This window comes from Phyllobates terribilis, unplaced genomic scaffold, assembly GCF_046119375.1.
Source record: "Phyllobates terribilis strain yellow unplaced genomic scaffold, ASM4611937v1 Scaffold_99__1_contigs__length_5935540, whole genome shotgun sequence".
Classification (NCBI taxonomy): domain Eukaryota; kingdom Metazoa; phylum Chordata; class Amphibia; order Anura; family Dendrobatidae; genus Phyllobates; species Phyllobates terribilis.
Window position 1 is genome coordinate 550,530 of NW_027362859.1, and position 72,089 is coordinate 622,618.

Here is a 72,089-nt window from a genome sequence, read left to right on the forward strand (position 1 = left end):
AACAGGTAATTACATTATAATAAAACTGACAAAAACAAATATCTGATGCAGAACTGAATCGTGAAGCTGTGGATGTAGCGGGAATTTCTATCTGTATCAATGAAAAACAAATCATTGAATTATATTGCGAAAAAACGGACAAAAATAAATATATGAGAAATGGAAGATAAATAAGCTGCAGAACATTGCAATGGAAATACTCCGTCATTGCTGAAAAATCTTTAAGATATTTTCATCATTTATGTGCGTTCTGCTAAGATGAATCAGCAATGATAGCGCAATATACAGAAAGGCAAATAAGTACGCCGGCAAATAATAACCAGAAAAACACAAAATAAATTCAGAAAACCTGGAATGTCACCATATAGATGTCTGCTGGGAATAAACCAGTATGAATTTCATCAATAGATGTAAAACATGTCATTGCGGAAATTCATTACCCGAAGGGTATTTAGTATTTACACGTCAGATCCAGAAGGCTTCACGCATATTAAGGTGTTTCTGTCTGTTTCCACCCCTTACCAGATAATTAACTTTTTCAAGACCAAAGAAAGAAAACTGTGTGAGATCATTATTCTGTATGGACACAATGTTTTGTTCCCCCGGAGTATGTGCTATTAGAACTGTTGATATTGGAAATCTGCTCCGGTGCTCTCTATGAATCCTACCAATTTGTATAAAACAATGTTGTCCACTATTCTGGAGGAAGGCATTTATTTGTCGGGGTTTAATAACAAAATTCAGCTCTGGCTGTTACCTGATTATCCCATTTTTCATGGGCTCCCCAAAACACAAAAGGGTTTCTCCCCCCCACCCTTCGCCCTATTATCTTGGGTATGGGTTCATTGAATGAGAATTTAAGACAATGGCTGGTGAACATTTGTATCCTCTGGTTATTCCAACACCAGGCTATGTGAAAGATACTACGTCTGTCCTGAGGGGTTTTGACAGGTTCGTGTGGCAGGAAGAATATAGGTTTGTCACCAGCAATGTTGTCAACTTGTATTCCTCCATCCCTCCCGCATTGGCCGTCATTGCCGTTCAACACCATTTAAATAAATATAGTGGATATTCTGTGAATTTAAAAAGGTTCATTATAACATAAAATATTTGTTGTCCCACAACAATTTTATGTTTGATTCTAAATATCATTTATAAGTATTTGGAGCCCCCATCGGCTCCAAATTCTCACCATCTTTGGCTATGCTGTACATGTCGTGGTGGGAAGAAATTAAATTTTTTTCTGATGATAATCCATTTTTGAGCACATTTTTTGGTTTGGTAGATATGTTGATGATGTACTTTTGGTATGGTGAGGTGACCCCCAGTTGGTGTCACAATTTGTTTTATATTTGAATTCTTATTCCTTAAATTTAAAATTCACTGTCGGCGAACCTTTGATTTTTCCACTCCATTTCTGGATATTTTCCTGACAGGGATAGTAACATCTTATAAAGTGGACACCACACTCTATAGAAAACCTTTGTCAGGCAACACATTACTGTTGTCTTCCAATTCTCAACTTAATCTATACAGTTCGCAGGGACGACTCAGCATAGTTGGAGAGAAGCACTCCGATGCCGTTCAGCGAATGTGACCCATGCTACACAAAATATGTAACTTCCAACATAAGTGCTGATCCATCCTCCGTGGATTCTTTTATGCCTAAGGGGAGACCTGTCCACATACCCCCTGTGATGACATCACGGGGGCTAGTCTCCAGCCTTCATATTTTTATTAGATATCTGTTTTTTGCAATAACTTATCATGGATTGATCGTAGAGGCCCAAAAGTGACTCCATATGTTCTGTTATGATTTTACCTTTCTCTAAAGACCACACACGGTATAGCTGCCGTCTACTATTTTGTTACTTTTGTGCCACAGCTCCCCAGAGGGGCTTACAGTGACTGTTAGATATCCATATTGTTCCTTAGCTGACCCTGCCACCCAAAATATAGGCCCCATTATTATCAGACATATGGAACTTTAGTTATTCCATATTCCATATTGGCTTCGGGCCGTCTGCAGGCCTTTGTTACATTCCTTTTGAAGCACTGAGAATAAAACCTTCTCAGTTAGCTGTAAATCTATCACAAGCCTGTGTTAATTGGGTTTGGTAGCAGCTTTTGGGCCAGCATTTGCTTGCAAGGCCCTTCTCATATGTGTGTTGATTTGCATAGAGGCCACTGGCCAAAGTGTCAGCTCTTCTTCCATGGACAATTACTATAGGGGAAGAGGGAAGAGGAGTCTGAGAGAGACTTCTTAATATCTATGACAGGGGAGAAGAAAAGATTTTCAATATTTCCATTACAATCTGTTTTTCATTGATACAGAGAGAAATGCTTGCTATACATATAGCCTCACGATCAGGTTTTGCATCAGACACTATGCAGACGTATCCCATTGCAATTGATATGTTATACAGTACAGACCAAAAGTTTGGACACACCTCATTTAAAGATTTTTCTGTATATTCATGACTATGAAGGCATCAAAACTATGAATTATCACATGTGGAATTATATAGTTAACAAAAAAAGTGTGAAACAACTGAAAATATGTCTTATATTCTAGGTTCTTCAAAGTAGCCTCCTTTTGCTTTGATGACTGCTTTGCACACTCTTGACATTCTCTTGATGAGCTTCAAGAGGTAGTCACCGGAAATGGTTTTCACTTCACAGGTGTGCCCTGTCAGGTTTAATAAGTGGGATTTCTTGCCTTATAAATGGGGTTGGGACCATCAGTTGTGTTGTGCAGAAGTCTGGTGGATACACAGCTGATAGTCCTACTGTATAAACTTTAAAAAATTAAGGTCAGTCAGTGCGAAAAATTGGGAAAACTTTGAAAGTGTCCCCAAGTGCAGTTCCAAAACCATCAAGCTCTACAAAGAAACTGGCTCACATGAGGACCGCCCCAGTAAAGGAAGACCAGCCTCAGAAATCGCAGGTTAACAGCAGCTGAGATTAGAGATCAGGTCAATGCCACACAGAGTTCTAGCAGCAGACACATCACTTCAACAACTGTTATTGTGCAGCAGGCCTTTATGGTAAAATAGCTGCTAGGAAACCACTGCTAAGGACAGGCAACAAACAGAAGAGACTTGTTTGGGCTAAAGAACACAAGGAATGGACATTAGACCAGTGGAAATCTGTGCTTTGGGCTGATGAGTCCAAATTTGAGATCTTTGGTTCAACCACCGTGTCTTTGTGCGACGCAGAAAAGGTGAACGGATGGACTCTACATGCCTGGTTCCCACCGTGAAGCATGGAGGAGGAGGTGTGATGGTGTGGGGGTGCTTTGCTGGTGACACTGTTGGGGATTTATTCAAAATTGAAGGCATACTGAACCAGCATGGCAACCACAGCATCTTGCAGCGGCATGCTATTCCATCCGGTTTGCGTTTAGTTGGACCATCATTTATTTTTCAACAGGACAATGACCCCAAACACACCTCCAGGCTGTGTAAGGGCTATTTGACCAAGGAGAGTGATGGGGTGCTACGCCAGATGACTTGGCCTCCACAGTCACCAGACCTGAACCCAATCGAGATGGTTTGGGGTGAGCTGGACCACAGAGTGAAGGCAAAAGGGCCAACAAGTGCTAAGCATCTCTGGGAACTCCTTCAATATTGTTGGAAGACCATTTCCGGTGACTACCTCTTGAAGCTCATCAAGAAAATGCCAAGAGTGTGCAAAGCAGTCATCAAAGCAAAATGTGGCTACTTTGAAGAACCTAGCATATAAGACATAATTTCAGTTGTTTCACACTTTTTTGTTAAGTATGTGTAACGTGTTAATTCATAGTTTTGATGCCTTCAGTGTGAATGTACAATTTTCATAGTCATGAAAATACAGAAAAATCTTTAAATGAGAAGGTGTGTCCAAACTTTTGGTCTGTACTGTACATCCAACTCCTGGATAGTATGGATTTGTACGCTCCATCTAATCTGATTCACCATTGCAATGTTCTACAGTAATCTCACCAGTGTTCTGTACTTGTTTTGTCTGTTTTACAATGATGCATCTATTTGCCTCCCGTTGATATGATAGATAATGCTCGGTATATCTGCGGCTCTATGATCCTTTGCCAGGATATTATGCTTTGCACCAGATCAGATGCGGGTGTATTTCCTAACATCGGTGGTTTTCACCCAAATTTCCTGCAATAAACAGTTTATATACAGGGTGGGATACAAATATGCATGAACAAGAGTATGAGGTTTAATTCTATGTTCCTTGTATGTAGTATTATTTGGTCATTATCTGGTGGTAATATGTGGTCTGGTCATGGTGTGGTGGTACTTGTTCCTTGTATGTGGTGTTGTTCGGTCACTATGTGGTGGTAAAATGTGGTCCGGCCATGGTGTGGTGGTATTTGCTCCTTGTATGTAGTATTATTTGGTCACTATGTGGTGATATGTGGTCTAGTCATCGTGTGTCGGTATTCTTTGTATGTGGTATTATTTGGTCACTATGTGGTGGTAATATGCAGTCCGGCCATGGTGTGACGGTTTTTGTCCCTTTGTATGTGATATTATTGGAAAAAATCTATGTGACATATTCCCTTAAAGAAAAATATACCTAAATAGAGTACTGGATATTTTAAGAAATGTTTAATAGGTTAGAGTAGAGTAGGGCCCTGCCAGAAGAGTCTACCTTGTCGTGGCGGCGGCTTACAAAATCTTTTGGCCAAAACAAAAGCTGCTGCTATATATGTGATATGGTGTTCTATGGGAACTGTTAGGGTATGTGCACATGGTCAGGAGCCGCTGTGTGTTTGACACTGCATGCTTATGCAGCATCAAACCTGCAGCAGTCTGGTGTTACAGCATAGTAGATAGGATTTCTAGAAATCCCATGTCTACTATGCGACTCTGTGCACCTATGGATCACCCACGGAAACTGACATGCAGTACGTCTTTCAGACCTGCAGCATGTCAATTTCTCTTGCGGGTCCACATGTGGACTTTCTCCACAGACTAACATCTATGAGAAAACTCCACATGTGCAAAAAAAAAATCGTGCCACTCGATTGCATAAATTGAGGGCAGAAGCCGCACGGCTATCCCGCAGCTTCGGTGCTGCAGGCGCCTCCTGAGCGTGGGCACATACCCTTAATGTGTGATTGATAAGGATGTGGTGCAGAAGTGTTTTTCCAAGAGTGGGCGGTGTGACTGTGGAAGGTTTGAGGAGTGGAGGTGGAGCTGGGGTGGAGCCTGGGCGGAGTCTCAAGGGGCCCGAAATTTTATTGACCAGTATGGGGCCTGAAATTCCTGGCGGCAGCACGGCACATATACATACACTTATATACTAATCTTTCATGATATCACGGTCTTCTGGAGAGGGCTGCAGAACGCACTGTGGAGGAGGGGACACAGCAGACAGGACTGATTTCAGCTTCCTGCCCCTGCGTGCTGTCCGATGCTGTGGACTCTCCTCCCTCACCCTCTACTCTTTGAGGAAATGCTGCTGGGAAAGGAACAGCAGGAGGCAGAAGAGCCACTGTAAGACCCTGCAGGAGGACAGACACAGCAGTCAATGAGCGCTCTCATCAGTCTGATGGGGCAGCGTTCATTGGCCAGCAGCCTCTCTCCTGCATGACATGCCCCATTTTTCAATGCCCGCACTCTGCCCAGGGTATCAAAAATCATTACGGCTGGGAGTGGACGGGGTTAAGCAGCATCAGCCCTCAGTCAAGGGGCCCCATAGCAGCTGCGTGGTCTAATGCCTGAGCACTACTCCCCTTCCTGCATGGGCCCCCGTCCACCTCTGGGCCCGGGTGCATCGGTGGTGTGTCCGCCCCTGGCTGAGCCCCTCGCTGCGGCTCTGAGCAAATGTAATATTATTTACACACAAACGAGTGGTAAAGAAATCAGTGAGACCCCTGTGGGATAAGAACGCAAGAATGCCCATTACACCCTCAGATGACTTCCCTGGTGGGTACAGTGTCCGAAATGGGGTCATTTTAGGGGGTCGTATGTTCTTTACACCTAGAGGGCTTTGCTTTTGGCCGCTCCGTACACACATGGCTCCGCTCCGTACACCTCGTACACACATGGCTCCGCTCCGTACACACAGCTCCGCTCTGTACACCTCGTAAACACGCGGCTCTGCTCCCTACAACTCGTACACGTGCGTCTCTGCTCCGCAGTTCTCTACTCCGTACACCTCGTACACACAGTTCCGCTCCGTACATGCGCGGCTCCGCTCCGTACACCTCGTACACACACGGCTCCGCTCCGTACACCTCGTACACACACGGCTCCGCTCCGTACACCTCGTACACACGTGGCTCCGCTCCGTACGCCTCGTACACACGTGGCTCCGCTCCGTACGCCTCGTACACACGTGGCTCCGCTCCGTACGCCTCGTACACACGCGGCTCCGCTCCGTACGCCTCGTACACGCGCGGCTCCGCTCCGTACTCCTCGTACACGCGCGGCTCCGCTCCGTACGCCTCGTACACGCTCGGCTCCGCACGCCTCGTACACGCTCGGCTCCGCTCCGTACGCCTCGTACACGCGCGGCTCCGCTCCGTACGCCTCGTACACGCGCGGCTCTGCTCCATACACCTCGTACACACACGGCTCTGCTCCGTACACCTCGTACACACGCGGCTCTGCTCCGTACACCTCGTACACACACGGCTCTGCTCCGTACACCTCGTACACACACGGCTCTGCTCCGTACACCTCGTACACACGCAGCTCTGCTCCGTACACCTCGTACACACGCGGCTCTGCTCCGTACACCTCGTACACACACGGCTCTGCTCCGTACACCTCGTACACACGCAGCTCTGCTCCGTACACCTCGTACACACACGGCTCTGCTCCGTACACCTCGTACACACGCGGCTCTGCTCCGTACACCTCGTACACACGCGGCTCTGCTCCGTACACCTCGTACACACGCGGCTCTGCTCCGTACACCTCGTACACACGCGGCTCTGCTCCGTACACCTCGTACACACGCGGCTCTGCTCCGTACACCTCGTACACGCGCGGCTCTGCTCCGTACACCTCGTACACACGCGGCTCCGCTCCGTACACCTCGTACACGCGCGGCTCCGCTCCGTACACCTCGTACACACGCGGCTCTGCTCCGTACACCTCGTACACACGCGGCTCCGCTCCGTACACCTCGTACACGCGGCTCTGCTCCGTACACCTCGTACACACGCGGCTCCGCTCCGTACACCTCGTACACACGCGGCTCTGCTACATCCACACTGTAAACCCCTCCTGACCCCACACATAAACTTCAGCTCATCCAGCACCATGACAACCAGCACAGCAGAGTCCTGCATCCACTGAGGCCCCTGATCATGTGACCCCTGACTCCTCCCCTCCTGTGACCTCATCACAGCTCCTGTGCGCACAGAGCAGCCATATATGTGGTGGCGGCTCTGCAGGTGGAGGTATGTGGAGACCCCCATTACTGGGCGCAGGGGGCATTAACCCCTTCAGCACCGAGACTCTTTTGGGGTCTTGTGTTGCCCCTTTATAAGAATCATAAGGTTTTTGTTCTGTTTCATGTAATAGATACATGCGACCCAACTATGGAGACAGGAAGGGAGGAAACGTATTGTTCTCATAGTACAGGACCCCTTTACTGGCCCCACACAGTGTAATGCCCCCATTATGCCCCTTATGCAGGCTGTATGATGCCCCCACACAGTGTAATGCCCCCATTATGCCCCTTATGCAGTATGTATGATGCCCCATACAGTGTAATGCCCCCATGATGCACCTTATGCAGTATGTATGATGCCCCCACACAGTATAATGCCCCCATTATGCCCCTTATGTGGGATGTATGATGCCCCAACACAGTGCAATGCCCCCATTATGCCCCTTATGCAGTATGTATGATGCCCCACACAGTGTAATGCCCCCATTATGCCCTTTATGTGGGATGTATGATGCCCCCACACAGTGTAATGCCCCCATTATGCCCTTTATGTGGGATGTATGATGCCCCCACACAGTGTAATGCCCCCATTATGCCCTTTATGTGGGATGTATGATGCCCCCACACAGTGTAATGCCCCCATTATGCCCCTTATGCTTAATGTATGATGCCCCCACACAGTGTAATGCCCCCATTATGCCCCTTATGCAGTATGTATGTTGCGCCACACAGTGTAATGCCCCCATTATGCCCCTTATGCGGGATGTATGATGCCCCAACACAGTGTAATGCCCACATTATGCCCCTTATGCAGGATGTATGATGCCCCCACATAGTGTAATGCCCCTTATGCAGTATGTAAGATGCCCCCACACAGTGTAATGCCCCCATTATGGCTCTTATGCAGTATGTGTTATGCCCCCCACACAGTGTAATGCCCCCATTATGCCCCTTATGCAGGATGTATGATGTTCCCACACAGTGTAATGCCCCCATTATGTCCCTTATGCAGGATGTATGATGTTCCCACACAGTGTAATGCCCCCATTATGTCCATTATGCAGGATGTATGATGCCCCCACACAGTGTAATGCCCCGATTATGCCCCTTATGCAGTATGTATGATGCCGCACACAGTGTAATGCCCCCATTATGCCCCTTATGCAGTATGTATGATGCCCCACACAGTGTAATGCCCCCAGTATGCCCCTTATGCGGGATGTATGATGCCTCAACACAGTGTAATGCCCCCATTATGCCCCTTATGCAGGATGTATGATGCCCCCACCCAGTGTAATGCCCCCATTATGCCCCTTATGCAGTATGTATGATGCCCCACACAGTGTAATGCCCCCATTATGCCCCTTATGCGGGATGTATGATGCCCCCACAGTGTAATGCCCCCATTATGCCCCTTATGCAGTATGTATGATGCCCCCACACAGTGTAATGCCCCCATTATGCCCCTTATGCAGGATGTTTGGTGCCCCCACACAGTGTAATGCCCCCATTATGCCCCTTATGCAGTATGTATGATGCCCCCACACAGTGTAATGCCCCCATTATGCTCCTTATGCAGGATGTTTGGTGCCCCCACACAGTGTAATGCCCCTTATGCAGTATGTATGATGCCCCCACACAGTGTAATGCCCCCATTATGCCCCTTATGCAGAATGTATGATGCCCCCCACACAGTTTAATGTTCCGGGACGTACTAAAAAGAATGAAGATCAGGAATAAATAAAAAGAATGAACATAAAAACTTGCAGGTCTAAACATATGGAGAGATATAATGGATTTCTTGTGTATCTTCCACATGGGATGGACATGAAATATATCAGGATTACAAGGGAATGAACACATTCCAAACAGGTGTATATTATATTCCTACACTACCACCATCCCCCCACACACAGTATAATATTTCCACAGTACCGCCTGAGGTCCTGCTGTTGGAATAATCCCTCTGCCTGCTCCCCTACATGTAGACCCTCGAGCATGTATACACTCATGTAGGGGAGCAGGCCTTACTAGATATCGAGGCTTTGTACAGTAATATACCGCATGAGGATGATATCAGAGGAGTAAGTCGTTTCTTGAAATCAAGATCAATAGAGTGTAGCAGACATAATGACTTCATGGAGGATCTTCTAAAACTGACTCTTACTCACAACATATTTCTTTTTGACAGGAAGTACTACCACCAGTTCAGGGGTACTGCGATGGGGAGCCCCTGTGCCCCCTCGTATGCTAACCTATTCCTGGGCTCATAGGAGGAAACCACAATATTCAGGGATGATCATAAGTGGTGGCATCCATATATTGGGGTATGATATAGATATATTGACAACATTTTTATCATCTGGTCAGAGACGAGTGAACAATTTCTTGAATTTGTCAGGGAACTCAATATTCATACAGTGGGACTTAGATTTATATCAGAGTTTAATTATTACGAGTTGCCTTTCCTGGATGTACCAATCAAGAAAGAACAGGATGGGACCCTAGGGACACTCATCTACCATTAACCTATGAGCACTAATAAACTATTAAATTACTAAAAAAAAAAATGAGCAATATCCATGGGGCCAATATTTACAGTTGAGTAGAAACTGCTCTAATGTCACAGATATTAATATACCGGCAATAGACATGAACACCAGATTCAAGGAATAAGGTACCCACTGTTCATTTTGGATTCTGCACGATTGTTTGCAGAAAAACAGGAGAGACAGACACTCCTCCATGCCTAACCAAGACACCAAGAAAAATATGGGATAACACAAGTAATAGAAACTTGTCACAATCACAGTGACCGTATCTTTAATATCCTCAGAAAACACTAGTATGTACTTGTGGTCGACCCGGACCTGAGGGTGCTGTGGGATCTAATCCCACACCGTAGGAATTAGCACGAGCACTCGGTCTCCCGGATTGAATTGGATCACTCTGGCTGACCAGTTGTAGACTCTGGCATGAGCTTCTTGTGCCTGGAGGAGATGTTCTTTCATAATGGGCATCACCTTCGCAATCCTCTCCTGCATCAGAGCGACGGGCGCGATGACACTCCTGTGGGACTAGACCTCTGCTTCCTAGGTTTCCTTTGCAACATCCAGGAGACCCCGCGGATGTCAGCCATACAGGAGTTTGAATGGCGAGAACCCTGTAGAGACCTGTGGAACCTCTCGGATGGAGAACAAGAGATACGGTAGGAGACAATCCCAGTTTCTGCGGCCCTTTCTATGGCCTTTCTCAGCATACTCTTCAGACCTTTCGACAAGGCCATCTGTCTTAGGATGGTATACTGAAGTCCTCACCTGGGAGAATTGCAGGACTTTGCATAACTCCCTCATCACCTTACTCATAAAGGGAGTTCCCTGGTCGGTGAGTGTCTCCCTTTGGTGAGCCTGTTTGGGGAAAAAACGTGGACTAACTCGCAGGCTATACTCTTTGCGATGGAGTCTCTCAATGGAATCGCTTCAGGAAAGCGTGTGGCATAGTCCAGGATAACCAATATACACTGCTCAAAAAATAAAGGGAACACTCAAATAACATCCTAGATCTGAATGAATGAAATATTCTCATTGAATACTTTGTTCTGTACAAAGTTGAATGTGCTGACAACAAAATCACACAAAAATCATCAATGGATGGATTTGGAGTCACCCCCAAAATTAAAGTGGAAAAACACACTACAGGCTGCTCCAACTTTGATGTAATGTCCTTAAAACAGGTCAAAATGAGGCTCAGTATTGTGTGTGGCCTCCACATGCCTGTTTGACCTCCCTACAGTTCCTGGGCATGTTCCTGATGAGGCGGCGGATGGTCTCCTGTGGGATCTCCTCCCAGACCTGGACTAAAGCATCCGCCAACTCCTGGACAGTCTGTGGTGCAATGTGACGGTGGATGGAGCGAGACATGATGTCCCAGATGTGCTCAATCGGATTCAGGTCTGGGGAACGAGCAGGCCAGTCCATAGCTTCAATGCCCTCATCTTGCAGGAACTGCTGACACACTCCAGCCATATGAGGTCTGACATTGTCCTGCATTAGGAGGAACCCGGGGCCAACCGCACCAGCATATGGTCTCACAAGGGGTCTGAGGATCTCATCTCGGTACCTAATGGCAGTCTGGCGAGCTCATGGAGGGCTGTTCTTCCCTCCAAAGAAATGCCACCCCACACCATTACTGACCCACTGCCAAACCGGTCATGCTGAAGGATGTTGCAGGCTGCAGATCGCTCTCCATGGCGTCTCCAAACTCTGTCACATCTGTCACGTGCTCAGTGTGAACCTGCTTTCATCTGAGAAGAGCACAGGGCAACAGTGGCGACTTTACCAATCCTGGTGTTCTTTGGCAAATGCCAAACGTCCTGCACGGTGTTGGGCTGTGAGCACAACCCCCATCTGTGGATGTCGGGCCCTCATACCACCCTCATGGAGTCGGTTTCTAACCGTTTGTGCAGACACATGCACATTTGTGGCTTGCTGTAGGTCATTTTGCAGGGCTCTGGCAGTGCTCCTCCTGTTCATCCTTGCACAAAGGAGGAGATAGCGGTCCTGCTGCTGGGTTGTTGCTCTCCTACAGCCCCCTCCACCTCTCCTGGTGTACTGGCCTGTCTCCTGGTAGTGCCTCCAGCCTCTGGACACTACGCTGACAGACACAGCAAACCTTCTTGCCAGAGCTCGCATTGATGTGCCATCCTGAAGGAGATCCCACAGGAGACCATCCGCAACTTCATCAGGAGCATGCCCAGGCATTGTAGGGAGGTCATACAGGCACGTGGAGGCCACACACAATACTGAGCCTCATTTTGACTTGTTTTAAGGACATTACATCAAAGTTGGAGCAGCCTGTAGTGTGTTTTTCCAATTTTGGGAGTGGCTCCAAATCCAGGCCCCCATTGGTTAATAAATTTGATTTCATTGATGATTTTTGTGTGATTTTGTTGTCAGCACATTCAACTTTGTACAGAACAAAGTATTCAATGAGAATATTTCATTTATTCAGATCTAGGATGTGTTATTTGAGTGTTCCGTTTATTTTTTTGAGCAGTGTATATTGATGTTGCCCACGAGCAGATTCAATCAGGGGACCAACCAATTTCCATAGCAATTCTCTTGAATGCTCTACAATAATGGGCAAAGGCACAAGGGGACTTCGAAAGTGAGAGGTGGGGGCGGTTAACTGGCGTGTAGGGCAAGACTTGCAATACTTACATCCGGGCCAATAGAACCTCTGCACAATCTGTTCCTGCGTTTTTTCCACTCCCAGATATCCCCCCAAGACATGTCAATGGGTCATGTCCAACACCTTCTGTCTATAGGGGCCCGGCACTATTAACTGCTCCACTCGCTCCTCCCTCACTTTCTTGACCCGGTACAACGACTCCCCACTCATCATAAAATGGGGAAACCTTGTGTCAGCCCCCGGCTCCTGTGTAACCCCATTTATAACAGTGACATTATTAAAGGCTTCCTTCAGAGTTAGGTCCCTATGTTGGGCAAACCCAAAATTCTCGCTGGTAACCCCTAACTCCGGAATGGCAGACACAAAAGGGAAACCTGTCTGACTCTGGGTGTGGTGATACCTCCTCAGGGTTAACTGGTTTATCTGAGCCAGCGAACCTGGAACTCTTCCCCCACACATCCCAAAACAAACAAAAGTCCCAGCCTATAGTAATAGGGTGCAAGAAGTCCTGAACGACGCCGACCTCGTAGGACTCGGTACTGTGAGCCATTTCAATGTCTACTCTGGCCATGGGGTAGTCCTTAGCATCACCATGAATGCACCGAACGCCAACTTTTTTTCCCTGGGATCATTTGAAGAGGAAGGGTGGCCATCATAAGGGTCACCAGACTCCCGGATTCTAGCAGTGATGTTACATCCTGTCCATTCACCTTCACAGTACATGCTTGTGGCCCCTCGCTGGGTTGACACTTCACACTGTAGGTCGGATAACCGATAAGCATAATATGAACAATGGCGTCCTATGCTGCAGTCCATCGGCTCAGCGGACAATGGGCGGCTATATGGCCTGAGCCGTGGCACCTCCAGTAAACAACATCACCTGTAGGGACCCTAGGCACCACCTCCCCCGCCCCTTTGGACCTTGGATGGCCCACCCCCTTTTCAGTCTCTGCCCCCTGTTGGGAACCCCAGTATGGAGTGGGCTGCCTTCCCAAGGAACCTTCAACCCCCTGGTATCTCTCGACCAGTCCAACCAGGTCATCCGCATTCCAAGGATCACCCTGGGCAACCCAAGTCTGTATGGGCCTTGGCAGGGAGTGCACAAACCAGTCCATCACCACCCGCTCTACCATCTGCGCAGGTGTAGGGGAATCCGGTACCAGCAACTTCTGGACCAGGTGCAACAGGTCAAACATTTGGAAACTAGGTGGTTTGTCCCGATGATTACCCCAGCGGTGAACCCACTGCTCCCTGATAGTCATTGTCACCCCCAAGTGGGCGAGAATCTCAGTTTTTAGCTTGCCATACCCTTTGGCGTCCTGCAAAGCTAAATCATAGTACACCTTCTGGGGCTCTCCCGTCAAGTATGGTGCCAATACCTCAGCCCACTGCTCTGGCATAAGTTTCTCCCTCTCAGCGACCCTTTCAAACACCGTTAGGAAGGCCTGAACGTCATCCACCAAGGTCATTTTCTGCAATGCCAATTGTGACATCCAGAATTGGTGCTGTTGCAGAGTGTGACATGCAGAAGTAGTGCTGTTGCTTTAAAAGCATTCAGCAACTATTAGCAGTAACACAAGCACATGAGACAGGAAGTGTTGTGCTCCAGAAGCATCCAGCAACTAGAGGGGTTAACACAGTCACAGGAGTGCAGTGTCCATTTTAGGACATGATCAGATATCAAAATCAAACATCATAATGATGTCAGTTTGAGGCTAAATACCCTGTCTGACAAATGTTTCTCACAAGTGACTTTGATAAGTGACTATTACAACTGTAATAATAATAATAATAAAAAAAGTCACTGTTCGCTGATGGGACTTGAACCTAAAATTCTGTATCCAGACACCAGTGCACTAACCACTGAGCTATTAACTCAGTTGAAGAAACCTAGGAGTTCCATTTGGTTATATGATTTTCAGTGCAAATCTGATTGAAACTCATTGGGACTTATGCACAGACTGCTAGCCAGACAGATTCAAATGATGTTTGATTTTGATGTGTGAGTCTGATGTGTAAGTTTCTTCAAACATCAGAATCACAATGACTTTTAGTCACCCTGAGTAGTTTCATGGTTGATCTCATAAGACAAGAAAAGCTGCCAGTTACTATCACTTGCCTGGATAGCTCAATGGTAAGGCATCAACCTCTGAAACTAAAGTGTCACAGTTCAAATCCCAATAGAAATATTATTATTATTATTTTTTTTTTAACTATCCCTATTTAGCACACAAACTACAGGGGTGTTTTACTTTTAATATCTGACATTTTGATTGTCATCCTGACGTGCTAAGAGTTTTAGACACGCTGTCTATTAGCATGGTAAATTACATAGCCAAAGTAAATTGGGAGGCACTAATTTACTAAATATCTATTTCCAAGTGACTGTTCATTTGCATAATTTCTTAAAGGGGTCTAATGATAAAATTTCTTTATTGTCAATTTTTCTTTCCATCCACCCAACAACTGGCTGCAAACTCACAAATTACTTTTGCTATGTAATTATTATAATTATATATCACTATTATTATTTATTATTATAGCGCCATTTATTCCATGGCGCTTTACATGTGAAAAAGGGGTATAATACAAGAACAATTACAAGAATCTTGAACACAATGTGACAGCGACTGGTACAGGAGGAGCGAGGACCCTGCCTGCGAGGGCTCACAATCTACGAGGGATGGGTGAGGATACAGTAGGTGAGGGTAGAGCTGGTCGTGCAGCGGTATGGTGGAGCGGTGGTTACTGCAGGTTGTAGGCTTGTCGGAAGAGGTGGGTCTTCAGGTTCCTTTTGAAGGTTTCCACGGTAGGCGAGAGTCTGATACGTTGGGGTAGAGCGTTCCAGAGTAGGGCGGAAGCACGGGAGAAATCTTGTATACTGTTGTGAGAGGAGGAGATAAGAGGGGAGTAGAGCAGGAGATCTTGTGAGGATCGGAGGTTGCGTGCAGGTATGTAACGGGAGACTAGGTCGGAGATATATGGAGGAGACAGGTTGTGAATGGCTTTGTATGTCATGGTTAGGGTTTTGAACTGGAGTCTCTGAGCAATGGGGAGCCAGTGAAGAGATTGACAGAGAGGAGAGGCCGGGGAATAGCGGGGGGACAGGTTGATTAGTCGAGCAGCAGAGTTTAGGATAGATTGGAGGGGTGCGAGAGTGTTAGAGGGGAGGCCACAGAGCAGGAGGTTGCAGTAGTCAAGGCCGGAGATGATGAGGGCGTGCACTAGTGTTTTTGGAATGTAGATTTAGATCGGTCAGTTGGGAGGGTTGAATGAGATGGCGGAAAGATGATGAATTCTGTTTTGTCCATGTTAAGTTTTAGAAATCTAGCAGAGATGAAATAGCGGACAGATATTGTGGGATTTTGGTTAGTAGGGAGGTGATATCGGGTCCAGAGAGGTAGATCTGTGTGTCATCAGCATAGAGGTGATAATGAAAGCTATGAGACTCTATGAGCTGTCCCAGGCCTAAGGTGTAGATGGAGAAGAGCAGGGGTCCTAGAACTGAACCTTGGGGGACACCGACAGATAGGGGGCGAGATGAAGAGGTGGTGTGTGAGTGGGAGACACTGAATGTCCTGTCTGTTAGGTATGAGGAGATCCAGGATAGGGCCAAGTTTGTGATGCCAAGAGATGAGAGAGTCTGGAGTAAGAGGGAATGGTCCACTGTGTCAAAGGCAGATGACAGGTCTAGGAGGAGGAGGACAGGGTAGTGTCGCTTAGATTTGGCGGTTAGTAGGTCGTTTGTGACTTTAGTCAGTGCAGTTTCAGTAGAATGGTGCGGTCGGAAACCAGATTGTAGGCGGTCAAAGAGGGAGCAGGAGGAGAGGTGGGAGGACAGTTCAGAATGGACATGTTGTTCCAGTAGTTTTGGGGCATAGGGGAGAAGTGATATGGGGCGATAGCTAGACACGGAGGATGGGTCAAGGGAGGGCTTTTTGAGGATGGGTGTGATTGAGGCATGTCTGAAGCATGAGGGGAAGACACCAGTTGTTAGTGACAGGTTGAAGAGGTGGGCTAGGGCTGGGATGAAGATAGTGGTAAGGTTTGGGATGAGGTGGGACGGGATTGGGTCAAGTTTACAGGTGGTGAGGTGTAATTTGGAGAGTAAGGAGGAAAGTTGATCTTCAGAAATGGTGGAGAATGTAGTTTTGGAGGAGGAGGGTTGAGTAGGTTTGGGGAGGGGCGGTGGGGGCTTTAGGCAAAAGCTTTGTCTGATGGTGTCAATCTTCTGCTTGAAGAATGAGGCAAAGTCTTCGGCTGAAATAAGAGGAGAGGGAGGAGGCACTGGGGGACGGAGAAGAGAATTGAAGGTGTTGAATAGTTGTTTAGGGTTGTGAGACAGGGAGGATATGAGAGATGCAAAGTATGTTTGTTTTGCTGCAGTGAGTGTGGACTTGAAGGTAGTGAGGGACTGTTTGAATGCGATGAAGTGCTCATGGGAGTGGGACTTTTCCATCTACGTTCAGCAACCCTGGAGGCCCTTCGCAGTTCTTTAGTTAGGCTGGTGTGCCAGGGTTGTCTGTTGATTGTGCGAGCCTTGGTATGCGTGAGAGGGGCGACCGAATCTAGAGCTGCAGCTGTTGTGGTGTTGTATAAAGTGGCAGCAGCATCTGCATCATTTAAGGAACTAATGTCTGTAAGAGGGAGGAGGGATTCAGAGAGAGAGTGTAGGTCAAGGTGTTTGAGATTTCTACGAGGGTATGCAAGTTTGTGGAGTGGGGATTGTTGCCCCGGGGAGGAGAGAGAAGAGAATGTGAGTAGGTTGTGGTCAGAGAGAGGGAGAGGTGAGTTAGAGAGGTTAGATAGGGAACAGAGGCGGGTGAAGATGAGGTCCAGCGTGTGGCCGTCTTTGTGGGTGGGTGTGGAAGACCACTGGGTAAGACCAAAGGAGGAAGTGAGGGATAGACGCTTAGAGGAAGCTGAGAGGGAAGTGTCAATGGGGATGTTAAAGTCGCCCATGATGATAGTGGGGATGTCAACGGAGAGGAAATGAAGGAGCCAGGTGGTGAAGTGGTCAAAGAAAGTGGTGGTTGATCCTGGGGGGAGGTAGATGATAGCCATTTGGAGGTTGGATGGGGAGTAGATGCGCACGCAGTGCACTTCAAAAGAGGGGAGAGTAATTGCGGGCGGCAGTGGGATATGGGTGAAGGAGCAGTTATCTGAGAGGAGGAAACCTACTCCTCCACCGTGCTTGCCTGTGGGGCGGGGGGGTATGGGAGAGGTGGAATCCGCCATACGAAAGTGCAGCAGGAGAGGCTGTGTCGGAGGGGGTGAGCCAGGTTTCAGTGATGCCGAGGAAGGAAAGCTTGTTAGTGATGAAGAGATCGTGAATGTAGGAAAGTTTATTGCAGACAGAGCGAGCGTTCCATAGAGCTCCTGTTAGTGGAACTGGGAAGCGGGGGCTGGGCGGATGGGTATAAGGGTTACGAGAGTTTGGGATAGATCGTGGGTAGGAGGTGGAAGTGAATGTAGGGATGTGGTGAGGAGGGCCAGGATTTGGAGAGATGTCGCCGGCAGTAAGGAGGAGCAGAGAAAGCGTTATTAGGTGGGAGCAGGAGAGGGCATGAGGTGGCTGTCTGTGTTTGGAGACAAAGGATTGTATGTTGTGGAATAGCTCTGAGGAGGAGGTGAGATGGGTGGGGAGAATGGAGGGAGAGATGAAGAGTTCCTTACTAGGTGTAGGGATTAAGGGTGGTTGAAAGAAGTGAAGGATTAAGGAGGTGAGAGAAAACAAACACAAACATTGTTTACTGTGATTTAGTATCCAGTTACCTTCAGTTCACTTCAGGTTTTATTCAGAATTAATTCAAATTTCAGACACTTCAGCTAATGGACACTTAAGCTGAGGGACACAGACTGAAGTCTGACACAGACTCCTAGTTCTCAATATATGGCCTACAGAATGCATTCAGCTGTGAAGCAGATGGGAGTGGTCTGTGCTCATCTTGATCAGCTGATTAGATTGAACCAGATGCTGGATGCTCAAAACAGAGTAAACAAGGCCATAAATGAAACTGGGGGGATGGCTGGGTCACATACCAGTAAAACATAGGGGTAGAGAAATAGAGAAATCTGCATGGGAGTCAAGACGGAAAAGTTGGGTGACGTACCATTAGAGAATTGGAACAGAATGGTATAGGGAAGACAGCATGGAATTCAGCATGGGAAAAGCTGGGTGACGTACCATTAGAGAATTGGAACAAAATGGTATAGGGAAGACAGCATGGAATTCAGCATGGGAAAAGCTGGGTGACGTACCATTAGAGAATTGGAACAAAATGGTATAGGGAAGACAGCATGGGAAAAGCTGGGTGACGTACCTGTAAGAGGAATGGATAAACAGATGCTGATTAGAGTGTGGTGATGGCATGTAAGGTACAGTCTGCATGCATCATATTATTCAGAATTAATTCAAATTTCAGACACTTCAGCTAATAGACACTTAAGCTGAGAGACACAGACTGAAGTCGCTAGCGAAATAATCAAATAATGAACCTACAGTTTAATGGTAAGGCATCTGTGTCACATAGTTTTGGTTTGAAAGGATAATAGTAATAATAATAATAATAATAATTAATAATAAAAAGTTCAGGGTCCCTAGAGGTTTTTCTTAGCTTATGAGATTAACCATGATAATACTCAGGGGGTCTAAAAGTAATTGTGATTCTTATTCTGATGTGTGAGAAAAGTCAGATATCAAAGCCAAGCATCAGTGAAGTTTGTGTGCTAGCCAACATCATTTAAAAAACTAAAGTTTATTTTTTCTGCTCCAGGGATTTAAACTCGGAACTAGTGATGGGCGAGCACTAAAATGCTCGGGTGCTCGATGCTCGGGTTGAGCACATAGGAACACTCGGGTGCTCGACCCAAGCAACGAGCCCAATGTAAGTCTATGGGAAACTCGAGCATTTTTCAGGCGGCTCCCCCCGGCGGTCTGTTTTTGATCAAAAATAGCATGAAAGCTATTCCACCATGGCAAGGTGAACCCATTCGGGATAGTCCTACTCTGTATAATATTAGAAACCTTACCATGTGTCAAAGCCTCAAACTTCTGTGTGTGAATCAGACATGAGATCTAATGTGATAGAAGATTACAGTTCAGGGAAGATGAGAAACATTCATATAGACGACCGGTGGAGATGTAGTCAGTGAAGCACTGTGGCTAAATATGTTTCTAGAGCCGTAGTAGAAGATGAATGTCGTCCTCATCATGAAGTAGTTATTTCTCATGTTACGTGTAATGAATATCTCCTGCAGTATTGCTAATGCCTATTGCAGTGTCGGTAAATGAGACGAGAATTAGCTTTATGGAAGATAAGTTTTTGAGAAACGTCTTCAGCTACAGACTCCAAGGAAGAAACTGCTTGTTGTCTGTGGCCTAAAATATATAGGTTTTATTACTAAATGTAAAGCAGAAAACTAAATACTGTAAAATAATATATCTCCTCATATGTTTCCCTTATTATCTCCAGTAATTGTATTATTACACAGGATTTTTATGATGTTACATCGGCTCATCATTTTCTCATTCAGGTCTCTACAATATCAGATCCTCTCAGTGAAGATCTTCTATTTAAGAGAATTTTCCTTATTGACCCATCAAAGATGGATTTTGACAGAGACAAGATGGCGGAGAGGATATTACACCTCACCCTAGAGATCCTCTTCCGTCTTACTGGAGAGGTGAGAGATTCTGATGACGTCACATTACATCATTCTTATCTATGGGAATAACAGATGGACAGAACTGGAGAGGTGAGGACTCTGGAAATGTCTCTAGTGAGATTTATTAATGTGTTTCTCCATAACCAGGATTACACAGTAGTGAAGAAGACCTCTAGTGAGCGCCGTCAGGTCCATGTGTCTGAGGGATGGGAAAGACTCCTGAGCCCATTCACGGGGCCTCCACCTCTTCCCCTGATGCATGAAGATATCAATGACCAGAAGATCCTAGAACTCACCTATAAGATGATTGAGCTGCTGACTGGAGAGGTGACACTGCTGGGACATTATATAGTAACCCTATTAAGGGATCGGGGAGATGACGGTGTCATTGTATGTGTCAGGTTCCTATAAGGTGTCAGGATGTCGCTGTCTATTTCTCCATGAAAGAGTGGGAGTATTTAGAAGAACACAAAGATTTGTACAAAGACGTCATGATGGAGGTTCCTCAGCCCCTCACATCACCAGGTAATAGACAGGACTAAATGCACACGGCCTATAACTATTTGTATGTAAAGAATGAATTCAGTCCCTTATGTGTTTCCTCCAGATCTATCCAGTAAGAGGACAACACCAGACAGATGTCCCCGTCCTCTTCTTCCACATGACTGTAAACAAGAAGATCCCAATGTTCCTCAGGATCATCAGGTAGATGGAGAGAAGGTGTCATGAGATCTCCCCTATGATGTGTAGACGGCTGTGAAGGTCTTGTGCTCAGTCTTGTTTTATCCACCAGTATTATATGTTTTATACTTGTGTAATGAGAACGGTGGAGATGGCAGGATTAGAGCTGATCATAGATGTGACTTCTCCATCTGTCTGTGACTTTTACAATATTTGTTTCAGGGTGAAGATCTGACCCATATTGATACTACAGAGACATATGTAAGGGGTGATGAGTGGTGTAAAGAGGAGACTCCTACATATGACTACCCAGGTGAGTAGTAACCACTGAATACAGAGAAGTCACAGATTCTTCTCAGTCACCGGCTGTGGCTGCTTTATCGGTGGTGTAGTCCGGCCATATCACCATCATGTGATCACCATTTTGCCTCTAGACCACAACATTCTCTTCCACCCAAAACTGTTCAAATGATTTTGGGCATTGAAACCCTTTTCCATAGAACTTACAAGCTGGAGGATCCACCTACCCCCTGTGATTAGGAGACGTTACCTGCCCAGATCTGTAAACCACAAAGCCAGAAAATTACTTGAAGAAAAATATTATGATGGGCCTGTAAGAGAAAGCGGAGGGTAATGATGCTGTTGGCTTCTTAGAACCCTGATATCTTATTGGATGAATCTACCTTCTCTCCCTTCTGTGCTGCTGAATGTGCTCATATGGTCCCTACAAGACCAGGTCCAGTCTTTCTGGCCAAACTTCACATTTATGATCTACAACATTAAATGTGCAGTGAGGGCCAAGTGTGAATTTCTGTACAATAACAACAGAGTTTCCCTTTATCCTGACTTTTCAATTTATTTTAAAACCGTCTAACGTCAAACAAGATTGTGATAAACTAAACAAAAAAAAACATTACATCTGTGACATGATATCTCTCTAAGCTAAATTTTAGACACCTCATCTCTGCACTATTATAAAAAGTTCTCTTTGAACGTCTAATATTTCTTCTTGAAACTCATCTGCCAGAAAATATTGTCCCTTACGATAGTTTAGATTGCCAAGAGCCACCGTGCCCCATACTCTAATTACCCCAGAGAGGTTTCACCAGTAGTTACTCACTACTTACTGATGGAGACTGTTGAGATTGATTATTTCAGTAGATGTGTTATTGTCTATACTCACAGTTTTTGACTACAGTAGTTAGTGCCCAAAATACTCTGATTTAACCTCTTCCTGCAGCCAGTTTTGTGTTCCTATCTGGGCCCATTTTTCAAATCTGACGTGTGTCACTTTATATGATGATAACTCTGGAATTCTTCACAAAGGATAATGGGAAACAAATGGACCTTACAAATAATATTTCAACTTCTCTTGAATCTGACAATACCCTATATACGGTTGTACACTACTGTCTGGGCACATGGCAGGTTAAGAAGGGAAGGAGCGCCATTTAGGTATTTGAATGCAGATCTTGCTGGGATGGTGTGCAGACGCAATGTATTGTGGACACTGTTCGTTTTCACCTGGCAGCTCAAAAGATGGCTACCACAAACAGGCTTAGCGCTATCTACTCCATTTTCCAGATCCCAGGGTTTGCCTTGCTCATCATCCTTTAACCCAGGGTTCCCCAACTCCAGTCCTCAAGGCCCACCAACAGGTCATGTTTTCAGGATTTCCTTAGTATTGCACAGGTGATGGAATTATTGCCTGTGCAGGTGATGGAATTATTGCCTGTGCAATACTAAGGAAATACTGAAAACATGACCTGTTGGTGGGCCTTGAGGACTGGAGTTGGGGAACCCTGCTTTAACCCCTCTACATGGATTTGGACTTGGACAGAGACCCTCTAAGCTTGGGCCACAGTGTTACCTAATGTTCTGTGGTGTGAGATTGCAAGAAGAATAGTCAGATAGCTGGGTCAGAACATGGAGGTCAGAGAAAATACAAAATCACACAAAAGTAGTCAGTAAACGGGCCGAGGTCACTGTTGAAGGAGGGCAGCAATGACCCTTCACGGTTGACCAAGTGAGTGTCAAATTATTATGTTACAAGGTTGATTGCAATCAGGAAACCAGACGAAGACAGAGCTCTGTATGGGAGGATTTGGAGAATCTCTAATCCCGTTTATTTTACTTAGCATTATATATTGTTTTGAGTATATCAATAGCCAATCACCTGCAGCCATACTACAGGCTTAAACCAATGTTTGTACGATTATTACAGAAACACACATATGGTCATATTATCGTTAGTTCGGCTCATGATGGAAAGTTACAAGGTTATACATCCCGGCTCAGACTAGTTAGATAACAGGAGCAGGGTGATTCATAGAATGTTCTTGAGAGAAAAGGTTCTTGTGAGAAAATTGCATGTGAAGCAGGAGAAAAGAATGTATGCTATTCAAGGTGTAATAATAACATGATTTTAGAAGCAAGCACAAAATGAAGTAACTATAGCATGAATATCAATATGTCCTTTACATTTTCCCCCTAAAAATTATGTTATTATCAACAATAGAGGTGCTATCCCAGGGTCATGTTTTGAGCCTGAGGGACATTGGTCTTCACTCATTTAGTGCCCTTGTTACCAATTGAGGCCATCACGGCATGTCCACCCCCCCTTGTCCGTTGATATAATCATAAAACTCTGATCTTCAGACGTGAGGTTCGTCTTGGCAAGCGGGTGAAGGTCATCATTCCCTTGTCGTCCAGGTCCTCAATGCTGGTCACATCTGGGAGGTCTGTGTATAGTAGCACTGGATGTTGGTTGACAGCGTTCTCCTTGCTCTCTGATGACTGGCAGGTGTTATGAACTGCTACAAACACTAAGGAAAGATAGGAAAACTGACCCTACAATAGGACTAAGCTGATTCCCTACGATGCAGCGGGGGACCTGTTCCTTGTGAACAGACCCGCCTAAGTCCTCGGCTAGTCTGAACGCAGTCCTATAGATATAAGGAAGGGGTCCCTACAAGAACTAAGGACTGGGATATAGTTGGACACCTCCTAGCAGAAATTGTAGCAGAGCAAAGACAAACAAGCAAACAGAAGTACTAGTGGTCAAAAGACCAAGCAAACTACAGAGTAAGGTACAAGGCACCTGGCTAGCTTAAGAGTAAATGTAACACTGAAGTCCAGCTAGGCCAGGAGGGCGGAGCTGGATTAAATAGGCAAAAAGTCATGTGACCAGCAAAATAGAAAAAACTAACAGGAGGGTTCTAACAGTACCCCCTCTTCTATGAGGATCCTCCAGGCCCAGGTCTATCAGGAAACCACCTGTGAAACGCTCCGACAAGTCTAGGAGCAGATACATCATCCGCCCTTACCCAGGAGTTATCCTCGGGACCGAAACCTTTCCAAGCGACGAGATACTGCAATCTTCCTCTATGCCATCTAGAATTAAGAATGCGAGAAATTTCATATTCACCGTCTTCCTCTACCGGAGGAACAGAGACAGTGGCGTCCCTATCAGAAACATCAGCTTTTTTCAATAAGGAAACATGAAACACCGGATTAATCTTCCAGGAGGTAGGAACTTCCAACCTAATAGCAGATTGGTTAACTACCTGCAGCACCTTAAACGGACCCACAAACTTCGGGCCCAATTTCTTAGAAGGAATCCTCAACCGCAGATTCCTAGAGGACAACCAAACCATGTCGCCAACAGTAAACAAAACCTCTTGACGTTTCCTGTCAAAGTACCTCTTGGATTTTTTGTTAGCCTCTTGAAGGTTACGACGTACATCAGTCCAAACTCTCTCCCAATCACCGGAAAAATTCTCCTCTTCCGGCACAGCCGATACCAATTTGGAGAATGACCCAAATGACGGATGTCTCCCAGTACAACCAAAAAAAGGAGAACATCCTGCAGAAGAGGATGTATGGTTGTTAAGAGCAAATTCAGCCAGTGGCGGAAACTCAGACCACCCCTCTTAATTGTCAGCCACAAAACAACGCAAAAACTGTTCAACATCCTGGTTCTTTCTTTCTGTCTGTCCATTAGACTCCGGATGATAACCAGATGAAAATGACAAATGGGCTCCCAACCTGTCACAAAAGGCACGCCAAAAACGAGCCACGAACTGAGGTCCCCTATCGGAAACAATGTCGGTAGGAACGCCATGGGGCCTGACAATTTCTTTAACAAAAGCCTTAGCGAGTGTCTTGGCGCAGGGCAGTTTGATGAAGGGAACCTAGTGACACATCTTGCTAAAACGGTCCACGACCACCCAGATAACAGTGAAACCCTCAGAGGCAGGAAGGTCAGTAATAAAATCCATAGCAAGATGCGTCCAAGGAGCACTAGGAACCTCCAGAGGGCAAAGCAACCCCGCAGCAGGAGCATGTGAAGACTTAGATCTAGCTCACACAGTACATTGACTCACCCACTTAATGACTTCCTTCTGCCACCCAGGCCACCAAAAACTGCGACCTACAAGTCTCGTAGTCTCCGAAATTCCTGGATGACCTGCCAACCGAGACTCATGACACTCCACAAACAAAACTCTCCTAAAGTTCCTAGGCACAAACAACCTCCCATGGGGAGTGTTAGATGGGGCATCCTCCTGGGCTTTCAGAATCCCCTCTTCCAAAACGGAGTCCAATGCTGCTATCACAACACCTTCCTGTAAAATGCTCTCCTCCTCCTCGGTACCAACCATGGGAGAAAAACTGCGAGATAAAGCATCCGCTTTTACATTCTTGGTACCCGGAATGTAAGTAACAGAAAAATTAAACCGCAAAAAAAAAAGTGCCCACCTAGCTTGACGGGCATTCAAGTGCTTGGCAGCATCAAGATAGATCAGATTCTTATGATCAGTAAAAACCTGAATGGGAAATTTAGCACCTTCCAAGAGATGACGCCAATGTTCAAATGCGAGTTTAATCGCCAGCAATTCCCGATTACCGACATCGTAATGAAGTTTGGTCTCAGAAATTTCTTTTTAAAAAAAAAAAAGCACAGGGATGTACTCCATCCTTGTGTTCCTGAGACAAAACAGCACCGACCCCCACCGAAGAAGCATCATCCTCGACCAAAAAAGGCTTGGTCTCATCAGGCTGCATAAGGATGGGGGCAGAACTGAACCTCTCCTTGAGATACACAAAAGCTTCAATGGCCTCAGTAGTCCACTGGACCGTATTCGAACCTTTCCTGGTGAGATCGGTCAGCGGCTTAACAATTATAGAAAAATTCTTAATGAATTTTCTGTAATAATTGGCTAAACCCAAAAATCTCTGTATTGGTTTCAAACCAATAGGCCTAGGCCATTCCTGAACCGCCTGAACCTTCACCGGGTCCATCTCAAAGCCCTCGCTGGAGATAATGTAGCCCAAAAAACTAATTCTCTGCACAGCGAACTCACATTTCTCCAGCTTAGCAAAAAGTGAATTGTCGCTTAACAACTGCAATGCCTCACGTACGCTCTGCCAATGAGACTCCAGATCCGGCGCAAAAATCAAATTGTCATCCAAATACACCACCACATTCTTACCGATCAACGGTCTTAGGATGTCATTAATAAGGTTCTGAAAAAACGCTGGTGCGTTGGTAAGACCAAAGGGCATAACCAGGTTCTCAAAATGACCCACTGGAGTGTTAAAAGCAGTTTTCCACTCATCACCTTCCTTCATACGTAACAAATTGTATGCCCCCCGGAGATCAATCTTAGAGAACCATTTGGCCCCCACTAACTGGTTGAACAAGTCAGGAATTAATGGCAGTGGGTAGGAATTGCGTACTGTAATTTTATTAATTTCGCGAAAGTCCAGACATGGATGTAAACCACCGTCCTTTTTTTTTACAAAAAAGAATCCAACAGCCACAGGTGACTTAGAAGGTCTAATGTGACCGGCGGCCAAGCTTGTCTGTATGTATTCCTCCAAGGCCTTTCTCTCAGGGATAATAAGATTAAATAAGCGACTCTTGGGAAGAGTTGCTCCAGGGACAAACTCAATAGTACAATCATAGTCCCTATGAGGAGGCAAAACTTGCGACTCCTCCTCAGAAAAAAACTTCCAAAAATCATGAATAGGTACAGGTAATTCCCCTTTTTCCACAGCAGCAATGCGACCATTGCAACATCTATCATAACACTTAGGACTCCAAGACTTAATTTCATCGGTAAACCAGTCCAGTACAGGATTGTGCAATTTTAACCAAGGTAACCCCAAAACCACTGGAGCAGGCACATTATTTAATACCGCCAAATCCAAATTCTCTTGGTGGATACCATTAATGGTGAGGGGAAATTCAAAAACCTTGTGAGTAATACCTTTCAAGGGAGAGCCATCAACAGCAACCACAGAGATAGGAGATGACAAAAGTTTGGATTCTAATTTAAATTTTTCCAAAAAACCCTCATCAATCACATTGAGTGTAGAACCACAATCCACAAATACCCGAAATTCAATCAACTCCTCCTGAAATGAGGTGTTTCCAGAAAGAAATACTCCTTTTGAGTTTAAACAAGCTATGCGGGCGTAACTGACCTCTTTTTTTTTTTTTTTTCTTTGTTCAAACGAAGCACACAGTTCTTAATAAAGTGGTCAGATTTACCGCAATAAAACACAATCCTTTAGCAAACCTGCGGTCTTTTTCCTGAGAGTGGGGTGACATCGCCCCAATCTCCATCGATTCTCCACCCTCCGAACAGACCCTCTGAAAACTAGGAGCTGCCATAGCAGTAGATTTCTCTTCATTACTCCTAGCACGCAGTCTCCTGTCCACACGTATGGCTAATTGCATTGCCTCCTGCAAGGTTCCAGGTTTTGGGAAGTCAATCAGCAGATCCTTAACCCTTTCACCTAGACCATCAAGAAACAAACATTTTAATGCTGAGTCATTCCATTCCACTTCAGCCGACCATCTTCTGAAGTATGTACAATAATTTTCCACATCACCTGATCCCTGCTTCAAATGTCTTAATTCAGTTTCAGCAGATGAGACTCGATCAGGATCATCATACAACAACCCCATAGCAGAAAAAAAATCTTCCACAGATCTAAAACACAGATCATTAGGTTGTAGAGAAAAGGCCCATCCCTGTGGTTCTTTGCGCAAAAGTGACATTATAAACCCAATGCACTGTGATTCATTCCCCGAGGATCTGGGTCTTAAACGAAAATATAATAAACAAGCGTTTTTAAAGGAAAAAAAATCTTGCCGTTTACCATAAAAAAAAATCTGGCAGTCCTACCTTCTGTTCGACAAAATGTGCTCCAGGACAGCTACTCACGTGTTGCTGGAGCTCGGCCACCTCCAAAGACAGTCCCTGCAGGTGTTGAGCCAACTCCTGAACCGACACCATGCTGATTTCTTTCCTTAGAGTGTTTTATTTTTGGGCTGGACTTACTGTTATGAACTGCTACAAACACTAAGGAAAGATAGGACTGTCCCTACAATAGGACTAAGCTGATTCCCTACGATGCAGCGGGGGACCTGTTCCTAAGTCCTCGGGTAGTCTGAACGCAGACCTATAGATATAAGGGAGGGGTCCCTACAAGAACTAAGGACTGGGATATAGTTGGACACCTCCTAGCAGAAATTGTAGCAGAGCAAAGACAAACAAACAAACAGAAGTACTAGTGGTCAAAAGACCAAGCAAACTACAGAGTGAGGTACAAGGCACCTGGCTAGCTTAAGAGTAAATGTAACACTGAAGTCCAGCAAGACCAGGAGGGCGGAGCTGGATTATATAGGCAAAAAGTCATGTGACCAGCAAAATAGAAAAAACTAACAGGAGGGTTCTAACAGTAGGTTTTCCTCATGCAAATTGGGATACAATAAAAGACTAGTTTTAGTAAAACATATATTAACAAGATGCAAGCAGCAATATGCAACGCTCCTTGTAATATTCCAACAATCCATCCACCAATCCCTTTAAAGCAATTAGCAGGATTTTAAAAGGAGAACGTATCAGACCACCAACTGTCTTTGGTCAATTCATTATGTTTGTTATATTCTTCCCTGAGTTTCCTAATGTCTTCCATTTTAGTCTTTAACCTTATGGTAGAGTCGGGGTCAATATAGTGACAACAGGCTGGGCCTATAACCTGACACATCCCTCCTTGAGCTGCTGTCAAATAGTCCAGAACTAAAGTATGTTGATTAGCTACTGTAATAAGTTGATTCTGCACCGCAACAGTAGTATTAATTCCAATATACTCCAAATCTTGTCACCTAAGTAGTCAGTGACTTCCACTAATTTGTCCCACATTTGTGTTACAATAGGGTAGAGGAAGACAGTTCTGGCTATCTTATTGGGTATACTCATTTGTACTAAATGAGGTCTTCCTGATGGGCGTGGATGGCTCTCATATCTACTTTACTATGGGGAATAAGATAAGTGGCTGGAGTTAGCCGGGCCAACGTACAAGTCCCCCCTACTCTGACTGGGAGCCATTTATACGCATTATTCCCACAGACCCAAAATGTGGCTGATGGCAGATCCCATAAAGCAGAGTGCTGTAATACTAATTTATGTACCAAATCGATAAAAACGGTGTTATTTGAGAACATACACCATGAAGGCATTTGTCCCAGGGGGCTACAGTATCCAATATCCAGATTGCCACATGTTGGATCAATAGGCATACTGTATATTCAGAAGATTCATTGCAAGGGATGTTACCAGATATTTTATAACGTGTCATTGGTACCTTTTATAAACAGATTTGCATGTACCCATGAGTGATTATGAATGTATCTTTCCAACAATGATGGTTTAAAAGCATCTGCCGTACTAGGAGTAGCATTAAAACTGATTTGTAGACCTTCAGTTGGTATGAAACCTAAATTAGTCAAGGAGGACTTGTTTCTGGGCACCCATTTGTTTCCTTTAAGGGTAAGAAATTGTAGGTGTCTACTGGTGGCAGTAAGATTTCCTTGCCACAAGTGGAGATACGGTGGTGTTCCATAATCTACTAAACTTAGTAGCGTTATTAGCAAGGGCGTCGCTACAATTGGGCCAGTTTAGTATTTCTTCCAGAGTGACTGGGACCGCCAGAAAAGGCATACTAGTGGCTGAAACTGGTGAGTGAGTACATATCCAACAGTCACTGATCGGGTTGTTCTCTAATTGACTCTACTCACCACCAGATTTTGGTACAAGAATTATGAACTTGTTATTAAAAGGGTCAGTACTCTGTTGTAGGCTATTCCAGGTATTGATTAATCTAACCATACATATTATCATAAAACATCTCAGGATGGTTGACGTTTGCAATGTGAAGTATGGATCCATGTTGACCACCTTTCAAGTTTTACTGCTGTTGGGGTTGTAAGGAGCACTTGGTATGGTCCGTCATACAATGGTTCTAGTCCGTGTTTCCGTACATACCTCTTCACATACACATAATCTCCGGGCTTGAGGGTATGATAACCTTCTGCATCAGCTGGATCTGGAATAGAAGATGATACTAATGCATGGGTGTTAGTTAAGGCTTTGGCAAGCTGAATCACATATTGCACAACATGATCTGTTTCTTCTGATAATTGTTATGGGGTAAATCGAGCTATAGCTGGTTGTGACCCAAATAGTATCTCATAGGGTGACAGTTTGTTTCCCTATGGGGGTGGTGCGTATGTGGTATAGTGCAATGGGAAGGAGTTCAGACCACTGGGCCGTAGTCTCCTGCATCATTTTGGTCAATTGCCTTTTCAGTGTGCCATTCAATCTCTCCACCTTGCCGCTTGACTGAGGATGGTAAGGAGTATGCAGCGCCACTGTTGATCCAATCATGGTAAGTATTTGTTGATATGCGCATGAGGAAAAGGCTGGTCCCTGATCACTTTCGATAACTTCTGGGACTCCATACCGGCAAACAACTTCAGAGACCAGCTTCTTGGCAGTCATGTTTGGAACGGCGAATGCTTCTGGCCAGCTGGAAAACATATCCACTACCACTAAGCAGTATTAATATCGTCCTGCTTTAGGGAGAGTGATATGATCAACTTGCAATCGTTGGAACGGATACTCTGGTTTAGCAAGGTGTTTTGTCGGTACATTCGGTAATCTGCCTGGGTTGCTGGTTTGGCATATTGTGCAACCTTTGTTTTGTGCGCTCAACACGATGGAAATTCCTGGGGCCCAATAGAGTTTCTGTACCAGTAGCAAAGCTTGATTCTTCCCTCGATGCACCGGTCCATGGGCCCAGGCTGCAACGGCCTGATATAGGAGTCGAAGCAAACAATACAGTTGTCCCTTTTTCCATAGCCCATCTATCAATTTAGCACCGCCTCCTTCCATGACTGGTGTTCTTCTTTAGAGACTTTTTGCTATGTGCAGCGTAGCTTTGTGATTGGATGGACCGGTTGATGATTTTCTGCAGGTTGATCCTGGGTTGGCACGGAATTTAGCTGTTTGGCCTGCTGCCGCGTAACAGCCATGGACATGGATGTTGGAAGAAGAGCTGCTTGCTTAGCATGGAGATCAGCAAGTGCATTACCTCTTGCTTCAGGGGCATCTGGTCAGGTATGAGCTTTTACCTTTACAACAGCCAACTGTCTTGGTAGTTGTACCGCTTCCATCAATTGTCTGACGCTTTCAGCATTTTTCACAGGAGAACCTGCAGTCGTGACAAAGCCTCTCCTTGCCCAGATCTCCCCAAAGTCATGTGCAATCCCGAAGGCGTATCTCGAGTCAGTAAATATATTCACACGTTTTCCTTCGGCCTGTTGACAAGCAGCAATCGGAGCTTTGAGCTCTGCTTCCTGTGCTGACATACTGGGAGGTAAAGCTTCAGGCTCTACCAATGTATCTTCAGTTGTGACAGCATATCCAGTATGAAACCTGCCAGAGGTGTCAGCATATCTGGATCCATCCGTATTTAACGTAAGTCCTGGGTCATCCAAGGGTACTTCCCCCACTAAAACAAGTGGAGTTGACTCCGCAGTAATTTGTTCCAGACAATCATGTGGTGGAGCATCTTTCCCCTCTCCTTCAGGTGCTGGTAGCAGGGTGGCCGGGTTGATGGTGGTGCACCGGTATAATTTCACATTTTCTGGCAAAATCAACAAACACTGCAGCCGCAGGTGTCTCTGTGTGGACAGATGTTTAAGTTGCTGTAAAGCCAAAACAGCCGCAATATTGTGTGGAGCATAAATGTGAGTCTCATGTCCAAGGATGATGTCCGCCGTTTTTTCAGGTAACTGCTGTGTGGCGTGAACCGCTCCTAGACAGCTGGGGGAGGCCCTGGCTACTGGGCCCAAACGCGCTGAGTAATAACCGACCGGGCGCTGCTTTGTACAGTGTCTCTGCGTGAGTACCCCGGCTGCATGCCCTCCTGTCTCGGAGACATAAAAATGGAAAGGTTGAGCATAATCTGGGTTTCCAAGGGCAGGGGCTGTCATTATCCTTGATATTAGTTGCTCAAAGGCTTGTTGCAGCAGCTCTTGGTGGTCCTTGTTGTTTACACCAGCCAGAGTGTCTTCTTTTAATGCATCATATAGGGGTTGCATCAGACGTGACACGCCTGGGATCCATTGTCCGCAATATGTACATAGTCCGAGGAACCGTTGCAGCTCTATGGGATCTTTTGGAAATGGTAGTAGGTAGATGGTCTTTCTTTCTTCTGTGAGATGTCTGGCACCCTGAGTAAGGCAGTGGCCTAAGAAAACCACTTGACCGAGGCAAAACTGAAGTTTCGAGGCTGAGACTCTACAATTCAGTTTTGCTAGATGCTTGAGGAGGCTAACACTGGCCCTGATGGACACTTGCTCCGTGGGGGCACACAAAAGAAGATCATCAACGTATTGTAATAGTACTACCTCAGAGTTGTCCAGCTGCCACGGCAGCAGACAGCTAGACATGTTCTTTGCAAACTGATTAGGGCTATTCTGCGCTCCCTGCGGCATCACTGTTCAAGTCAATTGCCTGCCATGATATGTAAATACAAACAGAAACTGACAGTCTTTATGTAGTGGAATGCTGAAAAAGGTGTTTGCTAAATCAATTACTGTAAACCAGGCTGCGGTAGATGGTATTTGTGAGAGAAGTGTATGTGGGTTAGGCACCACAGGAGTTTCCAAGACTATCGCTGCATTTACTGCCCTCAAATCTTGCACCAATCGATAAGCGGGCGGCTGCCCCGGTTGGGATTTTTTCCTTACGGGGAACAACGGCTTATTGCACGGGGAGACGCAGGGGATTAGTGCCCCATTTTCTAACAAGGTGTGAATTTGCTGGTGTAGACCTTGTTCTTGTGCATGTGTGAGCGGGTACTGGCGAACCTTGGGAAAGGGTGCTCCGGGCTTGAGGTACACCTGTATTGGTTCTACCGGCAACCACCCAATGTCGTCTGGGCCTTGTGACCACAGATGAGAAGGGATTTCCTCTGTGTATGGAGCTAACCTGGGATCTTTTGGGAGATTTCCAATCATATCTAATATGTTAATCATAACCGTGGGTAGCGCCCGTAAGATGCAGACCTCTATGTGTGCATCAGAGTTTGGATCCTTTAAAGTAAGGATCATCTGACCATTGTCCTGGTATTGAATTCGGGATCGGAATTTAGACAAGAGGTCTGCTCCTAAAAGATTTACCGAGCAGGTCGGGGATATGACAAATTGTGCCATTACTTCCGGAAATGGGCCAATCGGAATAGGTTTAGTGAGAGTGTGTTTGTTAGGTCTGCCATCTACACTGATCAATATTAGATTGTCGTTAGAAAATTGGACTGGGAGACCCTGGAGCAGTTCAGTGGATTTTAAAATGGAGTTGGCCGCCCCAGTGGTTGCGGACATCACAATGGCAGACTCTGGTTGGGCTCCATTTCAGAATGGATGGTCTTGGGGGACATTTTCTCGTGAGTCTCGTGGGCCGGGCGTCCTATTTCTAGATAGGGGGGCTTGGGCGGTCCACTGGCTAGCAGGGGTGTGACAGTCCCTTTGGAACTGTCCCGTCCGGCCACACCTCCAACACTGAAGACGGGAATTCACTATTGGCCTTTTCCCGGGATACATTACTCGCTGATCAGGTACCGCCATGGGGTAATAGTGGGGCTGTAAGGGAGGATACTGTGTTGCGGGTAGTGCAGGTGCCGCAACTGCCACTGCAGCGGGTTTAGATTTGGGCTTAACCGCAGAAGCGGTCCGGGCGACACTTTTCTGGAAGCTTTTTGCTACCTTTAGGGCATCTCCTGGGGTGGCTGACTCAACATCTGGTCATTCAGCCAATATCGCGTCCTTGATTTCAGTCCGTAACCCCTGGATAACGGCGGATACTAACAGCTGGCAATGAGTTTTAGTATGTAAGGAGAACCCAAGGTCCTTATAGACCTGCATAAGGCTCCCATAAAACTTCTCAGCCGACTCTCCCTTCTCATGAGTGACATCTGTGAGGGTAGTGGATTGATCAGCCAACTTATCCTAAGCCCATATTTTAAGGGCTTGACAGAAGTCAACCCCGCTCTCATATGTATTGGTGTCTAATGCTCTATTATATGGGACAGCTGCCTCTACCATGGGATAATATCCTTCACCGGCTTTTACACGGAGCAGGTGTAAAAGATCTTGCCTTGTTGTTGAATATATCTCTCTATTTGCGGCCATGCCCCTGTAAAAAGCCATGGGGGAATGTTCGGGATCCGGGAGACGGTTACACAGAGTATCCATCTGTACTGGGGTAAACGGGGTATATTTGGGTGGGCTGGTATTGTGGTCCGCTTCCTCCATTTCCTCCATCTTTGTGAGAGGGGGTGGAGGTGGAGGGAAATCAGCATGAGTACTGATTGTTGGGAGATCTTGGAGGTAGGGGAACACTGGGGGAGACCAGATATCGGGTTTGATTAGTTGAGCGGCATAATCAACAAGATCCCTGTCGATGGCCAAGAGTCTTATCTCTCTCAATTTAGTTGGATGCGTGGCGATATATTGCTTTATAGCCCCGACTATTATTTTGGCCGCGTCTTGTTTTGGATATCCAAAAATACCGGTGGAAATAAATGGCAGGGCTAGGGTTGGGACCGCATGAAGCTGTGATGCGTATGCTATGGTGTTTTGAATTGTTTCTGCAAACAGGTGTTGTGACCTGGGTACATCCAGGGGATCATATTTTGGTCCCACCGCATGTATAACATACTGACATGATAGCTGTCCCGCTCTTGTAGCCATCACTTCTCCTTCTCTTAACGGACCGTGGTCACGGATGTAATCGTTGGATGAGTTTGTATTTGTGGTCCCCCAATACGACATATTTCTGCAGCTAGCCCCCCCCCATGCTGTAGTTTTGCATTTGCTGCGTTTACAATGATCCCAACTTGCTGTTGCGGTATACTCCCCATGCCTATTTTCAGTATAGTGGAAAATTCCGAAGGACCGTTCAGCAAAACAGACGCCACCTCCTGGTACTTGTGTCCATGTTCTATTTCCCCACTTCGGGAGAGGGTGAATAGGGTAGAGTTCGGAGGTCCCTGGGTCTCCCCGAATGGAGTGTGGACCATGGCGGGAGCAGGTGGGGGCAATGGTTTATAATACCCGCCGTCAGCGTTAAGTAATGGGAAGGTTGGTGCTACAACACTGGGTCTGCGTGTTCCACAATTATAACACATCTCGCGCCATCCCGGATTGGTGACCCAACACACTTTACAAAGCCAGCCATCTGGGTTATATGGTGGTGGCTGGCCACCAGTGGGAAGTGCAGGGTATTTAATCTCCTTAGGTATAAATTGCTCAGTTTCCGGATTCAGGGGCTGGGGTACGGCTACATTTGTGGGGGTAGGGGATGCTTCTTTAGGGGCTTCAGATTCAGTTTGTTGACACATAAGTTGGGAAGGGGAATCTACTTCCTCCTCTACCTTTTCCCCATCAGCTTCATTTTGTAGCACAAAACAGACAGTTTTTGTTACAGTGCTAGATAATTTTACTTTCTTGACATAAAGATAATTGAAATAACCAGGCTTCTCCTCTATTTCAACATATCTATCACCACAAATCTCATGTGCAACTTTCTTAAACTTTTCTGCATCTTCCAACAATCCACAGTCAACTAGTCTTCCCCTTTTCTGCCGGATTCCTTCGTCCCACAATGTAGGCTGAAGCCTCCCCTCCACGGGAAAGTTTAACAACTTAAACACTTTTGGTGCATTCTTAAATGATCTTTTCCCCTCTCGACCGACCATGATAGTCATCACATCCTCTCCCTCCTGAGTGGGAGACACTTTCTTTCTGCTCCACAGAAACATTGATTAATCACTGCACTGCTGCCTTTCGACTGACAAAGATCCTTGATTTGTGCACAGTATGAGTCCGGCCGGCCTCAACTGTTCCACTGACTCGCCCCTCCCTTCGGGGAAGTCACGTACGGTACTAGGTGAAAGGAGGAGAGCTCGCGTCTGCAGCCCTCTGGACACTCGATATACTTATATCTGTGTGCGTGTCCTACCCAATCTTCGATCACCTGCCGCGACTGATACTAATAGTGTTCAGTCTCCTAAGAATCTTTGTCAGAAGTTAAGGAAGATTCATACAATATTCACTTGTCAATCCGAGGTGGTACTGCTTTAAAAGTTATCAATATCAGACCCCTAAAGGGACTACACCTCTATAGTCTCACCTTTGACTATATCCAACCAAGACATCCGGAGATACTGCAAACAACCACGCACCACGTGGAAACCAGGCCAAACGGTCAGTATCACTAGTAAAGAACTCAGGCACTTACCGTGGCTTTTGCGGGGGATGATCAGTCCCAATTCCAGTGGGGGAGGCCGAAAGCAAGTCTCTCTTTGTGGACGTCCAGAGGTGGTGGGGCGTCCCTGGTTAGGGATCCGAGTCACGGCACCAAGCTGTTGAGGGAGGGCAGCAATGACCGTTCACGGTAGACCAAGTGAGTGTCAAATTATTATGTTACAAGGTTGATGTAAATTACATATCGATATTCATGCTATAGTTACTTCATTTTGTGCTTGCTTCTAAAATGATGTTATTATTACACCTTGCATAGCATACATTCTTTCATTCTTTTCTCCTGCTTCACATGCAATTTTCTCACAAGAACCTTTTCTCTCAAGAACATTCTATGAAACACCCTGCTCCTGTTATCTAACTAGTCTGAGCCGGGATGTATAACCTTGTAACTTTCCATCATGTGCCGAACTAACGATAATATGACCATATGTGTGTTTCTGTAATAATCGTACTAACATTGGTTTAAGCCTGTAGTACGGCTGTAGGTGATTGGCTATTGATATACTCAAAACAATATATAATGCTAAGTAAAATAAACGGGATTAGAGATTCTCCGAACAGGAGACAAATACACAAGTCGGGACCTGAGTACAGAGGACTGAACCAGAGGAGAACAAGGCTGTATCTGGCAGCTTCCAGCAATATGCTTCCAGCTTTAGTAGGGTGCGGTGCTTTCCAGTTAGCTGAAGCAGGGAGCAGATTACTCCAGCTGGACAGCACACACACCCATACTGCCAGACTGGATGGTACTACTGGTCCCAGGCACCCTAATCTTAGTGGCTGGACAGAGCCTGCGCCGCCCAGAGCTTCTGGTTCTGACGTCTCCTCCATCACCAGCGCCGCCTGCAGGATGAATAAGGCGGCTTCTGGTGAGAGAAGCAGACGTCGCAGGAGCAGATCCCATAGGAGATGGGACCCACCATTTACAGAAGCCCTAATGTGACCAAATTGCATAAAACAAGAGCAGTAGAAATCCCCATAAAGTGTCTCCATTTTGGAAATTATAACCCTCAGTGAAATAATCTATAGGAGTAGAGACTATTTTGACTCCACAGGCACTTTCCGGAAATTAGCACGCAGTGGATGTTGGAGAGTGAAAATGACAAATATATAATTTCATTACCCAACACATAGTGTCCAGATTGTGCTCCAGGAGACACACACCATCAATTAAGTGGGTTCTTCTCACTATAGTAATGTCAAATACATGGATGCTAAATGTGTTTTGGGCGCACTGCAAGGCTCAGAAGTGAGGGGGAGATCTGACTTTGGGAGAGTGGATATTGCTGGATTGGTTTATGGAAACCATGTTGCTTTTCTAAAGCCTTTGAGCCACTAATAATGTGGAAACCTCTGGTTTTCCATTGACAGATGATGGACCTGAGTGGGGACTTGTTTTTTGTGAGATGAGTAGAAGTTATTATTGATATTATTTTTGCCTACATAACATTGCTTGATGGCTTTTTATTCCATATTTGGGAGACAGAATGAACAAATAGTTGGACACTACGATCCACTGGTTCATCCTATGAGGTTTTCTATTACACTGTGAACTGTTATTGTCTTGATGAATAATGACGGCTAACATAGGGCAAAATAAAAAAAAAATCACAGAAAAAGATACAGCCTTACTAACACCAAATCATATAACAAATGCACTAGCAGGATGCCGCAGACCCCCATGATAAAGGTGGGGGCTGCGCAGGTGCAAAATACTTATGAAGCAACCACTCACAAACCTACTAATTCATGGAGAGGGTGATTACTTAGTATTAAAGATGCACACAGATGAAGCTTGCATAGGACGCCAGTCACACAGGTAGGTGTGATGCAGTGTCTGGCTTAGGATAGTGATGATGCCCATACTATTAGATCAGGAAGGCTGCCCAGCACTATATAAGTGCACCCCACATGGACAGACACCCCAGTACACACAACCAACACTAAAATGCTAATGCATTTGTTATCTGATTTGGTGTTGGTAAGGCTGATTTTTTTCTGTGATGTTTTCTTGGTAAATAATGATACTTTTACATAAAGTGCATTTTTACATAGAGTTTAATTAGGAATATTCAACAATATAAATTTTAAGGGTATGTTTTTCATAAATAATAATTGGTTTTCTTCTTGGCAGATGACTGTACCAGGAGATCAGAGGGACAGTTGACGTCTTCAATTTTTAAATCAGATGATCTTGAGATCCCACAGGATACAATTGAAGTGAATGCCATTACTCCAGATATACCATCATCCCTTCACAGCAAAGAGCTATTATCTGATCATTTGAAACAGGTCCTGTCTTCTGATTCATTACCAACTACTAAGGAAAATCAAAGTCACAAAATAAGCATTAAAAAACAAATTGCTCCTAAAGCAAAGAAGCCATTTTCATGTTCAGAATATGGAAAACGTTTTTCCCTCAAAGTCTTTTCTTGGGCTGTGTGCCCACTATGTGTTTTCCAAGCGTTTATGCTGCGAAATTTCCGCAGCATAAACGCTTGGGAAACGCTTGGTAATCCGCCCCCCAGGGTCCCCAATGACAAGCCGCAATGTCAATGCCCATGCTGCGGATTCTTCTGCAGCTTTTATGCTGCGCTCAAAAATCCGCAGCATGTCCATTAATTTTGCGGACACGCAGCGTAATCGCCGCCATTGACTTGCATTGAAACGCATAATATCCGTGTCAGTACATTTGTACACAGGGATATTATGCGTTTCTATGTGCGGATGGTACCCAAGTTTGTAGGAGAGGTGACTCTCATCCAGACCCTGGGTACCATAGAAGCTAAAAAAAGAATTTAAAATAAAAAATGAAGTTTATACTTCCCCTCCGATGTCCTCCCGGTGTTTTGTCTGCTCCGTCCGGTCTCTTGCAATGCTTGCGCTGTTGTGAAGGACCTGCCATGACATCAGAGTCATGTGACCCAACACATGGCTCAATGACATCACCGCAGGTCCTTCAAAACAGTGCGAGCCGCCCAACACACCGGACGCAGCGGAGATAACACCGGGAGGACATCGGAAGGTGAGTATAAACTTAATTTTTTTATTTTTTAACATTCTTATTCTTTTTTTTTTAACTAACTTGGTCACACTACTATAAATCCATGCCGGTTGCATGGATTTATATAGTGTGAACAACTTGTCAAGCACTTTCCAAGTGATGCTAAAATCGCTCGGAAAAGCGCTTGATAACCCGCATGCAGAAATGCATGCAAGGACGCTTGACAAACGCTTCTACCTGGCGGGAAAAACGCATGTAAAAAATGCATGCGTTTTTCCTGCCAGGGAGAAGCGTAAAAAATATGCAGCATTTCTGCATCGTGGGCACATAGCCAAAGGCTATGTGCCCACGTTGCATTTATGAAGCAGAAAATTTCTGCAAGTCCTCTCCCGGAAAAACGCATGCGGAATTCCGCACGCGTTTATCGCGCTTTTATCACGCGTTTTCCACATGCGGAATTGCCTTGTGTTTTTTATGCATTGGACAAAGGCAATTCTGCATGCGGAAACGCAAAATTAAATGACATGCTGCGGATTTTTGAACGCAGCATAAACGCTGTGGAAAAATCCGCAGCATGGGCATTGACATTGCGGAATGCCATTGGGGACCATGGGGTGCGGATATACATGCGTTTTTCAAGCGTTTACGCTGCGGAAATTCCGCAGCATATACGCTTGAAAAATGCTACGTGGGCACACAGCCTTAAACACAAAAGCATTCACACAGCAGAAAATAGATTTTTTTGTTTCAAGTGTGGGAAATTTTTTTAACCAGAAATCAAATCTTGTTAATCACCAGAGAAGTCACACAGAGGAGAAGCCATTTTCTTGTTCAGAATGTGGAAAATGTTTTAGCCGGAAATCAGGTTTGGTTAAGCACAAGAGAATACACACAGGGGAGAAGCCTTTTTTCTGTTCAGACATGAGATCTAATGTGATAGAAGATTACAGTCCGGGGAAGACGGGAAACATTCATATAGACGGCTGGTGGAGATGTAGTCAGTGAAGAACTCTGGCTAAATATATTTCAAGAGCCATAGTAGAAGATGAAGATGTCGTCCTCATCATGAAGTAGTTATTTCTCATGTCACGTGTAATTAATATCTCCTGCAGTATTGCTAATGCCGATTGCAGTGTCTGTAAATGAGACGAGAATTAGCTTTATGGAAGATGAGTCTTTGAGATATGTGTTCAGCTACAGACTCGAAGAAAGAAACTGCTTGTTGTCTATGTCCTAAAATATATAGGTTTTATTAGTAGATGGAAAGCAGAAAACTAAATACTGTAAAATAATATATCTCCTCATATGTTTCCCTTATTATCTCCAGTAATTGTATTATGACGCAGGATTTTTATGATGTTACATAGGCTCATCATCTTCTCATTCAGGTCCCTACAATATCAGATCCTCTCAGTGAAGATCTTCTATTTAAGAGAATTTTCCTAATGGACCCATCAAAGATGGATTTTGACAGAGACAAGATGGCGGAGAGGATATTACACCTCACCCTAGAGATCCTCTTCCAGCTTACTGGAGAGGTGAGAGATTCTGATGACGTCACATTACATCATTCTTATCTATGGGAATAACAGATGGACAGAACTGGAGAGGTGAGGACTCTGGAAATGTCTGGAGTGAGATTTATTTATATGTCTTTCCATAACCAGGATTACATATTAGTGAAGAAGACCTCTAGTGAGCGCTATCAGGTTCATGTGTCTAAGGGATGGGAAAGACCCCTGAGCCCAATCACAGGGCCCCCACCTCACCCCCTGATACATGAGGACATCAATGACCGGAAGATCGTAGAACTCACCTACAAGATGATTGAGCTGCTGACTGGAGAGGTGACAGTGCTGGGAATACTGGGACATTATACAGTAACGCTATGAAGGGATCGGGGGGATGACTGTATCATTGTATGTGACAGGTTCCTATAAGGTGTCAGGATGTCACTGTCTATTTCTCCATGGAGGAGTGGGAGTATTTAGAAGGACCCAAAGATTTGTACAAAGACGTCATGATGGAGGTTCCCCAGTCCCTCACATCGCCAGGTAATAGACAGGACTAAATGCACACGGCCTATAATTATCTGTATGTAAAGAATAAATTCAGTCCCTTATGTGTTTCCTCCAGATCTATCCAGTAAGAGGACAACACCAGAGAGATGTCCCCGTCCTCTTCTTCCACATGACTGTAAACAAGAAGATCCCAATGTTCCTCAGGATCATCAGGTAGATGGAGAGAAGGTGTCATGAGATCTCCCCTATGATGTGTAGACGGCTGTGAAGGTCTTGTGCTCAGTCTTGTTTTATCCACCAGTATTATGTGTTTTCCTTTTGTGTAATGAGAACGGTGGAGATGGCAGGATTAGAGCTGATCATAGATGGGACTTCTCCATCTGTCTGTGACTTTTACAATATTTGTTTCAGGGTGAAGATCTGACCCATATTAATACTACAGAGACATATGTGAGGGGTGATGAGTGGTGTAAAGAGGAGATTCCTACATATGACTACCCAGGTGAGTAGTGACCACTAAATGCAGAGAAGTCACAGATTCTTCTCAGTCACCATCTGTGGCTGCTTTATCGGTTGTGTAGTCCGGCCGTATCACAATCGTGTGATCACCATTTTGCCTCTAGACCACAACATTCTCTTCCACCCAAAACTGTTCAAATGATTTTGGGCATTGAAACCCTTTTCCATAGAACTTACAAGCTGGAGCATCCACCTACCCCCTGTGATTAGGAGACGTTACCTGCCCAGATCTGTAAACCACAAAGCCAGAAAATTACTTGAAGAAAAATATTATGATGGGCCTGTAAGAGAAAGCGGAGGGTAATGATGGTGTTGGCTTCCTAGAACCCTGATATCTTATTGGATGAATCTACCTTCTCTCCCTTCTGTGCTGCTGAATGTGCTCATATGGTCCCTACAAGACCAGGTCCAGTCTTTCTGACCTAACTTCACTTTTATGATCGACAACATTAAATGTGCAGTGAGGCCAAGTGTGAATTTCTGTACAATAACAACAGAGTTTCCCTTTATCCTGACTGTTCAATTTCTTTTAAAACCGTCTAACGTCAAACCAGATTGTGAGTGATAAACTATACAGAAAACATTACACCTGTGCCATGATATATCTCTAAGCTAAATTTAAGACGCCTCAGCTCTGCACTATTATAAAAAGTTCTCTTTGAACGTCTAATATTTCTTCTTGAAACTCATCTGACAGAAAATATTGGCCCTTACGATAGTTTAGATTGCCAAGAGCCACCGAGCCCCATACTCTAATTACCACAGAGAGGTTTCACCACTAGTTACTCACTACTTACTGATGGAGACTGTTGAGTTTGATCATTTCAGTGGATGTGTTATTGTCTATACTCACAGTTTTTACTATAGTAGTTAGTGCCCAAAATACTCAGATTTAACCTCTTCCTGCAGCCAGTTTTATGTTCCTATCTGGGCCCATTTTTCAAATCTATGGAAAAATACTCTGGCTTCTCTTCAGAATGTAAAAATCTTTCGCCTTTTTACTAAAGATTTCCATGGAGAGAAGCAAAACTGAGTTTTGTGAAGATATTTTTTCTATTTTTTATTTTTTTTAAGCACAAATTGAGAGATTACGGGGAATTTTACTTTGATTTTACAGAATGTCTGCAAAACTGCTGAATGGTTTGTGGTATCGGGGTATTTATTTTCTGGGCTTTGACTGAATGCTTTTGCTTTTTTTGTTTTACCCTTAACTGAAGGATGCTCCAAAAATGGAAAGAAAAAAACAACCACAAAGAGCTGAAAAATGGAGAGCTTCATCTGCTCCCCCAAACGCGCTATGTGATTAAACCACTAAACCTGTTAAAGAGGTTATGTATGGTTGTCCTGAGGAAGGAGTCGGTGGTCTCTGAAACGCGTAGACAATAAACCTCCATTTTTATCCATACTAATGGTTTGTCGTGACTCCAGAGAGCGCAGAAACAACTTCCTTTCCCAGCACCTATCTCTGACATTTTTCAAATCTGACGTGTGTCACTTTATGTGGTGATAAGTGTTGGAATTCTTCACAAAGGATAATAGGAAACAAATGGACCTTACAAATAATATTCCAACTTTTCTTGAATCTGACAATACCCGATATACGGTTGTACACTACTGTCTGGGCACATGGCAGGTTAAGAAGGAAAGGAGCGCCATTTAGCTATTTGAATGCAGATCTTGCTGGGATGGTGTGCAGACACAATGTATTGGGGGCACTGTTCATGGTCACCTGGCAGCTCCAAAGATGGCTACCACAAACAGGCTTAGCGCTATCTACTCCATTTTCCAGATCCCAGGGATTGCCTTGCTCATCATCCTTTAACCCCTCTACATGGATTTGGACTTAGAGACCCCCTAAGATTGTGCCACAGTGTAACCTAATGTTCTGTGGTGTGAGATGGCAAGAATAATAGTCAGATAGCCGGGTCAGAACATGAAGGTCAGAGAAAATACAAAATCACACAAAAGTAATCGGTAAACTGGCCGAGGTCACAACAGGAATCAAATACACAAGCCGGGAGCTGAGCACAGAGGCCTGAACCAGAGGAGAACAAGGCTGTATCTGGCAGCTTCCGGCAATATGCTTCCAGCTTTAGTAGGGTGTGGTGCTCTCCAGTTGGCTGAAGCAAGGAGCAGATTACTTAAGCTGGACAGCACACACCCATACTGCCAGACTGGATGGTACTACTGGTCCAGGCTCCCTAATCTTAGTGGCTGGACAGAGTCTGCGCTGCCCAGAGCTTCTGGTTCTGATGTCTCCTCCATCACCAGCGCCGCCTGCAGGATGAATAAGGCGGCTCCTGGTGAGAGAAGCAGATGTCGCAGGAGCAGATCCCAGAGGAGATTCAACCCACCATGTGACCAAAATGCAGAAAACCAGAGCAGTAGAAATCCCCATAAAGTGACACCATTTTGGAAATTATAACCCTCAGTGAAATAATCTATAGGAGTAGTGAGTATTTTGACTCCACAGGCACTTTTCGGAAATTAGCATGCAGTGGATGTTGGAGAGTGAAAATTACAAATATATAATTTCATTACCCAACACATAGTGTCCAGATTGTGCTCCAGGAGACACACACCATCAATTAAGTGGGTTCTTCTCACTATAGTAATGTCAAATACATGGATGCTAAATGTGTTTTGGGCGCACTGCAAGGCTCAGAAGAGGGGGGGAGATTTGACTTTGGGAGAGTGGATATTGCTGGATTGGTTTATGGAAGCCATGTTGGTTTTCAAAAACCTTTGAGCCACTAATAATGTGGAAACTTCTGGTTTTCCATTGACAGATGATGGACCTGAGTGGTGACTTGTTTTTTGTGAGATGAGTAGAAGTTTTTATTGATATTATTTTTGCCTACATAACATTGTTTGGTGGCTTTTTATTCCATATTTGGGAGGCAGAATGAACAATCAGTTGAACACTACGATCCACTGGTTCATCCTATGAGGTTTTCTATTAGACTGTGAACTGTCATTGTCTTGGTGAATAATGACGGCTAACTTAGGGCAAAATGAAAAAAAAAAATCACAGAAAAAGATACAGCCTTACTAACACCAATAATCGTACCAATTCATGGAGGGGGTGGTTGCCTAGTATTAAAGATGCACACAGAAGAAGCTTGCATAGGACGCCAGTCACACAGGTAGGTTTGATGCACAGTGTCTGGCTTAGGATGCTGATGATGTCCATACTGGGTAGGAAGGCTGCCCAGCACTATATAAGTGCACCCCACATGGACAGACACCCCAGTACACCCAACCAACACTAAAATGCTAATGCATTTGTTATCTGATTTGGTGTTGGTAAGGCTGATTTTTTTCTGTGATGTTTTCTTGGTAAATAATGATACTTTTACATAAAGTACATTTTTACAGAGAGTTTAAGTAAAAATATTCAACAATATAAATTTTAAGGATATGTTATTCATAAATAATAATTGGTTTTATTCTTGGCAGATGACTGTACCAGGAGATCAGAGGGACAGCTGACATCTTCAATTTTTAAATCAGATGATCTTGAGATCCCACAGGATACAATTGAAGTGAATGCCATTACTCCAGATATACCATCATCCCTTCACAGCAAAGATCTGTCATCTGATCCTTTGAAACACGTCCTGTCTTCTGATTCATTACCAACTACTAAGGAAAATCAAAGTCACAAAATAAGCCATAAAAAAGAAATTGCTCCTAAAACAAAGAAGCCATTTTCATGTTCAGAAAGTGGAAAATGTTTTACAGAGAAATCAAGTTTAATCAGACATCAGATAACTCACACAGTGGAGAAGCCTTTTTCCTGTTCTGAATGTGGAAAATGTTTTAGCCGGAAATCAGTTTTGGTTGCGCACAAGAGAATTCACACAGGGGAAAAGCCTTTTTCCTGTTCAGAATGTGGGAAATGTTTTTTCCAGAAAGCGCATCTTGATAGACATCAGAGAATTCACACAGGGGAGAAGCCTTTTTCCTGTACAGAATGTGAGAAATGTTTTAACCAGAAATCAGATTTGGTTGAGCACCAGAGAACTCACACAGGGGAGAAGCCTTTTTGCTGTTCAGAATGTGGAAAATGTTTTAGCCGGAAATCAGTTTTGGTTGAGCACAAGAGAACTCACACAGGGGAGAAGCCTTTTTCCTGTTCAGAATGTGAGAAATGTTTTAACCAGAAATCAGATTTGGTTGAGCACCAGAGAACTCACACAGGGGAGAAGCCTTTTTGCTGTTCAGAATGTGGAAAATGTTTTAGCTGGAAATCAGGTTTGGTTATACACAAGAGAACTCACACAGGGGAGAAGCCTTTTTCCTGTTCAGAATGTGGAAAATGTTTTAGCCGGAAATCAGGTTTGGTTAAGCACAAGAGAACTCACACAGGGGAGAAGCCTTTTTCCTGTTCAGAATGTGGAAAATGTTTTAGCTGGAAATCAGATTGGGTTATACACCAGAGAACTCACACAGGGGAGAAGCCTGTTTCCTGTTCAGAATGTGAGAAATATTTTAACCAGAAATCATATTTGGTTAAGCACCAGAGAACTCACACAGGGGAGAAACCTTTTTGCTGTTCAGAATGTGGAAAATGTTTTAGCTGGAAATCAGATTTGGTTATACACCAGAGGACTCACACAGGGCAGAAGCCTTTTTTCTGTTCAGAATGTGGGAAATATTTTTGCTGGAAATCAGGTTTTGTTACGCACAAAAGAACTCACACAGGGGAGAAGCCTTTTTCCTGTACAGAATGTGGGAAATGTTTTAACCAGAAATCAGATTTGGTTAAGCACCAGAGAATTCACACAGGGGAGAAGCCTTTTTGCTGATCAGAAAGTGGGAAATGTTTTAGCCGGAAATCAACTCTTAACAAACTTCAGAGAAGTCACACAGGGGAGAAGCCTTTTTCATTTTTAACCGAAAATTGCATCTTCATATGGGGTTGTCCACTACTAGGATAACTCCTTCTCATTCCTCATGTTTAGTCTTGTTAAAATAAAAACACTCATACGCACTTACTGTTCTGGCGCCGTTCCATTGGTGTCACAACTTGCTTTTCCGTAAGGTTGTTACATCACACAAGATTGTTACATCACACAATCCTGCTGCCAATCATCGCCACCTTCAGACGTATTGTACATCAACAGGAAGGACATGGCCTGGACATAGCACCAAGAGAATGCACACACTGAAAGCACTCTCTTCAGACCGTGTTCTTGGGGGAATTATAAGCAATTTACAGCCTCAAACATGACTTTCGATATGGGAAAGAAATAAGAGATGAGAGGTTAATCTGAGGTCCTCCATCTCCGTCAGCATGTCTGGTATGCAGCGTTTCTTATGGAAGGTCTTATCTTCCTGCTCCGGAGCTATTACTGCCTCACCTCAGCATGGAAAAAGAAGCAGTCTTAACCCTCATGATGACAGACAGCTCCAGACTGTAAGTCCTGCACCAACTTCTCTCTTAATGTAGGCCTCACAAGAAAACGGCTCCACAAATCTCCCTGTACTCTCACCAAAGCCCCCATACTGAGCAGTGCTTGCTTCACAGGGACATTTACCCCTCAGCCACAGGTTATTCTGATATGGGGGACAACATAACTTATTTGTATATCAGATTACGTCTATCCCGACTAAAGAAGATATGGAGCAATATATTCAGAGGCTGGAAACCACATAAAATACTGAAATACGTCCCCTCACTTATATCCTGTCACAGCTTACTGACAAGGTACAGAGATTAGAGGATAATGTCGTCCAAGTTAGAGGCCATCATAATGCTCAGAAACTAACACTGGATCTTCACAGCCAGTAAATAAACCACCTGTTTAATATGGTTGATGATGAAGAAAATCACAATAATATCTGGATAAGGGGTATACCTGAAAGCATCAATGCATAAGTGATTATGCCAACACTGCGATCATTATTCAATAATATTCTTGGTGATCCTATTGATAAGGAGCTGGAGATTGAAAAAGCACACCGTACAATAGGCAATCATGGCCCAGATCCTGAGTGTCCAAGGGACATTATCTGTCGAATACATTTTTTCAATGTAAAAGAGGCCATTGTGAGGAAAGCAGAGGAGTTGGGTCCTGGTGATTTCAATGGAAAACGCATATAATTGCTCACATACAGTACAGACGAAAAGTTTGGACACACCTTCTCATTTAAAATTTTTCTGTATTTTCATGACTATGAAAATTGTACATTCACACTGAAGGCATCAAAACTATGAATTAACACATGTGGAATTATATACTTAACAAAAAAGTGTGAAACAACTGAAAATATGTCTTATATTCTAGGTTCTTCAAAGTAGCCACCTTTTGCTTTGATGACAGCTTTGCACACTCTTGGCATTCTCTTGATGAGCTCCAAGTGGTAGTCACCGGAAATTGTCTTCCAACATCTGACGTAGCACCCCATAACTCTCCTTCTTGGTCAAATAGCCATTACACAGCATGGAGGTGTATTTGGTGTCATTGTCCTGTTGAAAAATAAATGATGGTCCAACTAAACACAAACCGGATGGAATAGCATGCCGCTGCAAGGTGCCGTGGTAGCCATGCTGGTTCAGTATGCCTTAAATTTTGAATAAATCCCCAACAGTGTCACCAGAAAAACACCTCCAGGCTGTGTAAGGGCTATTAGACCAAGAAGGAGAGTGTTGGGGTGCTACGCCAGATGACCTGGCCTCCACAGTCAGCAGACCTGAACAGAATCGAGATGGTTTGGGGTGAGCTGGACCGCAGAGTGGAGGCAAAAGGGCCAACAAGTGCTAAGCATCTCTGGGAACTCCTTCAAGATTGTTGGAAGACCATTTCCGGTGACTACCTCTTGAAGCTCATCAAGAGAATGCCAAGAGTGTGCAAAGCAGTCATCAAAGCAAAAGGTGGCTACTTTGAAGAATCTAGAATATAAGACATATTTTCAGTTGTTTCACACTTTTTTGTTAAGTATATAATTCCATATGTGTTAATTCATAGTTTTGATGCCTTCAGTGTGAATGTACACTTTTCATAGTCATGAAAATACAGAAAAATCTTTAAATGAGAAGGTGTGTCCAAACTTTTGGTCTGTACTGTATCTCTCTGATTTAAGGGCATAAAAATTAAAATTTTGAAAATTGCAAAATTTTTGCCCAATTTTCGTTTTTTTCACAAATAAACGCAAGTGATATCGAAGAAATTTTACCACAATCATGAAGTACAATATGTCCCGAAAAAACAATCTCAGAATCAGGGGGATCCGTTGAAGCGTTCCAGAGTAATTACCTCATAAAGTGACAGTGGTCAGAATTGTAAAAATTGGCCTGGTCATTAACGTGCAAACCACCTTGGGTTGTAAAGGGGTTAATTTTGTCTTGGATCCTCCTTTAGACGCGTCCCGGGGCTGGAGTCACCAATCTAAAACACAAACAAAAGCTTTGCTAATTGTGCTTTGGTCTCAACCAGTTGATGTATGGAAGATACTACATCCAGACGTAAAGGATTATACTTATTATTCTCCTTTACACAATATGCATAGCCATATAGTCCTTTTCTTAAGTAAGTAGCCTACATGGCAACCTACATCTCAGGTAGGAACTGCTCTATGGTCAGATCATGCTCCTGTATATTGTAACTAGCTATTGAACCCGTTCTATGCCTGGGTGGCGAGCATTTGTATTGGAATATGGTCTGCCATGCTGGTATATGCTGCCCCCCTCCTGGTATTTCTGCTGCCCCCATCCTGTCCCCACCATCCCATCCTGGTATGCATGGCACCCCTCATCCCCATCCTGATATGCATGGCACCCCTCATTCTCAATCCTGGTATGCATGGCACCCCTCACCCCTAATCCTGGTATGCATGGCACCCCTCATCCCCATTCTTGGTATGCATGGCACGCCTCATCCCCATTCTTGGTATGCATGGCACCCCTCATCCCCAATCTTGGTATGCATGGCACCCCTCATCCCCAATCTTGGTATGCATGGCAGCTCTCATTCCAAATCTGGTATACATTGCACCCCTCATCCCAATCCCGGTATTATGGTACCCAATCCCTCATCCTGGTATGCATGGCACTACTAATCCCCCAATCCTGGTATGCACAGCACCCCATCCCTCATCCTGGTATGTATGGCACCCCTTATCCCCCAATCCTGGTATGTATGGCCTCCTCATCCCCCAATCCTGGTATGCATGGTACCCCTCACTCCAAATCTGGTATACATTGCACCCCTCATCCCAATCCTGGTATGTATGTTACCCAATCCCTCATCCTGGTATGCATGGCACCACTCATCCCCCAATCCTGGTATGCATGGCACCCCATCCCTCATCCTGGTATGCATGGTGCCTCTCATTCCTATCCTGGTATGCATGGTACCCCTCATCCCTATTCTGGTATGTATGGTACCCCTCATCCTGGTATACATTGCACCCCTCATTCCAATCCTGGTATGTATGTTACCCAATCCCTCATCCTGGTATGCATGGCACCACTCATCCCCCAATCCTGGTATGCATGGCACCCCATCCCTCATCCTGGTATGCATGGTGCCTCTCATTCCTATCCTGGTATGCATGGTACCCCTCATCCCTATTCAGGTATGTATGATACCTCTCATCCTGGTATGCATGGCACCTCATCTTTCATTCCTGGTATACATGGCACCCCTCATCCCAATTCTGGTATGTATGGCCTCATCCCAGAAACCTGGTATGCATGGCACCCAATCCCTTATCCTGGTATGCAATGCACGCTTCATCCCCAATCCTGGTATATATGGCACCCCTCATCCCTATTCTGGTATGCATGGTACCCCTCATCCTGGTATGCATGGTATCCCTCATCCCTATCCTGGTATGCATGGTACCCCGCATTCCTATCCTGGTATGCATGACACCCCATCCCTCATCCTGGTATGCATGGCACCCCTCATCCCTATTCTGGTATGCATGGTACCCCTCATCCTGGTATGCATGGTACCCCGCATCCCTATCCTGGTATGCATGGTACCCCGCATTCCTATCCTGGTATGCATGACACCACATCCCTCATCCTGGTATACATGGCACCCCTCATCCCTATCCTGGTTTGTATGGCTTCCTCATCCCTATCCTGGTATGCATGGCACCCAATCCCTCATCCTGGTATGCATGGCACGCCTCATCCCCAATCATGGTATATATGGCTTCCTCATCCCTATCCTGGTATGCATGGCACCCCATCCCCTATCCTGGTATGTATGGCACCCGTCATCCATATACTGGTATGCATTGCACCCCTCATCCCTATACTGGTATGTATGGTACCCCTCATCCTTATTCTGGTATGCATGGTACCCTTCATCTTGGTATGCATGGTAACCCCCGAATTCCTATCCTGGTATGTATGGTACCCCTCATCCCTATCCTGGTATTCATCTTACCCCTTCCCTATCCTGGTATGCATGGTACTCCGCATTCCTATCCTGGTATGTAGGGTACCCCTCGTCCCTATCCTGGTATGCATGGTACTCCATCCCTATCCTGGTATGCATGGTACCCCATCCCTATCCTGGTATGTATGGTACCCCTCATCCCTATTTTGGTATGCATGGCACCCCTCACCCCCCAATCCTGGTATGCATGGTCCCCTCACCCACCAATCCTTGTATGCATGACACTCCTCATCCCTATACTGGTATGTATGGCACCCCTCACCCCCCCCCCCAATACTGCTATGTGTGGTACCCCTCATCCTGGTATGCATGGCACTCCATTCCTCATCCTGGTATCATGGTACCCCTCATCCCCCAATCCTGGTATGCTTGGTACCCCTCATCCCCCAATCCTGATATGTGTTGCCCCCTCGCCTCCCAATCCTGGTATGTATGGCACCCCTCATCCCTTTCACGTTGCACACATACAAAAAAATAAACACTTAATCTCACCTTTCTTCTCTGTGCTCCAGCACTGCGTTGTTCTGTTCTGCCGGAGGCTGGGGGAGGAGTGCGGCGCCAGAGTACGCGCATGCCCATACCGCGCTGTCCGGCACCATTTTGCTGAAGACACACTACAAATAGCGCTACGTGCATGTACTGATTCCGACACCTTCACTTCTGCCCCGGTCTCCGGCAAAGAGAGGCGCCGCGGCAACGCTCCTCCCGGTCAGGTAAGTATGTAAGTACGGCGCCGGAGATCGCGGTATGCGTTCAGTGTCTACGCATACTGTGATCTCCGGCGCCATATACGCTTCTCTTACCTGTAACGCCTCCATGCCTGCTTCTGTCTGGAGCCGGACTGTGCAGGCTTGTCGCGCTTGCGCAGTCTATACAGTCTATACAGACACGCATCTCCCGTTGTATTATAGATCTGACTATGCCGGACTCCACCAAGGCTTCAGATGTTGGAACCTAAATGATAATCTGCTGAAAGACTCACTCTGTGTCTCAGACCTTCTTGAGACTATAGACTCCTTCAAATATATGAGCATGATGAAACTGCCTTACCATTTAAATGGGAAGCACTCACATGCGTCCTCAGAGGGATAATAATAAAACATAGATAAAGGTTAAAAAAAGGAGAAAACAGCTAAAGTCTCCCATTTGCTTGAGCGGATTGATCTACTTGACAAACAACATAAATGATCTGCTTCCCTCCAGGTATATATAGACCTGCTTAACGCTAGAAGGGAGCTAAAGTAGTTTCATGGATGGGGTACTCGCAAATATTGTGTAATTTCAGGGCACCTACTTATGGAAGGAACCAAGTGGAAGCTTCCATTCTCGGTACTAGATATGGGGCCTCCTCGAGAAAATGACTTAAAATGTCATACACTAAAGTTAATATATAAGGCGTGGGATAGGGGTAAAAATATTCTGGTAATTGGAAAGTACACAAACTATACTCCTTTATGGCACAACTATAACTTACCAGAGCTACATAAACTAAAAAATGTTAGTGAGTGGGAGGATAGGGGTATATGTTTGGTGTCACAACTCTTGAGGGATGGATTATTCAAGATGTTTGAACAAATAAAGGCAGATTTTAACCTCCCGCATAGGGTGTTTTATCAATATCTGCAAATACATCTTGCATATAGTACACAACTAGAATAAACGCCATACTGATTGACATCACCCAATAGATACCATTACTACATCGTTGGATACAAAAGGTCTAATATCCCTTATTTACAGGCAGTTACTGGCCCTACATTTGGATAAATATCCTTTGATAGTTAAGACAAAATGGGAGGAGGATGTGGGTCCCTTATCTGAGGAGCAATGGGGGAAATACTGGATTTGACACCGAAACTTTCATTGTCAGAGTCACAAAGATTGTCCCGAATTCTTCTCATTCATAGAGTATATAGATCCCCAAGTATTTTATTTAAAATTGAAATACAAACAGATGACACATGTCCTAGATGTCAAAAGGATGCCCACCTGATGCATATGATGTGGAAATGTGTAAATATTGGCGACTACTGGAAGGGGGTGATCGCTCTTGTACTATCTGTATTTGGGATACAACTTCAGTTGGAACCTAAAATCTGTATCCTAGGACTCCTGGGAGAAGACGTAGATCCTGACTACCATATGGCAGTAGATAGCTCAAGAATATTATTCCAAGCCAGAAAGTTGTTGGCACTACATTGGATAGACAATTCTCCCCCAACGATAACAGAACTAAAATCCAGGATAAATAACACTCTATGCTTGGAAAGTGGATCTTATATAAAAAGGAACGCTCTCAAGAAATCCATACACATATGGAAGCAATGGTTAATTACCCCAGGTATTGCTTCAGAAATACTATACTGGACCATGTGTACATATCCCTGCAGTAAACCAGGAATTTATATCCTTATACGTAAATAATAATTGTCTCAGTCCACACTATTGCCCCTTCTTAGATATATTCTTTTTCTATTGATGTCCCAATATGGGAAAATAAGCCGTCAGGAAGTATTCAGATATTTATGTGCAAATGTAAAATTACTATTCCAAAACATTGTACTATAGAGCGATATTGGGTTTTATATCATTGTAAACCGGTTCTTGTATTGTTTACTGGTTTTTCTTTCTTTTTATTTTTTTTGTCACAAAGTTTGTATGACAAACACAAAATGTTGGTCTTTCTTTTGTTAAATAAAAATGATCTGATTGAAAAAAAAGAAAGGAGCGAAGGTCTTTAATAGATCAAACGTATAGAAAATATCAAGATCACATGTGAAGGTAACTCGTATGAATTCACAGATAAATGTGGTCTCTCATTGACAAGGAAGTTACATCCACGGATGCAAAGGACATACGGCTCCGGCAAAAATTAAGAGACCACTGAACAGTTTTCTATTGGAAAGCATGGACAGACTGGTGGAAAGCATGGCAAGAGGAATGAAAGCTGTGATTAAAAATCATGGTTAGTCCACCAAATATTGATTTCACATTTAAAACATGAGTAATTTGAGGTCTGAAAGCACTGTGTTTCTTTTTTAGTATTTTGACACTTTATCATTTGCTGCAAATAAATACAAAATTTTTAGCTTTGAATTTCGGAGACGTGTTGTCAGTAGTTTATAGACTAAAACAACAATGTACATTTTACTCAAAAATATACCTATAAAGAGAAAAATCAGAGAAACTGAAAATTTTGCAGTGGTCTCTTAATTTTTGCCAGAGCTGTATGTATCCAAAACAAAAGGAGCACCACTGCTATAAATTCATAACCCCACTGACATAGCTGACGCATTTCATTGCTGTTATAGCTCACTACATAATATTCATGGAAAATACCACGACATGCCACCTAATTTTCTTGAAACAAAAATTGACAAATATATTATGGACACTGCCGTTCCTTCCTTACAGACCCCTGAGCAGGAGATACTAGACAAAGCTTTCACTGAACAATGGATAGGACAGGCCATTAGATCATTCCCTATCGGGAAGAGCCCTGGGCCAGATGGATTCAATAATAGATTTTATAACATGTTTGCACCTCTGTTATTACCATTAGTGTTCAATAATATCTCAGAAGACTCCCCTTTGCCCCCCAATCACTTGAGGCTCACATAACAGTTTTATCAAAGCCTGGAAAAGAACTAAATGCCTGCCCTAATGTTCATCCAATTTCATTAAATAATGTAGATGTCAAAATATTCTCTAATATAATTGCATCATGGCTCTCCCACTACTTACCCTCAATTCTTAGCAACGTTCAGGTTGGCTTCGTTATGGGTAGAGAAGTGCGAGATAATACAAATAAAACATTATTAGTTTCACATGCGAAAAAAAACAGGGGCTCCCAATGTGCCTTGTTTCTGTGGACGCTGAAAAAGTGTTTGACAGAATGCACTGGACTTTCTTGAAGAGCACCTTACGAAAAATTTGGTTAGGCTCTTTCTTGTTATCTAAAATTCTATCCTACACTGACCCTAAAGCGATAGGGTAAACGGCCTTCTATATAACACATTTTTTATTAAAAATGAGACAAAGCAAGAGTGTCCCTTATCACTTCTCCTATACACATTGGTGATGGAACATTTCGCGGTAGCATTACAAAAAAATCCAGATATTAGTGGAGTTACTATAGGCTCACATCACTATAAACTAGCTCTATACGCAGATGACTTGTTGTTCTGTTTCAAACCCATTATTTCATTTCCTTCTATACTAAAGGAATTCAAAGAATTTGGCCAAGTAAGCGATTTTAAAGCCAACTACTCTAAATCAGAAGCAATAACATAAGACAACAGCTAATTTTTAACTTTCCCTTTAAATGACAGAAAGACACATCTAAGTACCTCAGTACACAAATTCCAGGCAACATGGATGATCTGTATAGTTTAAATTATATCACTGTCCTTGAACAAACTCTTCAAAATTTAATGAATTATAAATTCAAACTCGTCCTGGTTTGGTTGTATTTATGTGATAAAATGGACATTTTGCCAAAACTTCTTTATATATTCCAGACCGTTCCTGTCTGCGTTCCTCAGACCTTTTTCTCCCATCTCGACAACGCTCTTAGGTAGTATGGGGAACGTCAAGGTCTAGGATATGTTTTAAAATATTGTGATGTTCCAAAAATAAAGGGGGGTACTAGTATGCCTGATCTAAAAAAATGACCATCAATCTTTGATTCTTATGAGGGCAGTGGACTGGTTCACGTCTGTGGAACATAAGCAATGGGTGAAACTGGAAGAGGACCTCTATCCGTGGATACTCACATCTCTACCTTGGATTGACTAAATACATGTACAAACTAAACAATTACCAATACCCACTCAACACTTTTTGAAAACATAGGATCAAGTCTTAATCTCGTCATCTATACCACGTAGGTTGGGTCCATTAACGCCCTAGTTTGGCAACCCAGATTTTCCCTCTGCTTCAGGTACGAACTCATTTCTATTCTGGGACTGGTCTGATGACCTTAGATTGAGACACGTTCTCATGGGATCAGGCTCTTTTCTTTCCTTTATAGAACTTCGTGGCTCCTTTCCAATTAGGAGTCTATCCTACCTGGCTTATTTCCAGCTCAGGTCATTTATAAATTCTCACATGTTACTAGTATAAAGGATGAACTCACTCCGTTTGAACCCTTAATCACGCATGTAGGTCCTTGTACTAAACTTCTATCTTGCATACACAAAGCAACACAAATGGACACCAGCGATGACCCTCTACCCTTTACTGGGGTTGGGAGAAGGAATTGGGTAGTCAAATTTCAGAGAAGGATACGCAAAAAACATACATAATGTCACTGACTGCGGAGACGTCTCCATGTAGCGTCTTCACTCCGGATATCACTGTACAGGAGCCGCACAGTTCACACTGTGCATCCACTGAGGCCCCTGATCATGTGACCCCTGACTCCTCCCCTCCTGTGACCTCATCACAGCTCCTGTACGCACAGAGCAGCCATATATGTGGTGGCGGCTCTGCAGGTGGAGGTATGTGGAGATTCCCCATTACTGGGCGCAGAGGGCATTAACCCCTTCAGCACGGAGACTCTTTTGGGGTCTCTGTGTGGTGTGAACAGTGAGGTAACAGCTGTGGACAGAATGCGGCTTAGCTGGTTCCCGTCCACATTAGATCCATTCAGACGACTGCAGGATGAAGGACAGAAGCCCAGAGAAGTCCTCACACAACGCCATTATTCCTCTCCTAGTACTATCACAGTAATGTAGATAGTAGTGATAACCGTCCACATATTCTCTTTATACCCACCGGTACGATGGATTTACCCTCAGTGTCCAGGAAGCTTCACGGTTCAGCAATGCTCCTCTGCCATCTCCCCTCCACCTGAACTGTTTACTAGTGTTGAGCGAGCACTAAAATGCTCGGGTGCTCGAAGCTCGGGCCGAGCTCGCCGTGATACTCGGGTGCTCGACCCGAGCAACGAGCCCAATGTTAGTCTATGGGAGACTCGAGCATTTTTGCGGTGGCACCCCCGGCAGTCTTTTAAAAGCCTAACAAGTGCCTAAAACGATAGTGACAGTGCTCAAATGACATGGGGACAGCATGGGGATCGCCCCAGGAAGCATTTCTGACCCCCAGGTCACTGCTGTCAACAACGTGGTCAGAGGTATTAAGCCACTTTTACAGGCTCACAATAAAACGAAAGTGAAACTTTTTTCCTGTGAAATATGTTAAGGAACATCCTTTCCAGGGAAAAGACTTGTGTATAAGTTAAAATAAATTACCAAAAACAAAAATACTCCTCCACACCTTCGGCTATGTTCACAAGTAGCATTTTATATGCGTTTTTGCACTTTTGTATTGCTTTCAACTATGACAAATGCATTCACCGGGAAATGTCATTTTAACATTTTACAACCTTATCTGGCCATGTGCTGTGTGACACATGCATAAAGTGCTGAAAAGACATGGGAACAGCATGGGGAAGACCCCTGGAAGCATCTCTGACTCCCAGGTCACTGTCTAAAAGTGTGCCCATCATAAGTGATCCTTGCCGCATCAGAAGATGCAGACTTGCAACTATCCCCATGCAAGTTCTAGCCCCAGGGCAGTGTTCAATTGTACCTCCCCATTCCTTGCAATACAAGCGCAAGTATGCAGCCTGCCACCCACCCACCCCCAGGCTGCAATACCATACTGCTTGCTTGCTTGAACTTGAAATTGGGCCTTTTAGGCATGTGGAGGCGGAATCTGGCCACCACGTCATGGCTGTGTTGGCGGCCTGGAATCCATACTCAGTCCCCAGCCGCCCGGCGGCCGGGTGTCCATACTCAGACCCCAGCCGCCCCGCGGCCGAGTGTCCACACGGTCCCCAGCCGCCTGGGGGCAGTCGGGTGTCCATAAACGGTCCCCAGCCGCCCCCATTTCTCCTTGGAACATCCCCCCACACACTTTTCTTAGCCCGGCCTGCTTTAGGCAGCATTGGACGAGCCCACCAGAGAACCAGACTCCTCCGGTGGGCCCTGACTTCTCCATCGGTGGAGTTGAGAGTGCCAAGGTGAGGAGCATGATGATGATGACAGAAGTTAGCATCTGCTATGTTTTCTTTTAATGCAAGTGTAAGTGTGCAGCTTGCCACCCACCCACCCCCAGACTGCAATTCCATACTGCTAGCTTGCACTTGAAATGGGGCCTTTTAGTTTAGAGGAGGCCGAAGCTGGCCACTACCTCATGGCTGCTTCGGCAGCGAGGTATCCATACTCAGTCCCCAGCCGCCCCTATTTGTCCTGGTGTGCCTTATACATAAGATTAAGCGCGTATACCAAAACATTACCTGTGCCCTCCCCAGTGCATTTAGTGGGAAGGAGAGCCTATTCCGCTGTAGTGTGTGCATGCCAAACCCCTGTTCATGGTACATGCGAAGATGCCTCCCACCTTGCACCTGTCATTGCAGACTTGCAACTATCCCCATTCAAGTCCTTGTCCCAGGGCAGTGTTCAATTGTACCTCTCCCATTCCTTGCAATGCAAGCGCAAGTATGCAGCCTGCCACCCACCCACCCCCAGGCTGCAATACCATACTGCTTGCTTGCTTGCACTTTAAATTGGGCCTTTTAGGCATGTGGAGGCGGAATCTGGCCACCACGCCATGGCTGTGTCGGCGGCCTGGTATCCATACTCAGTCCCCAGCCGCCTGGTGGCCGGGTGTCCCCACTTGCTCCCCAGCCTCCAGGGGGTGGCCGGGTGTCCATACTCGGTCCCCAGCCACCCCTATTTGTACCGGTAACCTTTCCCACACTTTTCTTAGCCTGGCCTGCTTTAGGGCAGCATTGGCCGAGCCCACCGGACTATCAGACTCCTCCGGTGGGCCCTGGCTTCTCCATCAGGGGAGTTGAGAGTGCCAAGGTGAGGAGCATGATGAGGATGATAGAAGTTAGCATCTGCTTTGTTTTGTTGTAATGCAAGAGCATGTATGTAGTAGCGGCTAGGCCTGAGGAGGTCAGCGTTTTTGCGCATATCCTACCTCCTCCGAGGATTGCTGGATGTTTTCCTGCTACTATCCAAGTTCTATGACTCCCATTAAAACAAAGCTTCAGGTGATAAATGATGGATGAGGTAGTGGCAAAGGAGAAAGAGCAGGAGGAACAGGGACCATTCACATCAATATCAAGCCAGTCAACCAGATATGTCTTGTAGGATATGTTTCTGTAACAAAAGGAGCGGTTCGGCTACACAGTTATAGGGCATACAGTGAGTGCAATGCCTACCAAAAATTTCGAGGCACTCCAATGCCCCTTGGAAATGACATGGAGGTCAGAGGGCGTTAACTAAACCTTTTTTTTACATTTATAGCAACTGGGTCTCCTGTGCACTGTTGGCCTAAGCATTGAATGGAAGGCTTTCCAAAAATTATGAGGTACTGCAATGCCCCTTACAAGAGCCATGTGTGGCACCCCAGGGTTCTGGTCACCACAGTAATAGAGATTACGTCGGAGAGCAAGTGGGAGGTTTCCTGGTCAGGATCTCTTAAACATGCAACATCCTCCTGCCCCAGTCCTGGGAGGGGAGAATTCTGCCCTTATAAACTGGATCTGGGGTGGGGTTGAGTGAGTCAGAGAACAGTCAGAGTCAGAGTGAGAGCAAGGGAAAGTAACAGCAAGGAGCTCTGTAGGAGCTAAAGACGAGGGGCTGGAAGCTGAGCAGAGCTCGCCCTGACAGAAGACAATAGGAACCGGACACAGGAGTCCGAAGCTGTGAGGACTTATATATCCAGCAGCAGAAACCAGCCGGCAGGGGATTTCAGGTCCTCTGGCCATAGAAGCCCGGAGGCTCAGTCACAAGCAAGGGACCAGCACCGCCGTCGTGGAACGAGGCTAACAGAAGGCCCCAAGTCACCAGCCATACGGGTGAGCACTACACGGTACACTCAGGGACGTGGGCTACTTCTACCCGCTTACAGCAAGGTAGCCAGGAAGAGTGCAGAGAGACGGGGAGGCCTACAACTCCACCTGGCCAGGGGAACTCCTGCTTCCTCACAGACTGACCAGGCCTCTTATGCTAGCCAGTACTCCCGGGAGGGTCTACCTTATAATCATCAGTAACGACCCTGAACTGCACTGCAAAGACTCTGAGTCATTCCTGCTGCGCTCTTGCACCATCACTCCCATCATCCACACTCACTGCCCTGAGGCTATACTCCTCCCGAGGGGAGTTATCCCATTTTATGCTGCGCACACAACACCAGCCTCAGCGGTCTGCCTCGCAGCGGTGGTACTCCCTGACCGCAATCCACGGGTGGCGCAGTCGGACAATTAACCTCAAAACCTAAGAAAGATTGCCACTGGTTTGACCAGCCTGAGCCACGGGAACGGGTCACCGCCACGGAGACTACAGACCCCAGAGACCCGGCACCGGGTATCCCACACACGTGTACACACGGCCCAGGGGGCGCGTCACATGCAGTACAGCATATTACAAACATAAGTCCCATTATTGGGGAGTGGGTGTCCCATAGTATTTGCTTATGCCTTGCAAGCAAAAGCTGGCAAAAATTAGGACGGAGCAACTTGCAATGCCCCTTACAAGAGCCATGCAGTACTGCATATTACAAACATAAGTCCCATTATTGGGGAGTGGGTCTCCCATAGTATTTGCTTATGCTTTCCCAGCAAAAGCTGCCAAAAATTAGGACGGAGCAACTTGCAATGCCCCTTACAAGAGCCATGCAGTACAGCATATTACAAACATAAGTCCCATTATTGGGGAGTGGGTCTCCCATAGTATTTGCTTATGCTTTCCCAGCAAAAGCTGCCAAAAATTAGGACGGAGCAACTTGCAATGCCCCTTACAAGAGCCATGCAGTACAGCATATTACAAATATAAGTCCCATTATTGGGGAGTGGGTGTCCCATGGTATTTGCTTATGGTTTCCCAGCAAAAGCTGCCAAAAATTAGGATGGAGGAACTTGCAATGCTGGCACCCTGGTGGTATAGTGGAGGCTGAGGATAAGGAGAAGAAGATTAAACAGCCGAAACGAGGAAGCGTATACCCATGTGTGGGTGTGAAGCGGTGCATGTGAATACACCTCCCGAAATAACACAGTGGATTTGACTTTATGTTACTCTGCTGTCATTTGGTGGTGATGAGAAGTCTGGCCCAATCCAGCCCTTGTTCATTTTGATAAGGGTCAGCTTGTCAGCATTGTCAGTTGACAGGCGAGTGCGCTTATCAGTTATAATTCCCCCAGCGGCACTAAAAACACGCTTCGATATCACGCTAGCGGCAGGGCAGTCCAGGACCTCCAAGGCGTACAGAGCGAGTTCATTCCAAGTGTCCAGCTTGGATACCCAATAATTAAAAGGCACAGAGGAATCACGGAGGACGCTGGTACGATCGGCAAGGTACTCCCTCACCATCTTTTGAAACTTTCCACTCCTTGTGAGAGTACCCCGCGCCTCAGGGCCTGTAAGCTGGGCGGGTGTCAGAAAACTGTCCCAGAACGTTGACAGTGTTCCCCTGCCTCTGCTGGATTGGAGTTGCATCTCTCTCGCCTGTACGCCTTGGTTGGGCAACGAACTGTGACCTCTGCCGCTAGCGTGTTCAGATGGGAATTTTTTTAAGAGTTCTGCAGCAAGGGCCTTCTGATATTGCCCCATTTTTGTAGACCTCTCCACCTCAGGAATAAGAGAGTGAAAGTTCTCCTTGTAGCGGGGGTCTACAAGTGTCACCAACCAGTAATGACTGTCACCCAACATTTTGACAACGCGAGGGTCACGGTTAAGGCAGCGTAACATAAAGTCAGCCATGCGTGCCAGACTGGTAACGGGCAAGATTTCCGTGTCCTCACCAAGATGACGACTGACCATGCTCTCCTCCTCCTCCTCCCCCCTGTCCTCAGGCCACCCACGCTGAACCGACGGTATGACACTTGTACAGGTACTACCGTCTACAACGCATGATAGCAGCTCCTGTTCTTCCTCCTCCTCCTCTCCCTCATTGTCCCCCAATGCACGTTGGGATGAGATGAGGCTGGGCTGTGTGTAATCGCCCGCTACGGCTTCTTGATCCATCTCATCATACTCTGGCTGCAATGCCTCCTCTTTAATTCTCTGCAGAGAGCGTTGCAAAAGACAGACAAGTGGGATGCTGACACTAATGATGGCGTCATCGCCACTCACCATCTTGGTGGCCTCCTCAAAGTTTGTCAGGATGGTACATATGTCAGACATCCAGGTCCACTCCTGAGGTCTTATGTGTGGAGTCTGACCTGAATATCGATGGCCTTGTTGCAGCTGGTACTCCACAACTGCTCTCTTCTGCTCACAAATCCTTTGCAACATGTGGAGGGTAGAGTTCCAACGTGTGGGGACATCACACACCAGTCGGTGTGCCGGAAGCTGCAAACGCTGCTGCAACACGGCAAGGGGGGCGGAAGCTGTAGCCGACTTGCGAAAATGAGCTGACAGGCGGCGTACTTTCACGAGCAGATCTGGCAACTCGGGGTACGATTTAAGAAACCGCTGAACCACGAGGTTAAGCACATGAGCCAGGCATGGTGCGTGTGTGATCTCACCTCGCCTCAGAGCCGCCACCAGGTTACGGCCATTGTCACACACGACTATTCCGGGATGTAGGTTCAGCAGTCTCAGCCACAGATCTGCCTGCTCTTTCACAGCTGTCCACAACTCACAAGCAGTGTGAGGTTTATCACCTAAGCTTATGAGTTTCAGCACAGCCTGTTGCCGCTTGGCGGAGGCAGTACTGCAATGCTTCCAGCTTGTAACTGATGTGGTGATATCTGAGATGGAGGCTGAACATGAGGAGGAGGATGCGCAGGAGCTGTACACTGTGGGGGCAACTCTGACTGACATAGGGCCCGCAATCCTCGGTGTGGGGAGGATGTGTTCCGTCCCAAGGTCCGACTGGGTCCCGGCTTCCACTATGTTTACCCAGTGTGCCGTCAGAGAGATGTACCGTCCCTGGCCACAAGCACTTGTCCACGTGTCCGTTGTCAGGTGGACTCTCCCAGTAACTGCGTTGTTGAGGGCACGGCAGATGCTTTGGGACACGTGCTTGTGTAGTGCGGGGATGGCACACCGGGCAAAATAGTGTCGGCTGGGGACCGAGTACCGAGGGACGGCCACCGCCATAAGATTGCGGAAGGATTCCGTCTCCACCAGCCTAAAAGGCAGCATTTCCAATGCAAGCAGTCGTGAAATGTGCAAATTTAGGACTGTGGCCTGTGGGGCGTTAGCTGCGAATCTCCGCTTTCGTTCAAAGGTCTGGGATATGGACAATTGAACGCTGCGGTGGGACGTGGACGTGGACGTTGATGCTGTTTCTTGAGAAACTGCCATAACAAGTGAAGACTGAGAGGAGGGGGCATCTTTACATGCAGTATGGACAGGGGATTGCCTTGCACACACAACAGGGGGTTCTATTGCACGCACAACAGTGGAAGAAGCAGTGGTGACACCCGCTGACACTGGTCGTGGACCCTGGGTTTCGCCCCACAAATTCGGGTGCTTTGCTGCCATGTGCCTGATCATGCTGGTGGTGGTCAGGCTGGTAGTTTTGTCACCCCTGCTGATGCTGGCATGGCAGGTGGAACATATGGCCTTTTTGGGGTTATCAGCAGAGTCTTTAAAAAAATTCCAGACTCTGGAAGACCTACCGCTTGTACTGGCAACGTCCCTCGTGTTGGTGTTACGGGGAACGGTTGCCTGCCTTCTGTCTGCGGCCACCACACTGCTTCTTCCTGCCTGTTGGGGTACTCTGCCTCCCTCCCCCTGTGTGCTGCTGGCCTCACTCTGCATGTCCTCCTTCCACGTTGGGTCAGTTACTAGATCATCCACCACCTCCTCCTCTTCCACTTGCGCACCACGATCCTCCTCCTCACTTCCTGGCAATTGTGTCTCGTCATCGTCCACCTCTTGTGACAGATTGCCAACGTCGACTTCCTGTGGCCGTGGCTGTTCAAATATTTGGGCATCGCAACATGGGATCTCCTCTTCCACCACTTCAAGCTTATCAGGCGAGGGGCCCAAATATGGAAATGGACCAGTGAACAGCTCTTCAGAGTGTCCAAGTGTGGGATCACTTGCTGTCTGACGACACTCGGCATGGTGGGAGGAAGGAGCATCAGGGTGAGGAGGAGTATGCAGTCGAGACTCACGGCTACTAAGAGTTGACCGTGTGGAAGACAGACCGGAGGTGGTGGTGCCCAGGTAACTGGAAGTATTGTCTGTTATCCAATTAATAACCTGTTCACACTGATCAGTTCTCAATACTGGTGTTGTTCTGTGCTTCCCTAGTAATTCGGTCAAGAAGTGGGAGCGAGAAGATGTGGCTGTTGGTTGTGGCACATTTTCACCTTGGCCACGGCCCCGTCCTCTGCACGAACCATCACCAGAGCGTCCACTTCCACGTCCCTTGCCACGCGCCTTGCCCATTGTAAATGAAGTAAAATAGCTTACACTTGCACTATCAATGGAAAAAGGGTAATAAAGAGTAGATTAGAACCGTGGAAGAGGAAAACCACAGTTATTGTTTACTGGGGTATACCACACTTTTTTAAATAGAGATATTTGCGGCTGAACAGTGAGCGACACACTCAAACTGCTTTTTTTTTAGATACCAAAGGCCCAAAACTGGATAGTACAGCGATTTGACCCGTGGAACTGCGAAACCACACTGGGATGTCGGGCCTACACAAGACTATTTTCAACAGATATATTTTTGTGTCACAACAGTCAGGAGACACTACTGTTTTTCTTTACGGAAAAAACTACCAAAAGCTGAATAATAGAGATTTTTTACCGTGGGATGGCAAAACTACAGTTATTGTTTACTGGGGTATACCACACTTTTTTAAATAGAGATATTTGCGGCTGAACAGTGAGCGACACACTCAAACTGCTTTTTTTTTAGATACCAAAGGCCCAAAACTGGATAGTACAGCGATTTGACCCGTGGAACTGCGAAACCACACTGGGATGTCGGGCCTACACAAGACTATTTTCAACAGATATATTTTTGTGTCACAACAGTCAGGAGACGCTACTGTTTTTCTTTACGGAAAAAACTACCAAAACCTGAATAATAGAGATTTTTTACCGTGGGATGGCAAAACCACAGTTATTGTTTACTGGGGTATACCACACTTTTTTAAATAGAGATATTTGCGGCTGAACAGTGAGCGACACACTCAAACTGTTTTTTTTAGATACAAATGGCCCAAAAGTGGATAATACAGAGGTTTGAACCGTGAAACTGCAAAGCCACACTTGTATTTCTCGGGCCTACACCAGACTATTTTCAACAGATATATTTGTGTCTGAACAATCAGGAGACACTATTTATTTTTTATGGCAAAAAATGCCAAAAGCAGGATAATAGAGATTTTTTACTGTGGAACAGCAAAACCACAGTTATAATTTACTGGTGTATACCAGGCTTTTTAAAATATATATATATTTGCGGCTGAACAGTGAGCGACACACTCAAACTGTTTTTTTTAGATACAAATGGCCCAAAAGTGGATAATACAGAGGTTTGTACCGTGGAACTGCAAAACCACACTTGTATTTCTCGGGCCTACACCAGACTATTTTCAACAGATATATTTGTGTCTGAAAAATCAGGGAGACACTATTATTATTTTTTTTACAGCAAAAAATGCAAAAAGCAGGATAATAGAGATTTTTTACCGTGGAACAGCAAAAGCACACTTCTGTCTCTCTGGCCTACACCAGACTATTTTCAACAGATATATTTGTGTCTGAAAAATCAGGGAGACACTATTATTATTTTTATACAGCAAAAAATTCCAAAAACAGGATAATAGAGATGTTTTACCGTGGAACAGCAAAACCACAGTAATAATTTACTGGTGTATACCAGACCTTTTTAAATATATATATTTGCGGCTGAACAGTGAGCGACACACTCAAACTGTTTTTTTTAGATACAAATGGCCCATAGAACTGCAAAACCACACTTCTATTTCTCTGGCCTACACCAGACTATTTTCAACAGATATATTTGTGTCTGAAAAATCAGAGGCACACTTTTTTTTTTGGGTGGGGGGGTGGGGGACAACAAAAGGTTAATAAGATGGGTATTTGTACATTGTGAAGGAGGAAAAAAAAAAGAGGATTTAGATAAAAAAAAAGGATTTTTCCTGGCCCCCGGGACCTGGAGCTAAGTCCAGCAATTTCAGCAACAGGAGCAGCACACAGGACTGTAATGCAGCGTTTGCTGGTATAACCACTGCGTCTCCTATACAGCCTGCCTGCCTGCCTGATATACCTGGGATGGATATTAGTCCTGAGAAGGACTGTTTGTTTGTTCTGGCAGCCTTTACAGACCCTACACTAACTATTTTGCAGGATATATCTCTCCCTAAATCAGCAGTGCTGTCCCTACACTGTCTGATCCGGAGCGACTGTGTCCAAGATGGCGGCGCCCGGTTTTAAAAACTCGAGGTGACGCTGTGCGGCCAGCCAATCACTGTAATGCCCACAAACAACATGGCTGCGGAATTACAGTGACTGGCTGGCAATCCCTGCATGTTCATTGGCTCTGTAAAGAGCACCAAACATGCAGGGCGGAGACCCGAGCTCCCGCCCGAGTAACCCGGAAATGCTCGGTGCTCGCCGAACATCCCGAGTAGCGTGATGCTCGGGCGAGTACCGAGCAGTGTCGAGCATGTTCGCTCAACACTAATCAGGAACTGTGCAATTCTTAAATCCATGTACCCATCTTATTTTATTATTGGCATTTTGATTTCACCATTCTTATGTTTCTCTGTACAGTGGCACTGCCAGCGATGCCAGCGACCCAGATGGGCAGGAAAAAACTGAAATGGTTTAGGTTCACATACCCATTCAGTCTCCAGATATGTGGGCGTCCCTAAGGTCTGACACCCCCACCAATCCTGAAGTGATGGCATATCTTACCAATATGCCATCACTTTATACATTTTTCTCCTGCACAGTTATTGAAAATTTTTTGCCAAGGTTCAACCTTCACAGTTTATAAGTGATTGCTGTTATCCAGACTGTGGGGCACCGTGTGATCAGATCAGCATCAGGGACACGTCAACCATCCATATTCTATTTCTGTTACAAGCCTATAGTGACCATACACAGAGCACATATTCTCTCACATCAGTTCCTTCCTCTCCTTCTCGCAGTTGCACAGAAAGTTTCCATACTGACAGGAGTATATATGGTGTTGTATGTGGACCAAGAATCTCTCATTAAATTCAAACGCACAGGGAAACTGCTCCATGAGCTGCCAGACACATTCCAGGAACTGGTCTATCACTGGGGACACCTCCTTGGGATCCCCATCTAAATTTCCATACCTTTAAAAAAAAAAATATGCTGAAGCAATGCAATTGGGGTATATGCATGCAATATCTTTTTCAGGTGGACTGCGCTCCCAAAACCGCCTGAGACTGGGAATGGCACAGAAAAACTACAGTAAGTATATTATATTAGAATGTATGGTGTTTTTTTTTGTCTCTTTTGCTGAGAGGAGGAGAGCTGATGGAAGATTTGGAAAGTGACACAGCTAAACTCAGCTGTGCTGACCCTAGCCCCACACTGACTGCTGGGCCCATATCTGAAATGTGTTGATTGATGGGATTTGAATACAGTTGATATTCTAATCATGCAGGAGGTTAGACCAGGAGATCCGGGCTTTCATTATAACCCACACAATGAGAAACCAGCTGTAAGATATGGTGTGGACGTGTTCTTTTTCTAGCATCTTGCTGCCTGTTTATAATTGGACAGCATCGTACAAGGAAAAGTACATGCCCCACAGTGAAAGCTCTCTGATAACACCCACTTGGATGTAACGAAAATTAACTCATTAGGTGACAAATACTTTGATTGTTAATATCCCTGCAACAGAGATGCAAAATAAAAAAAGAACTAACAAATTTTTTTTTTCTGCTCTGAAGCTACAACGTGTTTTCAGTTCAACATGAAAAATTTCATGAAAGGCCCTCTGTAAATAAGTGACTCTGTTTGACTTTTCCAACATATGTGCAGTGACCAGGGTTACCTGTGATTAAATTTGTGTCCAAATGAAATCCAGTCTTTTTCAATTAACACCTAATAGTAATTGGGAAAAATAAAAGTTACACTATGCAAAAAATATCAACTCCGTAAATCTCCACCAGTACATAGAGTATATGAAATAAAACCTCTTACCATAAATCCTCTGATGGTTCGGTAATAGGGGTCAAGTAACAGACTGGATACAGAGCAGACCTGAGCGGTGCGGTCCCATCCATCAGAACAATGAACAAGCACGCTGGCGCCCTCTTCTGACACGGCCTAAATGTGCAAATTAAATGTAAAATATTACACATTTATATAATTACAAATCTCGTTTATTCTCAGCACTAAAAGGATCATTTTTGTACAGTCCGTGCCTAGAATAGTACAAATCAGACAAGCAGCAGTAGAATATGAACAGATACAACACATCTTACCTTTGCAATGAAGATACCAGCATCTAGGATTGTTTTCACGTCTTTTAACCAGCCAGAAGATTCAAGACCCCAAAGAAATTCACCCATAGAAGGAGATCGGAGCTCACAAACTGCAATCATGAACAGAACAATAAGCTCACTATAGCAACAGATTCTGTATGTGAAGTATTTCTGCTCCAAGACTTGAGATAGAGAATATATATATATATATATATATATATATATATATATATATATATATATATATATATATATACAGTCATGGCCAAAAGTATTGAGAATGACACCAAAATTATATTTTCACATGATCTGCTGGCCTCTGGTTTTTATTAGTGTTTGTCTGATGTTTATATCACATACAGAAATATAATTGCAATCATATTATGAGTACCAATACGTTATATTGACAGTTAGAATGAGTTAATGCAGCAAGTCAATATTTGCAGTGTTGCCCCTTCTTCTTCAAGACCTCTGTAATTCTCCCTGGCATGCTCTCAATCAACTTTTGGACCAAATCCTGACTGATAGCAGTCCATTCTTGCATAATCAATGCTTGCATTTTGCCAGAATTTGTTGGTTTTTGTTTGTCCACCCGTCTCTTGATGATTGACCACAAGTTCTCAATGGGATTAAGATCTGGGGAGTTTCCAGGCCATGGACCCAAAATCTCTATGTTTTGTTCCATGAGCCATTTAGTTATCACCTTTGCTTTATGGCAAGGTGCTCCATCATGCTGGAAAAGGCATTGTTGGGCGCCAAACTGCTCTTGGACGGTTGGGAGAAGTAGCTCTTGGAGGACATTCTGGTACCATTCTTTATTCATGGCTGTGTTTTTAGGCAAGACTGTGAGTGAGCCGATTCCCTTGGCTGAGAAGCAACCCCACACATGAATGGTTTCAGGATGCTTTACAGTTGGCATGAGACAAGACTGGTGGTAGCGCTCACCTCTTCTTCTCCGAATAAGCTGTTTTCCAGATGTCCCAAACAATCGAAAAGGGGATTCATCAGAGAAAATGACTTTGCCCCAGTCCTCAGCAGTCCACTCCCTGTACCTTTTGCAGAATATCAGTCGGTCCCTGATGTTTTTTCTGGAGAGAAGTGGCTTCTTTGCTGCCCTCCTTGAAACCAGCCCTTGCTCAAAGAGTCTCCGCCTCACAGTGCGTGCAGAAGCACTCACACCAGCCTGCTGCCATTCCTGAGCAAGCTCGGCACTGCTGGTAGTCCGATCCCGCAGCTGAAACAGTTTTAAGAAACGGTCCTGGTGCTTGCTGGTCTTTCTTGGGCGCCCTGGAGCCTTTTTGACAACAATGGAAGCTCTCTCCTTAAAGTTCTTGATGATGCGATAGATTGTTGACTGAGGTGCAATCTTTGTAGCTGCGATACTCTTCCCTGTTAGGCCATTTTTGTGCAGTGCAATGATGGCTGCACGTGTTTCTTTAGAGATAACCATGGTTAACAGAAGAGAAACAATGATACCAAGAACCAGCCTCCTTTTAAAGTGTCCAGTGATGTCATTCTTACTTAATCATGACTGATTGTTCGCCAGCCCTGTCCTCATCATCACCCACACCTGTGTTAATGGATCAATCACTAAAACGATGTTAGCTGTTCCTTTTAAGGCAGGACTGCAATGATGTTGAAATGTGTTTTGGGGGTTAAAGTTCATTTTCTGGGCAAATATTGACTTTGCAAGTACAGTAATTGCTGTTAAGCTGATCACTCTTTGACATTCAGAAGTATATGCAAATTGCCATTACAAAAAATGAAGCAGTAAACTTTGGAAAAATTACTATTTGTCTCATTCTCAATACTTTGGGCCATGACTGTACTTAACGTGTGCACATACAGTACAGACCAAAAGTTTGGACACACCTTCTCATTTAAAGATTTTTCTGTATTTTCATGACTATGAAAATTGTACATTCACACTGAAGGCATCAAAACTATGAATTAACACATGTGGAATTATATACTTAACAAAAAAGTGTGAAACAACTGAAAATATGTGAAATCGAAGAAGGAAAATTATATTATCCAAAAGATAATAGTCCTCTTAATATAGATCAGCCTGAACAATGTACGGCCATAGTCAAATTAGACATCCTTACAAAGGGTTTTACTCTAAACATGGGAGATGTCTCAGGTAAGGGTCATGAATGTGAATGTTTATGGTGTTATCAAAAGAATGGACCACTGGAAGGCGATGTGAAGTATATCCATAAAATACCCCCAGAATGTGCAAAGTATGGGGACAGATGGTAGAAAAGGTTTGGATTTGATGATAAACTTAGTTTGATGAAATGTGAAAATTTGGTGGAAGAAATAGGAAAGTGCAGTGAGAAATTAAAAAAGTATGGACTTACAAGTGCAAATATATGGTTGTGTGAAGCCTGAAAGAGAGAAAATGGCAGACATGCCGAAAAATATTATAAAGACAAAAAGAAGGATAAAAAGGGACTGGTGTTAGTAATACAGGATGGGTGTGATATTGTCCTCACACAGAAAGACTTGAATGAAGAACAGGGTTACAGAGGTAGGGGAGAGGTAGAGGAAGAGGTAGGGGAGTGGGCCACAAAACATCTTGTTGGCATTGCAGGAAGATTGGGCATTTTCTTCGAGAATGCCCTGACAGACAAAAAATAACCCAGATGGCACAAATGCCACAGAATATGCAGTAGTAACTCAGGATAAAGTCCTGATGGCCAAAGCACTCCGAAACACCTATCAGCACAAGCAGCCACCGCAACATACTGACATTACATGAGACTAGTCTTATTGACCTACAAATCCTCAAAGAGATGCAACAAGCATCCCCAAAATCTGAACAAACTACATGGCTAATATAAGGTGCTATCTTCAAAGATGGCATATATGTATCTGCAGAAAACAAATATATATTGCCCAGTAACCTCTTTAGATATGCTGCAGTATTGAGCCATAGCACAGGAGAGATGGTAAAGATCATAAAGTATTTACAGCATGCGACTTTACTAACTACTCAAAGTTTTGT

General features: G+C 45.0%; 1 protein-coding gene and 1 pseudogene across 1 annotated transcript; both read left to right on the forward strand.

The window, feature by feature from the left end:
* The first annotated feature begins 7,359 nt into the window (after positions 1-7,359).
* On the forward strand, positions 7,360-48,360 carry LOC141198694 (uncharacterized). The gene is made up of 13 exons (XM_073663100.1): positions 7,360-7,420; positions 20,140-20,289; positions 20,419-20,598; positions 20,673-20,796; positions 20,879-20,976; positions 21,175-21,265; positions 38,772-38,929; positions 41,030-41,179; positions 41,309-41,488; positions 41,572-41,695; positions 41,778-41,875; positions 42,074-42,164; positions 45,641-48,360. The coding sequence occupies exons 2-13, from the start codon at positions 20,212-20,214 to the stop codon at positions 46,990-46,992; spliced, it is 2,724 nt and encodes a 907-aa protein (XP_073519201.1). The 5' UTR covers positions 7,360-7,420; positions 20,140-20,211; the 3' UTR covers positions 46,993-48,360.
* Positions 43,138-43,258, forward strand: LOC141198725 (U5 spliceosomal RNA; annotated as a pseudogene).
* Positions 48,361-72,089: the final 23,729 nt, after the last annotated feature.

Excerpts from the sequence above, each read along its gene's own strand:
- LOC141198694 (XM_073663100.1), top strand. The coding sequence starts at position 20,212 with ATGGATTTTGACAGAGACAAGATGGCGGAGAGGATATTACACCTCACC. Across the intron at positions 20,290-20,418 it reads TCTTCCGTCTTACTGGAGAG|GATTACACAGTAGTGAAGAA; the intron begins GTGAGAGATTCT and ends CTCCATAACCAG. Across the intron at positions 41,180-41,308 it reads TCTTCCAGCTTACTGGAGAG|GATTACATATTAGTGAAGAA; the intron begins GTGAGAGATTCT and ends TTCCATAACCAG.